This window comes from Ciconia boyciana, chromosome 7, assembly GCF_034638445.1.
Source record: "Ciconia boyciana chromosome 7, ASM3463844v1, whole genome shotgun sequence".
NCBI lineage: Eukaryota > Metazoa > Chordata > Aves > Ciconiiformes > Ciconiidae > Ciconia > Ciconia boyciana.
In genome coordinates this window covers 55348936-55409899 of record NC_132940.1, presented here as the reverse complement: position 1 = coordinate 55409899, position 60964 = coordinate 55348936, and the positions used below count along the sequence as shown (strand labels likewise).

General features: G+C 53.8%; 2 protein-coding genes across 2 annotated transcripts; one reads left to right on the top strand and one right to left on the bottom strand.

Annotated features, from left to right (window-relative positions):
* The first annotated feature begins 4272 nt into the window (after positions 1–4272).
* Positions 4273–6071, top strand: LOC140654786 (receptor-transporting protein 3-like). Its single transcript, XM_072868496.1, has 2 exons — positions 4273–4418; positions 5513–6071. Exons 1-2 carry the CDS (start codon positions 4273–4275, stop codon positions 6069–6071), a joined length of 705 nt encoding a protein of 234 aa, XP_072724597.1.
* A 7756-nt stretch (positions 6072–13827) lies between these two features.
* On the bottom strand, positions 13828–39719 carry MASP1 (MBL associated serine protease 1). The gene is made up of 11 exons (XM_072867420.1): positions 39623–39719; positions 36872–37097; positions 28327–28504; positions 27954–28085; positions 27254–27450; positions 26784–26931; positions 26159–26277; positions 25221–25299; positions 20563–20700; positions 19458–19532; positions 13828–14840 (listed from the first exon to the last, which is right to left on the bottom strand). The coding sequence occupies exons 1-11, from the start codon at positions 39625–39627 to the stop codon at positions 13945–13947; spliced, it is 2193 nt and encodes a 730-aa protein (XP_072723521.1). The 5' UTR covers positions 39628–39719; the 3' UTR covers positions 13828–13944.
* Between the last annotated feature and the right edge of the window lie 21245 nt (positions 39720–60964).

The window sequence follows — 60964 nt, the reverse complement described above, 5'->3', positions numbered from 1 at the left end:
CTTGACTATGAAGACAGTCCAGCCTGAAAGGGATCTTACAGCCATTGCTTGTCCCTAGAGATGGTGGGTTTCACCGTGATGGGGTGACAAACGTTCACCATCAACAGCGGCAAGGTCGGAGGGGGACGGGGCGCAGAGAGCTGGCGTGGAGCAGTGTCCCAGGAGGATACGGATGCCCAATTCACCATCTGCTTTGAGGAAGGGGAAAAAAGAGGATCCAGGAAACTCTAGATGAGTCAGCCTGCCTTCATACCCAGAAAACCGCTGGAACAAATTAGTAAGGCCACCAAGCGGTAAACACCAAGAGGGCAGCGCTGGGGCTGAGAACACAGATTTAGCAGGAACACGTTGTATCAAACCAACCTCATTTTCTCTTCATTAGGGTGATGGGCTGGGTACCGCAGGGAAAGCGGGAGCAATGCTGTCTTCATGCTGCCTTATGTGACATTCTTATAAGCAAATTAGGGAAATGGGAAATTCTGCCACTGTGGGTGGATGGCTTCCCAAGAAGCTATATCCCATCTGCAGTTATCGATAGCTTGTGGTGGCAGACACATTAAGCAGGGGTTTTCTGGGGAAGCATGGCTCAAATTAAGGCAATATGCTATTGAGGGAGGCTGTAGGGGCTGTCTGGGAGGAGGGTTAGAAATCAAATTCACCCTGATGACCTGGAGAAAAGAGCAAAAATGTCCTGAAGGAATGACTGATGGAAAAGAATTGGGCGTGTTTAGTGCAGGAAAAGATGAGGGAGGTCTTCAGAGTGGGAGAAAAGCCCTGGTATGAAGCAAGCAGGGAAAGACAGAGAAGTGTTTAGGGTTGCTCAGATGGCAGTCCATCTGTCTTGCAAGCCTTACTGTGCCCACAGACACAGCATCCCCGCTGCTGAGGGGATGTCCTGCTCTGCGGTCCTGCCTGGGGTCCAGGGTTGAATGTCCCTTTCTGCCCCTCCCGGGAGCTGCTGGCAGGATGAAGCCACCTGCGTATGGGGTGACCCCAAAGGGAAGGGATGGATGTCCCAGGAGGGATGGGACGCGCGTGGGCCAAGCAGGATAGTGTGGGCACTTTGTCTCTGGGCTGGAGGGGTAGGGGACGGGGAGGCTGACACACAGCGAGAGACAGAGAGGAGGATAAGGAACCTCAGGAAACCTTCCTCCCATCGCCTGGGTGGCTCACCCGGGGGTGGGAGCTGAAGTCAAAAATAATTTCAGGCTGTGTGAAAGCGGCAGGGAAATTACCGCCCAGGCTGTGCCTTGTGTTTGCCTCCTTCACGCATCCCGTTGAGGAGCCACGACCAGCACACCGGGATGGAGAGGATTGGCAGGGTCTGTCCGCAGCAGGGACTCTCCAGCCCAACGGGGTCGTGCCGGGGCTGGGACAGCGCTCGTCCCCAGTCCTTGCCGAGGCTGGGCTGTGGGGGGACCTGCAGGAGCAGCTTTTGCTTCCAGGCGGGTACCGGTAAGCAGCAAGGTGCTCAGGCAGCACTGGGAGGAGTGCGTGAAGTGGAACAGGACGTCAAAGCAGTTTCGTCTCCGTGGGTGGTTCTGGGAAAGTCCCTTTAGTAAAAGCAAGTCAAAGGCTTTAATAGAGGGACCAGTGCCGGGCTCCTTCTCAGACATGACTCCGAGGGCTCGGCACATCGTGAGTTGTGATTTGAGTTGTGTTGCCATGACGTAACAGGGGGCTGGTTTCCATCACAGCCGGGTTTTGGAGGCAGGGGCCCGTCCCCTTGCCAGGGGTGCCACCAGACCCCCACTGAGCTGCGTCCATGAGCGGCAGAGTTTTGCCCCCTGGGGTGGGCAGCATGGGGAGCAGCGTCTGCCCTGGTGGGGAGCATCCTTCCGCCCCACGGCAGCAGCCTGGGGGAGGAAGGGCTGGATTGAAACCACAGATCCCCCAGATGAAGTGATTGGTTTGTTTGGGTGAATATGAGAGTGCCAGGAGAGAGGGCTGCCTCCCCGGGGGGCTCCTCCTTCTCAGAATAGCTCAAGGTGTTTAACACAGGCATGGCTACCCTTGAAGTAAAGGAGAGATGTCAAAACCTTTAGGTTTTTCCTGCATTCAACCACCCCCAGGTAAATCTCAGCCCCTAACACAGAGGGGTCCGAGGGGACGGGCAGATGCCACAGGGCAGGTGGTCCCATCCCGGTCACCCTGCTGCTGATGGCTCCCCACACCATGCTGTGGCACGGCGATGTCAGGCACTGCATGGTTCCAGCTTTCTGCACTAGGACATTTGGAGACCCCTCTGTGGTGGGGTGCATGAAGGGGTCTTCTAGAGTGAACCTATAGAAATGGGGGCTCCGTGCTGTGGGAAAGGAGTAGGAGGGGGACCAGGGAGATCTGCTGCTCCCTCTCTTCCTCCCCATGCACCAGACCTGAGCCAGAGATGTCCCTCGGTCCCCACTTGCGAGCATCAGAAGCGCTGGTGGGACAACCCTTCACCATCCTGCTTGTAGGGCGCTGCCCCAGCGCAAGCAGGACCCCATGTCCCCATGGCAGGGCTCTTGGGAAGGTGGTGACAAGGGAGTGACTCAGGTCCTATCCACAGGTTAGAGCTTTGCTAGCTCTCCATAAGGATCCTAAAGACCTTGGCTTGGCTCCTCTGCTTCCAGGAAACCTCCTTTCCTTCCTTCTAGTCCTGCTCGAGATCGTAGCATCAAGGTGTAATTAAGGGTGGAAGGACCTCAAAGCAGGGAAGAACCTCGAAGCTGAAGATGGGCTCTGCCCTGGGACCTTGTCACCTCCCTCGACTCTCGCAGGAGGGGCAGCGCATGTTGTGAAGGTGCTGGAGGGCTCTTGGTACAAATGACTCGTCGGCTTTTCCCTTCCAGCAGCAAAGATCAGAGGCTCCCTGCCAGCCTGTGCTCACTGGGACTTATCTACCTGGCCTGACTCCCTTTTGGGATCTGGAGGATGAGCCTGGTGTGCCGGCGCCTCTTAAGACCTCACAGCCACTGTCACCTACTGCCGGCAGCCACCGTGCCCCTCTTGCGAGGCCACAGGTGCCGTCACCTACATCCTCAGCAATCCCGCTGCCCCAGCCAGCTCTGGGGCAGGGCCAGCCGCTGGCACTGCTGCCTGGGGCACCCGGGCTTTTGGGCTGTCAAGCCAGAAGAGCTGCCACAGGGACATACTTCATTTGAAACCAATGTGAAGTATTTTAAGCCTGATTCCTAGATCCTTCTGCCCTTTTCTTAAACAGAGGTCTGTCCTACTGCAGGCTTTAATATCCTTCAGCCTTTGTATTAAACCCTCCCTGCTTCTGGGAGCCCGAGTGCTGCTCTGGGCACTCAGCACGAGGAGCTGCCATAACTTTCCATGGTGGCTTCATCCTCAGCAGCCACCCAGCACATTTCCCCCAAGGCCGGGCACTTTGGGGTGTTTTGTGCCCTCTCTGTGTGCAGGATGGTCTCCTCTGAAAGCTTCAGGCTAAACAAGATGGTTTTATTTCCATGGCAAGCTGAGCTTGCTTTATCAAGCTGCATTTGGCATCTTATCTAACCTGCTCCCTGTCCTACATTGCTCTCCATGGGACATCCTGGGGGACCTGCACACCCAGAGAGGGGTGAGCTGGGGGGCAGAGGGCTGCAGGCAGCCTCGGACCCGCTGTTTATACCTTCCCTGGGTACTCTCAGCTCAGAGCACACCTCACCTCTTTCGGTTTTACGTGCGGTACCATCCTCCCCGACTTTCCACCCTGCGGTTTCATGTCAGGCCTTTTTCTGCTCGAGTTGGCTGAAAGTTGTTAAAAACAGCCCGTGCTTGGTGGCAGCTATTGAGAGAGATAAGGGTATCTGGGGCTTTATCAGCTGCTGAGTCTTGCATTTTTGGTGGGTTTCACTTCCATTGTTCCTACACTGGGCATAATCTCTGCCGGTTCGCCCCTGCTGCCATGACAGTGATGGGCACCGGCAGCCTGGCAGGGGGTTGCTTTTCCAACCTCTCTGCCTATGGACAGGGCAGCATCACAAGAGCATGGCTTCAGCAGGGTCAAGGGTTCATGTGTGGGGCTTGGGGAAACCCACCTTGTCCTTGCTTTGGGGAACATTTCACCCGGCCAGGACCTGGAGCAGCGTCAGCAGAGCCTGTTGACACAGGGATCAGGATGGGGCGGTGCTGCTCATGTGGGAGCAAAGGTTCCCCTCTCCAAGCACAAAGACGTTGTGCAAAGAGGAAAGGTTTGGGGAAAAGAAAGTTGCATACATGTATCAGCACCTAGAAGACACAAACTCGACTCTGGTCACTGCCTCTTCCCCAGATCCAGGTGGGACCATGAGGACCTGGCAGGACATTTTTGCAGCGAAGATTGCAGATATGCACTTAACAGAGCCATGGATGCTTCAGGAGGACAACAGCCTGCAGGTGCACATCCTCAAGCCTGGCTGGAAGGAATTTGTGCAGCGCCGTGCACTTGGGAGGTAGGGGGCTGCTGGCTTGGTCCCTGTTGGGATGGGACAAGGGACGATGGGCTGCCATGCGGACCTTTCCCTTTCTCAAAGTTTGCTTGTAGGAAACAGCTTTTGACAAAAAAGGGGCAGTTTGGAGGTCGGTGAGGCTGGGAGGGGTTTCCCATTTTGTTCCAAGCTTGGTGGGTTATTGCCAAACTGGAAAAAAATTATGATAACTGGAGGGAAGGAGAGTGCGGCAGCTCCACAGGGACAAAGGGCAGGTGGTATTTGGCCAGAGTTTCTCCATGTTGGTGTCAAGATACAAAGAGCTCCTCCAGCGAGCAGGGGTAGTTATACCACACTGGAGCCAAATCTTCTGGGTTTGCACCCAGAGGATGAGGAGAGGGAGAGCCGCTGTCTGCTGGGACGTGGGGCAATGCCTCAGCAGTCCCTGCATCTGCGCCAGGCTGCAGGGTCCCGGAGCAGAGAGAGGCTGTGGCTCTGCATTGCTGGTGAGAAGCCCTACCATCCCACCCATTTCCACCTTGGGCAGGACCCTGGGCATCGACCAGACACCCTGCCCGGGTGGCAGCAAATGGAGACCTTGGCTGCCAGCCCCCACGCAGATTGTGCAAGACAAAGATCTACAGGTTAGACACCTTTCAACTCCTCAAGACATCTCACCTGCCCTGCAGCCTCCACCCACACCTTCCTTCTATTTTTCTTCTTTTTTTTGACTTCCCCAGCCTTGGCCTTTCCGCTGAGCTGTGATGAGCCGGCATAGGTGAGGGGCTGGAGCCCCAAATAGACCTGGGGCCTGATGCTTCCCGCCCGAAGGATCCCTCCTCCTGGAAGTGGGGCCGGGATGGGCTAGGAAAGGGGACCAGGGTGGTCCCAGCAGGCAGCCTGACTCCTAAAATCTCTAATGCTGGGGCCAGTCCTGAGCTGACATCTGTGTTGAACTCCCCAGACTGGCATCATGCTGTTAGGGGGAGGATAGCTCGGTATAAAGCTTGCATGAGTGAAATTAATCCATCAGCCCTGGCTGCCCTGGTCCCTACTGACTGCATGGGAAGCCAGCACGGGGAGCTGGGAATGAGCTGATCTCCTCTGTGCCCTGGCAGGTTTCGGTGCTCCCAGTGCTTTCGTGAGTGGTCCTCAGCCAAAGTGCACATCCTGTTCCACATGTGCCGACATCGGGGCTGGGGCATGGTGTGGATGCGAGTCTTTCGCCAGGCATGCAGGCGGTGCCCCGACCCCCAGCTGGAGGAGCCCGAATTCAGCCAGGAGACCATGGAGAGGCTTCTGCACAACCTGGTGCTAAAAATCCTCAAGTACTTCTACCATCTGCCCATCCAGCCCTCTGACCTCCTGGAAGTCGTGGTGGACGCGCAGGTGGTGGGGCCACACGACAGTGCCCGCTGTGAGGGCTGCCGGCTCGGCGTTTGCAGCGAGTCGAGGCCAGCCCCAGCACTGGATGCCCGGGCGCCCTTGATGGATGCAGACAAGGCCAGGACCCATCGCAGCCTGAAACACCAGGGCATGAGGCCCCGTGCAACCCCAACCCACCGCCCCTCGCCCTTCAATAGCAACTTCCCCTGGAAATGGTGCTGCTGCATTGGCACCTCTTTGCTCTGTGTTTTGGCAGTGGTCCTCTTTGTCCTGCTTTATTTCACCAAGTAGTGGGAGCTGGGGCTCGCAAAGAGGAACAGGGGTGATGGCTGGGAGGGCTGATGGAGCGCCTGGAAAATTGGGTGCCCAAGGTCAGCCCTTGCTCGTGGCATGGCGAGGCTTCCCTGGCTCGTGGAGGGTTGGGGACACAGCCTGCCTCAGCCAGGTACCTTGTCCCACAGCCTTGGCGAGCCTGGTGGGTCTGGTGGTTTCTTATGGGACATATTCTGCATGAGGACAGCCCTCAGCTGCCCCATGCAAAGGATGAGCGTACTTGCAAGAATAAAACAAGCCCTTTCTCCTCAGCCCAAGGATGTATTTGCGCTTTTTAATTTCTCTGAAGCCTTTTCTAGGTATGTGTGAGCAGCTCGGCAGGAAGCTGGGTGCTCCCTTTATCCACCAGCTGGGCTCAGCTTCCAGGGAGACACATCCCGATGCTCTCCTGCCTTTGGCCTTGGTGGAACTGGGCACCCAAAGCAGCTGAGGGGCACCTAGAGCTGGAGGTTTGCAGGAAAGTCACAGGGAACCGGTGCCCGTGGAGGCTGGCACTGCCTCCTATGAGCTGTGTACAGCAGCGTCTGCCCTGGCCCCGTGCGCCGGTGGATGTCCCTTGTGTCACCTGGAGATTGCTTCATCCTCCAGAAACATCTGTGTGCTGAGCTTTCGCATCCCACTGTGCATTCCAAATCACCTGTGCCAGGGACCCCCGAGGGTAACCTTGTTGCTGAAATGCTTCTTTTTGTTTCTTCCTCTTTGTGTCTTGCGGTTGCCTGATTTTTTGTGTTAGGCAAGACTGTGTCACCCTCCCGCCCCCCATCCCTGGTGGGTGATGCCCTGTGAGCAGCACATGGGCACTTTGGCTCCCTGCCTGCTGCTGACCCAGCCAGCCCAGGCCAGGGCTCCTGCCCGGGGCAGGCAGCAGGGGCAGCTGGGCACCCCTGGGCACTCGCTGCCCTGTGCCTGGACAGCAAGCCCAGACCCTAGGAGAGATGGACCCGCTGCGGATGGACACCTGGAGGGAGATATTTTATGGCCTGATAGATGAGGTGAAGCCAGAGGATGAGTGGGACCTGAAGATGGTCCAGAGTCTCACTCCCGAAGCCCTGCCCTGGGGCTGGATGCAGGTGGTGGAGGAGCATGGCTTGGCCAGGCGAGAGCAGCGGGGACGGGGGCAGCCAGCCCCAGCCTCCTGCAAAGGACAGGCTCAGAGGGCAGGGTGGAACGCTGCCTGCACAGGCAGAGCCCCGGGAATTACCTCTTTTATCTATGAACTGCACAGAACCCCTGTTTTGAAGGCACACCCCTGCTGCCCCCAGGGAAGCAGTCTGCCTCTGCTCATCTCTCTCTGCCCGCTTGCCTGGGGTTTAAAGGACAAAACTTTGGGTCTGGCAGGGTCTCATGCTCTCTCATGAGCTGTAAAACTGGTGTGGTAATGGGAGCCTTCCCCCATCTCCCATGCCTGGCCCAGCCTCAGAGACAGTCACATCTTAGGCGGTGCTAGGCAAGTTTGTGCAGCCGTGCTGTGCCTCAGTTTCCCCATCTGTAAAATGGCTCACAACCCTACATGAGCCTTGGGGCACTTGGCTCCTGCAGTGCTGTCAGCCAGGGGAAGAGCAGCGGGGCTGGGATTTGGCTCACACTGGGACAACCAAGGCTACTGCTTCAGCCTCTCTAGGGTAATCCTGCGGGGACTGTTTTGGGAGCGGGGTGGAAGCAGGTCAGCCCCTCCATCTGCAGCCAGCCAGGGTTTCTGTGCTGGGTGAGGAACAGCGCAGGGCTGAGCAGTGGCATCCTGAGTCCCTCCCTGGTACCCAGAGGGCAAGGTAGATTTTAGGAGCCTCTGGCTTCATCTTGCAGGAGGTGGGGGACTTGGCCTGATTCCCCACTGGAGGGTCACCAGAAAGGGAGGGGGATGCAGCATGGTGGGAGTTGCACCCAAATTCAGATGTGTGGTTGTAAGAAGTAAGCTTGGGGGGAAGCCGGAGAGTGCCCAAATGGCCTGTGCCACGGGCACCCACTCACTTCCCATCCCCTCCAGCATCCCACCACCCTGGACACACGTGCCCATGGGGCAGGCAAGGGGCATTGGGTGCCTCTGTCTCGCTGCAGCAGCGAGATGTGGGGTGATGGTGTGGTCAGCCCCATAGCTCTGTGCTCCACTCCCCGTGGCAGCCTCCGTCCCACCACTCAGGCTCTCCTCTCTTTCAGCTTCTGGTGCTCCTGCTGTGAGTATTTGTGGAGCTCAGCCCAGGCTGTCATCCTCTTCCACATCCACCTGGACCAGGCTGGGGCAGGGGGCCGGGCAAGGATGAGAGGCTTCAGGCAGCAGTGCCACCAGTGCCGGGTATGGGCAGAGCCAGTTTTCAGCCAGGAGACTGCCGGGCAGATCCTGTTGGATTTGTTCACCTGTCAGCATCTGGCAGAAGTGCTATGGTGAGGATGTCATTTGTCCCCTCTTGCAGGAGGCTGCAGGGGCCCCACAAGATCGAGCGCTGCGAGGTCTGTCACCGGGGGGTGCATCGGGGGACCGATGCACAGGGGACACCAGGGATGCCATGGGAAATCCAGCTCCACGGGGCTGCAGGAGGAGCCCAGAGATGTGGCCATCCCCAGGGGAAGCGGGGTGCCAGCGGTGAGTGTGCAGTCACCAGCCCACCACCAAGCCCCAGATGGGTTCAGGAGCAACTCAGGAGACATCACGCCCTGTTGTGCCTGTGGCATCCTCATCGTACTTTTCATTTTTATTACATACCTCTCACAGAGAGGCTGGCCGGGACACCTGGCTGGTGAATGACTTTTAACTCCATCAACTTCTGAACTTGCTCTGCTTTTGTGGCACCAGGCACCCGACGGTGCTGGGATGCCGGCTGCTGGGGTGGGGTGGGGTTTCTAACACCCTCCTGAACTGAGCTCTATCACTCACTCTTTGCTGTGTTCTCTGGGGTTCATGCACTGCCGGGGTGGTCGAGGGGCAGAAACACAGACACTGGGGGATCTGCTGCTCACCATGAGTAGTAAGAGCTGAAGTGAACAACCCCCAAACTACTCTGGGTACTGAAATTGTTTTCTGGGCTGTCTGGCAAACGAGTCCAGCAAGGGCTAGACCTGCAGAGCTGCTGAGGCAGATGCATCCATCCCCTCCTGACTTTGCAAATGATTTGATGCTGAAGATGGACATGGTAGAAAAGATTTCATGACTGAATTAATGGAAGAAAGGTGGACTGAAGGAAAGGCATTAACCAAACCCAGTGTCACTGGTGCAGCTTGCATAGCATCAAGCCCTGGCTACGCAGCTTCCAGGTGCTCTCCTCCCTGCTGTGTCCTGCAGGGCCTTTTACGCTGCTCACTGTGGGTTTGCTTTTTTTGCTGGTGTAAGATTCTCTCATATTTTCATACATGCAACCTGCAGGCTACTTGTTAAAAAATCAAAATAACAAGAAAAACGTGTGTGATCCAGAGGCCATGTGGATTTTGTTTCTTAAGCGCTCTGTCCTGCTCATCCCACCAACTGTCCCCCTTCCCCAGCACCTTCCCTGCTCTGCAGCCCTGGCCGTGGAGCCAGCAGATGGAGCTGTGAGATCTCTGGCACTGCACTGGGAAGCACTGGGACCAGTAACCCGCCAGTACTGGCACGGGCCAGCCCTCCTCAGATGGGGGAAGCCCTCCCCCCTTCCCTATGCCCAGCCGTTTCCCTGTAGCGTGGTCCCCCCCAAACCATATCCTACGTGGATATGGTCCTGGTCTGTGGATGAGCTGGTTCCTCGCTGTGCTTTTCCAGTCTCGGAGCACTGGAAATGCCCATGCCATGCAAGGCGCAGGGTCTCAAACCCCTCCTGGCCCCCACCTCTGCCTGGGGGCCAGCGGTGCCACAGCAGCAGGGCTGGGGACCAGCCTAGTGCCACCAGCAGGGACTTCCCCAGGGAGGAGAGCCAGCATGACCTGTCCCCCATGGGAGTGAATATCAGTGATGTCCCGAGCGCTTTTGGGAGGGGAACAGTGGATGACGGAGTGCTTGGGATGCAAAGGGTCTCGTATCTGAATGGACCTATCTTTCTGGAGGAGGTCTCTCCTTGCTTGGGGTGGCCGGGGCTGAGTGGCTTTGCTGGGGAGGAGGAGGCTGATCCTGCAGCCTGGACCAACTCCCTTCCCTCCTGCGTGGCTCTCTCCACGCCGGGAGCAGCCTGCCCTCTCCCCGCCGGCGTTATGTCATGAAGCAGAGACATGGCCAAGTTTCTTGCTGCCATTGCCTGTAGCCCTCTTTCCATGCTGAGGTTTTCCCAGCCCCAGTCATCCTGTCTGGCTGTCTGCAGCCTCCCTAACCACTCAGCTGCTGAGGGGGAACTCCCTCGCCTCCGCCTGGGAAGCCAGCTCTGGTGGAGACCACATCCCTGCAGGGGTCCTTATTTTCTTGCTTGGGCCTCTCTGCTCTTTTACAAGGACAGAGCCATCCCTCACCCCCCTGCAATGCCCTCTGCACACACGCTGCGCTCCCCCACCCACAGCCTTGCATGCATATGCTGCTTTTTCCCTGGTCCCCTCCCCACTGCTGCCTGCTTGCCTGCCTGTCTCCTCATGCTGTGTGTGCATGTCCCCTCCATCATGCAGCCCCTTCATCCCCTCCCCATTACTCAGAGAACCCGTGCATACACGGGCTTCTCAGCCACGGTCTCATGTTTGGGCTCCTTCCAGGATACTCCTCTCTGACGTGCAGTTGTGCCCATCTCCCACTTGTTTCTTAGCAATCTGCCCTCAAAGTGCTGCTTTTCATGGCTCTTGGCACTTTTGGAGCCCAGAGCAAGCCCCCACGGCTCAGCTCAGCCCCTAGGGATGGTGAGCAGTGGCCAGTCCCCCAGCTGGCATGGGGACAGCAAGCCCATCCCGGGGAAGGCAGCTGAGGGATGAAGGATGCTCTCTCTCCCTGTGAGTCCCAGGCAGGTCCTGGCTGTCCCCCCTGGTCCATCTGAGGTTGGGCTGTGCTGAGCCAACTCTCAGCTCATGCCTGGCACTCACACGCAGCCAGAGATGGGCAAACCTCACCCAGGGAAGTTTAGCTGGCCTTTCACCGCAGCCAGACTGATAAATTGCTGTCTCTGTGCCTGTCTCCCTGGAGAGAAGCTCTCACCGCTCCGGCAGGTCGCAAGGTGCCAGCAAATGCAAAGCCCATTGTTGTTGCTCTCGCTTTTCTCCTCCGCTGCTGGTTCCCAGCCCTCCTTGCAGCCAGCGACAGTGGCTGCGGGGCATGAGGGATTGGCACTCAGCAGCACGGTGGCTTGGTGAGCAGGGGGCGAGGGCTGGGTTGCATCAGGGATTTCCCGGCAGAGCTATCGCCGGGAGGTGGAGAAGAGTCTGTGTTTATGATTGATCTATTATAGGGCAGCAATATTTTCCAACTTGCCCTGGAGCTGTCTAGGCTCAGATTCTACCACTGATGGTTTAATGCTCAGGGGACCATGCCTTGATTTTGCTTTTTGTCTCTCCTCCCCTTCATCCCTCTGATGTCTCTGGACATGTTAGCAGACCCATGAGCGAGCGAGCCAGACCAGCCGCCCTCCTCCCTGCTGCCAACCCAGAGCAGCCTGGCGCTGTTATTTCAGTTCTGTGCCATAGGAAAATAGGGATCAATAACCTAGCTCTCAGCCCTGGATCCAGGCACATGGTCGGGACCAGTGCCTGTGATTTTAAGCTCTCTCCAAAGGCTGGATTTTCACAGCCTGTGATGCGGAGAAGAGATGCCCGGCAGAGCTGTGTCCCTGCCTCAGCTCCCATCTGTGCTTGCTGCAGAGCCTCTGCTGTGAAGACGCGTCCAACAGTTAGCGGGGACGGGCTGATTTTTCACCCCTTTTAAAGCAAAAGTCACATACCTGTTATGTTTTCCGCATGTCAGTTGAACCCAGATTTAATTGCTATTAGCATACAGTTTGCTGCACTCTTCTCCTGCCACCGCCCCCGTCTTCAGTGATGTGCTAAGGCTATAAATAATTGAAGGGCAGGATCTCATCTGTTGCTGTTTTTTGCAGTTTGTATTCACGGCTGGTCGGGGTCTGTCTCAGCCCATGAAGCTGCGCGGGCCACGGCTGAGCAGCCACGGGGGTGAGGGACGGTGTGAGGACCCCCCTGGGAGTGCAGGTGTGCGTGGCAGAGACTAGCAACCAGCCTTGACCATGTCCCTCTTGGAATAAAAGCCTCAGGGCACAAACTCAGTACATATCAAAGTTTTATTTTGTTCTCAGGAGGAAGATTACACAGAACCATCCTTACATGACGTCGGATATTTTACAGAATGTAGTATCAAAAAAGAAATAGATATATTTATATAAAAATACCTTACAGTTACATGACATAGCCAAGAGTGCAGTTCTTAGCAAGTCTGCAAGTTTGACCTTCCTTAGGCCTCCTGCTCCTCTACATGCTCTACAAATGGCTTTTTGGATGGTAGCAAAATGGCAGAGTGGCTCATTCACTGTTGACTCCTTCCTTGCATGGCAAAACCAAAGGAGGAGGAGGAGGACAGGCCCAAAGGAGGCTACAGGCATGCAGAGAGGACAGCAGGCAATTTTTGCATGTTGCTTACAGCTATAGGAGGGCTTTGCTGGCAAGTGAAGGAGATGATGTCCCCACTGAAGGAAGGTAAGCTCAACTGATCTTGTTCCTTGGTGGGGGCTTACTTGTCTGCATGGGCCATGGAGGGAGGCTGGGGAGATATGAATACTTCTGGTGTGTTAGGTGAGTTGAGGTCAGTCTAGAATGACTTGGACACCTGCAATAGGCCAGAAGAGCCATGAACAAACACTGAACACCATCAGTAACCTGTAAATCAGCCAAATCAATGGCCTTAAAAGCAGTTTAAAAGTGACTAGGTTCTTGCAAGAATGAATGCACTGCCATGCAGGACTACCCAGACCCCTAAAGAAGAGGTGAAACCCCAAGGAAGGGCATTTTATCTGAAATGATTCTGCTGAAAATAAGTATTGCTTAGGTACAGTAGATGTGATGCTGTCTCATGTGTTGGAAAACTTGCCTTGGGAGCTCTGCTGTGGCTGGAAACCATTCCAAGAGCTAGTCTCGGGGGAGTACTGGAGAGGGCTTGAGGTGATGGAGGGTCGGAGAAGTTTTGGTGGCTGGAGGTGAGGGTGACACTGAGTCCAAACCCTACTCCCTGTCCTTGTGTCCTCTGTGGGGCACCCATCCCACATGGTGGGGTAAGGGTAGCCCATTTGGGTTGGTGCTGTCTTGCCAGCCATTAGCTTTCCAGCCATGGCTGAAGTTTAGGGCTAATGTGGATGCATCCTCACATCCCTGGGGCCAGGTGGACATCACCTGAGATGCCATCAGGCAGGGACATTTGTTTACAAATAAAAATACTAGCAAACCCCTAGGGCTCTCTCTCTACTCCTTGCACAGAAAAGGTGGGGGACCTGTGAGGTCCAGCTGGGTTTCCCGTGCTGTCCGTAGCCTCTGTAGCTCCTGCAGTTGCATCGTCTGAAGGGAAGATCTAGCTGGAGAGCTTCGGGGATTGAGGCAATTCTCTGTGCATGGCCCAAAGCTTTGGTGGCAGGGAAATGCTGCCTCCATTGCTGTGCCTTTGTCCTGGCTTGGAGGGGGGCTCCCTGGGAGCGTGGGTGAGGTTTGGAGATGGGCAGCACAAGCTGAGGATGCCGGCTGAGATCTCACCCTTCGCTTCCTTCCCCCAGCTCCCTAGCTAGAATTTCCTAAGAGCACAAGCGAAGGGATGTGGGACCAAGCGAAACAAATGACGTGGAGGGCTGGCAAAGGCCTGGCGTGCACTGAGCATCGTGGCTACTGCTTGCGAAAGACCAGAGTCTGGAGCATATTAAAAACCAACAACAACAAGAAAGGGAGCTGCGGCAGCAGGCTGCTTAGTCACTCATCTCTCCAGCTCTGGGTCCAGAAATGTCCATCTCTCTGAGAAGCCTGTTTTCTTCTCCACCCAGTTCACATAGTTGGAGACTTTGGTGTACACACCGTACACCTGCTTGCTGCCGCACTCCTCGGGGCCACCCCATGAGACCAGCCCTTGGGCTACCCATCTCCGGGTTCCTGGGTCCTGGATGACGAAGGCTCCTCCACTGTCTCCCAAGCAAGTGTCCTTCCCACCTTCGTAGTAGCCGGCACAGAACATGTTCTCGGTCACGCTGTAGTTCCCTGACCGTGACTCGTAGCTGGTCTTGCATTCTGCGTGCAGCACCACCGGCAGTTTGACATACTGCAGGATGTCGGACAGCGTCCTCATGCCTGAGCTGATGATCTCGTCCACCGTGATGTTGGGGTTGGAGATACCCCAGCCAGCCACCAGCCCCAGCGTGTTAGGGTGAGGCCCCTCCAGCTCATGCTCAAACTGGGGCAGGCAGACAGGCATGACGTAGTTCCCCATGGTCACCTTCTCCTTCAGCTTGACCAGAGCGATATCATGGTTATAGTTCTGGATGTCAAACTCCTCGTGGAGGATGATCTTCTCCACTGTCCGATTGACAGCCTCCATCTTATTCCTCACGTCATGAAGGGCCAGGTAGACGGTGACATGCTCCTTGGAGACAGGGATGACAGTCTTGTCTCGCCTCTGGGAGCGGAGCACGTGGGCGGCTGTCAGCACCCAGGAGTCTGAGAGCAGGGCCCCGCTGCCAAACCATTTGTCGTTGGGCACCCGGGACATGTCCTCCACCACAATCAGGGCCTGCCAGGGGAAGAAGCCAGGCTCTGCGTTTCGCCCTCCAATGATGCGCTTGATGATCCCAGGCAGAGGACGAGCCGGCCGCCCGCACACTGGGGACAAAAAGGACAGGACAATTATTCCCAGCACTTACCTAGGGAACAAATGAAAAGGGACATCCCTGTAGATTATGCCACATGGCTGGTTATCCTCAAACCAAATGCTCACTTGTGTCTTTTTTTTCCATAGATGGCAACTCTTCTCCTTTTCTCGGTGAACAAAGCCCATCCTCCCTGCCATCTTCACCTTCTCCTGGCAGAGCGTGTGTCAGAGCTTGGAGCAGGCTGGGCATTACACCTCATCCCCTATGCTAACAGGTCTTTGGAGGTATATCTGGGAAAGGAACACATCTGTCCTTCTGAAGGATTTTGCTTCCTAAAGGCAGCCCCAGCTCCTTTCGTCTCTTCGTTGCCTGGTGGAACCATTTCTGGTGGCAGCGGTTTGGGAAAGGGGCAGTCTATTGCTCTTCCATGAGGATGGTGGAGTGATCTTGTTCAGCCCTTGTGAAGCTAGTCACAGACAAAGAGGCCAGTCTGAAGCCTGCGTGAGTTGTCCACTTTCTTCTGTGAAGTAGGAGCCACCCTATGTTTCTCTAAGCCTGATGGCTCAGACATGAGACCAGGAGACCTCAGTGCTCGTGCTGCCTCTGTCACCAACCTGCTAGGTGACTTTGGGCTCTTCCCGTCTCTCTGCTATCTGAGCTATTCCGGCAATACTTTTGGAGTACAGAGCATCTTTCTTTGCTCACAGCCCCAGGACAATTGGGTCCAGCTCTTCAAGAGTTAAAAATAGCCATACCAAGCCCTCTGGATGTCCTATGCTTTCTGTGGCTGTGGACAATGAGGCATAGATTAGAGAAGTGTCTTGTCTATGGGTCAGTAGAGCCTGTTGGTTTCCAGGATTTGGGCCACCTTTCCCCAGGTGCCCATGGAAACCCCAGTCCTGGCATCTGCTCCCACATGGCACCCTGGGAGACCCAAGGGAGGATCTCAGGCAGCTGTCCCAGGAGGTACCGCTAGGCCTTTGGCATAATCTACCTGCAACGATGAAAGCATATTGCTCAGCACCATCCGTCGCTGGACCTTTGGGGCCTGCAATACCTTCATGGTGGGGCAGAGGGTCCAAAGTCCCCCTGAATCTCCCCAGTGCGCATGCACCCTGGAGTGCAGCTGTGTGGCTCCCATGGTTATGGCAGCTTGCCCGGAACAGGCCATTCTTCTGCTGGCAATGAGACAGGACTGAAACCAAGTTGAGCCACTAGACCCCATGCTGGACCAGGGAAGGAGACATCTTCAGAGCTGGGAGCTCCCTGCTCCTGCTGTCCTGGCTCTGTGGGAGTCCATCCTGGGTTTGGTCATGGGCAGTCAAGGCTCAGTTAGTCCCAGAAGTTTGCTTCAAAAAAGTAGCCTCCCAGCCACCCTCTCCTTCCCCACCCTTGCTGGAGGCTGTGAAAGGATGATGTGAATGCTCTTGGCCATGAGACCATGGACTTTCTAGGCACACTTTTGGCTACTAGCCCAGGTGAGTGTCAGGCCCAGACAGTCTCCACTGAGCTTGGGAAGGGTCAAGCTCTTGGCACCTGCCAGGGCAGGGCTGCAGCACATGTGGCCCTGTCACAAAGGGAGGTGGAAAGCCCTTGATGAAAAAGGTGGGCTTTTGCCAAGGTCCCGTGTGCTGGGCCTCTACTCCAGAGAGGCTGGAGGATTTACCCTGCAACTAACAGGCTCATCTGATGTAAAGAGTGAGCTGTTGCCCACTGGGAATGAACATGGACAGTCAGAATTGTGTATAACACACTGTAGGGCCGTGGAGGCTTTCATCCAGGGTTAGCTACTCCAAAGCTGTACCAGATCTCCTGACACTGAAGTCAGGCATGGGTTCAGCAAAACATGTGAGCCAGGGTGGGACTTCAAGCACCCTAAGTATTATCAGACCTTAGTCTTGGTTTACACCTGTGTGATCTGTGCTCCAGATGGGGACCATGGTGCTACCAGATTCCTTAGGGAAGGCCAAGTGGAGGGATCCTTCTGTTATCTCAAAGACCTGGCAGATGTTATGATTTCTGCCAAGCCTGGACTGCAGTAAAACAGGGCTGTGACTTAAATGGTTGTTGTACAGTTGAGCTGGTAGGTGGAACAAGGAGATAGCTTGAGGGCCAGCCTGCACTTTGCAATTCCTCACTTTGTAGCTCGGCTTCTAGAGCAATTTGGCTGGATCTACACCACTTCAGAAGCAGAAAGGCCAAATGAGTAATCCTGCAGCCTCACCATGCCCTGTGAGTTTGCTCAGCTCTTCCCAGAGCATCCAGCTGCTTGTCCAGCTCCTGCTCAGTGTGCCAAGAAACCCAGGGGAACGCCGGTGGGAGGACTGGAGCCTGACATCAGCCCAGCCTCACCCCTCGCTCCGAGACCCATCACGAGATCTGTGGTCTCATGGCCATGGCATTTGCCCTCCCGGAGGAGCTGTGGCTGGAGAAGGCTCGGCCGTGGGATGTTGCCTAGCACCATGGGCTTTACTCCTGCATCTCAAGTCCTCACCACAATTCTGGCAGCCAAACCAGCATCCCTCTGCTCAGCTCCTCAACAGACCCAGAATTAATGTCTGAATAGCCCTGATGTGCCGCCTGGTTTGCTTGCAGGAGCTTTATCCAGGCGCTGTGACACGGCGTGAGGAAGACAAGGGACTCAGCATGCTGAAGGTGGCTATGAGAGGGTTGGACAGGGTGGGCAGGGACAATCCTGCCTCTGGGGAACTTAAGCCCTGGGACATGGTTGGTGGTGGTGGGGTTGGTTCATGCCTGTGGCAGCACTGTGGAGGGGGACTGCCAGGTTGCTTGGGGGTGCTGATGTTGCTGGGAGGTTGTGAGAGCCAATTTGGACTTGCCCTTCTACAGCTGGAAGAGTCCCGAATTGCAGCAGCTCAGGTGCTGGTCTCATCCCTCCGAGTCTGCACGGGGAACTCACACCCTCCGTTGAAAGTACCAGGACTCTGCCCTGATGACCCCTGTGCTGGGAGGGGAGGATGCAAAGCCTCGCAGAAAGAGGGTCTGGCCCCCCAGGGCGATGGGATTGGGGCTGAGAGTCAGCCTTGCAACCAGGGCAGGAGCACCAGGAGCTGCTAACGTGGATTTGTTGCAGCTGGGGTCTGCTGCTAGGAGAACTGCAACTCCGTCAGGGAGGGAGCATGGTGAGTGTCTCTGCATGTGCTCCACTCCCCTGCCTTTCCCAGTGCTGCAAGGAATAGAAAATGTGCTCAGGCAAATAATTCCTGCGTCCCAGCCCAGCCCAGCTGGTCTGCTGCACCAAAGCTGACGGCCGTCCCAGGGAGATGGTTTTAGAGGAAGCGCATCCAGCCAAATATTTATTCTATTAAATTACATATCAAAAACGCTGACCAGGCTGCAAATGCTCCCACTAATGGCAGAGGCAGGCGTGGAGTGGCCTGGAAGAGGCGTTTCTATTGATGGGGAGGTGGCGTGAGACATGGGGGAAGATCTGAAGAGCAGCTGGACAGCTGCTGCCTGCAGATCCCGATCTCAGGAGAGCATCACCCTCTCTCTGGGATTTTCCATTTTCCTGAAGTCTCTCTGACTTCTGTCACTAATCAGGAGGCCTGGAAATGGCCCATGAAAACAGCTATGGCCCCACAAGATGTCCCCGTATGCTCCCAGCTCAAATTAGTTCAGGCTGAAACATCAAGGAGAGATGCAGGGAGCAGTCGCCGCAACAAGAGCAGCCACAGCCCTGGTCTCAGAGCTCCGTGGGCTGCAGGGAATCTCAGGAGGCCCCTCCTCTGGCCTTGCAGTCGCTCAGCGTGGCTGGAGAGCAGATACCTGCCATGGGGCTGAGCCAGCTCCTGAACCCTGGGGTGGTTGCAGTTGCAGCTGCAGCTGCATGGCAGCTGGATCCCTGCACCTCTCCAGAGAGCTGTCAGTGCACGTCCAACCACAACCCGCACCCGAGGCTGCCTCCAGCCCCTGCCTGGCAGCCAGACATGGCCCCATGCTTGGCTATGGCCAGCCAATGTCCCAGGGACTTTTGCTTAATCCTGAGTGGGCGCCTGGCCTGGAAACTTGCTGGCTGCAAACGTTTCTGCCACTGCTCAAAGGCTTGGGACTTTTCCTTCCCTGCGAAGTGGCTGGGTTTTTCTGCAAGGCTTGGAGAGGTGCTAATTGCTCCTGCATGTGGACACACTGCTAATGGGAGCTGACAGCCAGCGGCGCTGGGCAGGTAATGCTCTGCCCTTGGCTGGAGCCATCTCCGGTGATGCTGGAGGCTGAACATGGCCAGTGAGCTCTGCCCTGAGGCTGCTGGTTTCCTCATCTGCTGGAGCAGGGAGCTCGGGGAGCCCTGACAGCCAGGATGGCTGTGACCCCACTGCTGCCCTATACTGCCAGGGACACATGCCTGCATGACTGCTGCCCAGTGCCACCACTGCATCCTGACTGTCTGGGCCAGCTGGGATAGCAGGAGGCCTCTGTCCCCGTCACCCTCCCGGCCATACATTGCAGCAGTTGGATATGTATAGCCAAGGCATATGGCATTGTCACCAGGGAGCAGGGTCCCTGCCTAGGGAAGCAGCAGGTCATGTCAGGCTTGGAGGCATCCCACCTGCCCACGTCCCTGCTCTGCGCCCCTGGCTGTGGGAACCGGCCGCCCCAGCACTAGTACCTGGTCGGCAGGACGGCAGCTTGGTCCCCAGCTCCTCGCTCCTCCATACCCCTGATGCGTCGCATGTGTAGGTGGCTGGAAGAAAGCAAAGCATTAGCTGGGATGTGGTCCTGGCATGAGGGGGTGTCTTTTGCAGTGAGATGTTGCCCAGCTGTCAGGACCCTTTGAACCCTTTTCCAGAGCAGGAGGTGACCTCCCTTTTACGCTCTCTGTACTCCATTCCCCGGTGGGCCCTGGCAGCCCTGCCCCATGCAGGGGACATGCCACCATCCTTGGTTTCATTGCCTTTAGCTGTCTGGAGGGCTGTGCTGCGCCCTCAGCCTCGGCTGGCAGCTGCTGCCCCATTAATGCTGCCAGTGCCCATTCTGCTAATGCATGTGGGATGCTGGGACCAGATGAGTGGGGCCAGAGGGCGTGCAGGGGGGGATATGAGCAGGGAGACAGGAATGTGAGGAAATCCTTTGGCTTTGCTTGCTGAGGGACGAGGAGGAAGAAGGGCTGGGGTGTATGCATACCCCTTCTGCTGTCCAGACCTGGGTCCCAAGGGTGCAGAGACCTGTGGTGCTTGGCAAAGCACCTTGTGGTGTCTCAGTGGTTGTAGACCAGGGGGATAAGGGCGAAACTCAGTCTGCCATGATCCCAGTGCTATCTGTTCAGCTTTGGCTATGCTGGACATTTGGGTGCTGGGATGGGGAGCCTTGTGGAGCCCTTTCTGAGGCTGCTGGACCTGGTGTTCTCTCCAGCAGCAGCTCCTTTTACAGAGACACAGAAAATTTCATACGCTGCAGGGAGCAGATGGCAGGGTGAGAAGGCAGAGCACAGAAGAACAACCACACTGCTCTGCTGAGGCTGTGAAACACTCAGGCAAAGCACCAGGCAGTGCTAACTCCATCCTACCTCGTTGCGGAGCAGAGTGCGGCCAGTCTAACAATCCAGGCAGTGCAGATGCAGGGTACAACGTGTGTAGGCTACATCGACAGCCTGCTGCTTGCAGAGCATCCCGGAGTGACCATCCCAAGCTCCCCCCGCTTGCAAACACACGCACACATGAACATGTGCCCACCCATGCTGTGCCGTGGGGATGCGGCCCGGCCCCACTGCTCACCGGTGCTGTTGGGGGCCATGTGGTAGTAGGGGTGCTGGCAGTGGTACTGGATGGCTGCTCGGTAGGTGGTCAGGTTGTTCCTGGAGGAGAAGGTGACAAAGCCATGCTCCAGCTCCAGCGGCGCTTTGCAGTCAGCAACTGAAAGCCAACACAGAAGGGGGGTTGAGCCCTGTGCTGTTTCTTGGGGTGTCCGTCCAGCCAGCAGGCAGGTAATGCTGGGCTTTGGCACATGATGGTGGTCCTATGGGGCAGAGTGAGGGCCCGGATAGTCCTGTATCCCCTTTCTCTAGGGCACTGCAGGGGTCACAGCATGACATGGCCTCAGATGGCAGCAGGAGGCTGTCCCCAGGCCAGGCAGCCTGGTCCAGTGAAACCCCACCACAGCCATCCTGCAAAGACAGGGCACGCGGGCGGCACTGCTGAACACCAGCAGCACAGCTCACCCACAGGCTGTACGGCCAACACCACTCATGCTGCTGGAGACCCCAGTCCTGGGAGCCCCTCCTTTAGTGTGAGATCTCTCTGCTATACCTTTGAGAGGGGAAGAAACCTGCTCTGGCAGGTGAGATCCGTTGAGAGATGGCCGCAGAGTATGTCTTTGCATCCCTTAGGAGTGGGCAGGGAAAAGCAGGCAGTGATTCACTAACCTATGCCATGCATCGGGGGTGCTCCTCTATGCACAATGCTTTGCTGAGAGCATGGCCTCATCCCTCCTGCTCTCAGTCTTGCTCACCAAACGGTGCTGATAAGCATTTACAGATCGGGCTGAGCAACCCTAGGTCCTGGCTGTCCTGAGATAGCAGGAGATGAAGGACATCGAGAGTGTGGCTTGGCTGGTCTGCAGGCAGGGGGAAGGCCAGCAGATGTGGGTGAGACCCCACCTGCTCCATCCCCCAGGACATGGGCAGGTTTGGCTCTGCTTCACCCATCCCTGTCATGGGCTCAGGGTCTGATGGAGGGACAAGGATTTCCAGGGTGCTGTTGCCCTTCCCCATGGCCTGTCCACGGTCCCCTTTCTTCCCCAGATCCCTCACAGCATCCTGCCCAGCCTCTCCTCCCAGCTTCTCCCCTGGATTGGGCTTGTCCCACCCATCCCAGGAAGGACCCCAGGTGGTTCATCCGCCAAAGCCCGGAGTCACCCCGTGGAGGCTGCAGCTCCTCGCCACATGGGCAGTTCACAGCACACTCAGGTGATGCTGTGCAGCCTCCCCTTGCCGTGTCCTGGGGGACCTGCCCCAGGGGAGGGCAGGAACCGGGGTCTGATCCTGCTGGGAAATGCAGTGCTGTGGAGCTGGGTTCTGCCTCATTTAAGATGAGGGGTTGAGTAGGGGACTTTGCAGAAAGCAGGTCTTGTGCATCAGGGATGACATGAGCTCTGTGGGTCTCCAGGATGGGAAGGGGGCAAGGACAGGAGCCCTAACTCCTTATGCAGTGATCCAGGCTAATGAAGAGAGAATTCACTAGAAGCAGTAGCTGTCACCAGGGGCATGTACTTATGCTCAGGGTTAACCCACCTGCTTGGGTGAAAAAAGCCTGGTTTATGGCAAAATGCTGCAGCTCACTGTTCACCAGGGTCCCCTCCACCCCCTCTGTAGGGACAGCAGGTGATGGGATGGGTGTGTGGGTGCAGCCAGGTTGGGTAGCGGCTCTGGGTACCTGTGCCTTGCAGAGGGGCAGAGGAAGGGACACAGACCCCTCTCACCAGCCCCAGGGGTCCCCGGCTGGCCTGAGCTTTCCTGCTCTCTCTCCACGGTGCCTGGGTGCGCAGCATTCCTGTGCCACGGCGCCAGCAACCGTGGGACCTTTATAAGGGGCTGGGGGATGCTGGGGCTTGCAGGAAGGAGGGAATGGATGTTGGGGGAGCAGCCTGGCTCGCACATCTGCTCTGGGGTTGTTTATGGCTGCAGGGCAGCATGCACTGGCCTGCACAGCCCGTCCCCTCCCTGTGTGTCCCCCAGGCCTGATGCCTGGAGAATGGGCTTGTGCACAGAGGTGTTGCCCCACCAGTGTCCTGGGTCCTGCTGAAAGGGTGAGGGGACGGAGTTTGTGCCGTGAGCCTTTCCAGACTTTTGCCTTGGGAAAGGGGCCATTTAGCATCTCCGTCTTTGTAGGACCAGAGGTGGACCGAGCTCCCCAACACGCACGTCCTCCTCCTCTCCCAGCCTCTGGTCCACATCCCAGCATCCTCCCAGTGAAGCCTCCGATGCCTCGGGGAGTCCAGGGTGCATGCCCTGGGCTCTTGGGGACATGAATGGGGCCAGACACTGGGCTCTGACCTCCTTCAGCTGCAATTAGCCTGAGGCCAGCCGTCCTCACCTCCGCCGGGCCAGCAGTGGGGAGCAAAGGGGAGGCGGAGGAGCATCCATCCCCCTGTACAGGTGCCAGGGCTCGGTGCCTGCAGGAAAGGGCTGGTGATGCCAACCCATCCTCCAGGCCTCCTTGCTTGGGGGGTGTGAAAGGCACCAGGACTCTCGGAGAGAGGAGAGGAAGGAGTGTTTCTTATTTGCAACGCTAGGCCAGGGAGGAAGGGCAGCGGGAGGCTGAATCCAAACAAACAAACAAACAACCAGGCAGCCATGCTGCACTCCTTGCGCAACCGTCGCCTTGGAGGGGAGCTGAGCCGGGCCGAGGCATTTGAGCGGAGAGGGAGGGATGCGGAGGATGTGCCGGGAGCTGGCGGCAGCGCGCAGTCCCTGGGTAGCGGTGCCGGGGCTGGGCAGGCACCCTTCCCCTGGGGCGGCGTGGCAGCGGGAAAGGGGGGCTCGACTCCAAATTTCCTTTCCCCTTCTCAAGACGGAGTTAAGAAAGCACCAGGCGCAGGGGGGTTAGGAGTGCCATGCTGGTTAGACAAGCCACGGAGACGGATTTGGCAGCTGGGCCAGGGGCAAAGGGGACCTGCCCTGGGTACTGGACAGATCAGAGAGGGGCATCAAGACAGGCTGCCCGTCGGGGCGGCGTGGCCGGCGCCAGCCTCATGCGGCCACTTGCTCCGAGCCGGCTCTTCCCTCTGTCTGGTTGTCGGCTCTATCTGCAGCTGCACCGAAAGCAGAGGGGAAGGAGGAGAGCAGAGAGAGAAAGCCCAATTAGTAGACGAGCAGAGAGAGGCATGCAGGAAACCCAGCCCCCAAAACACCAGAAATCGTTAATGAGCGCCCGGCGAGCTGTGCCAGGGTGCTGCAGATGCCGGCTGAGCCACGGCTGTGCCGGGGACCCGCTCGCTCTGCTCGGCCGGGGTGACCTGGGGGAAGCCGTCACGGGGTTGTGCTTAGCTTCGCCAGGCCACGGAGCTGGATTTTATCCACCCTTGGCTGAGCAGTTTTCTATTTTCTGCGTTGCTTTTTAAAACTGTTTTTGCTTATGCCCTGCCTCTCCCAGACGTCCTGGGGAGGTGGGAGGCATTGCAGTTTGGAGGCCTGAACTGCCCATTTAGGGGCTTCTTGGCTTTCCAAAACAAGTCTTAGAAATTTAGTGTAGTGAGTCATATCACACAAGAAGGGACCAGTTCCAGCCTGGCTGGAATAATGCAGGTAATAATTTCAATTTTCTCAAAAAAATAATACTTATTGGGGTTAAAAATATTTACCTAGATGTTTGTTCTTTTTTTATTAGGCAACACCAATTTTTATCTGATCTCTGCTCAAGCTGGATAAAATTAATGGGAGACTGTGGTAGTGAGAGCGGTAGGAATGGGGAGTTCCTCGGTAGGGCAGAGGCATCACTAAACCCACACTTTTTAAGGAGCCCTTTCAGATATGGATCTATTCAGCAGGTCTGAGAGCCTCCTGTTTTCCATTTTGAGTGAGAAAACATGAATTACAACTCCAGGAAACTAAGGTAAGATCCACAGTGTCATTAAAAGAAAAAGGATCTGCCCAGATGGGGAGAGCTTGGATCCCAACATCCCCTGAGATCATCTCGTTCTGCCTCTCCTGGAAGGTCTTGGGACCTTCTCTGAGCACGTTTGCTGCTTTTCTTCTCTCTGGGCCAGCCTTACAGCAGACTGAGAAGCAGTGAGGGCCTCCCTTAGGGCTGAGGGTGTTTGGGGATAGGGAAAAAGTGTTATCAGGTACATCTTCCAAGCCTGAGCTGAGAGAGACGCTGGGTTAGATGAAAGAAGAGATGATGCAAATCGTCACCCATCCTTTCAAATGACATCTCCTTTCTTCTCCCTTTTTCTCCCATTTTAAAGTTTGTAAATATTTGGGTAACTTTTCTCTCCCTTTCACTTAGCTGAGCAGTTCCCAGATTAGGCTAGCACCTGGGACCTCTCTAATGCCCTGGGTCTTCGTAAGCCTCCATTGGGAAGGAAATTTGGACCAGGAACTAGATTATCCCAGTTGTCCCAGATTTATCCAACAAAGCCAGCTCTCAAGAGCCAGGCTTGCTCTTTCTTTGACAGGGAGGCAGCAAAGCGGCTTGCAACTCAAGTTATATGAGTAATCTAAATAAAAGCACCAACCTCCTGCTTGTGGCATTTGGAGCGAGCCCCGTTATGTTATCCAAGAACGAGCCAAAAGAGCTTTGCAGAGTTACGTAGACTCTCTGGCTGGGTTTGTGTCTCTGAATAAGGAACTCTGCTCTGGCAGGGCAGCTCCCTTCAGCATGAAATTATTTCAGCAAGAAAAGGACATTGGCGGGGTGGGGAAACGTGTCCTTACTTTTACAGATAGGGATCTTGTTACTCCAGGTCCCGTCCTTTAGACACTCGATCTGGAAGGAGTCGCTTTCCAGGTTATCCTGTGCAGAAGATGCCAGCAAAAAACACCATCAATGTACAAGACAAGGAAACTCCTCTCTCCATAAAAAGTCAATTTCTTGGTGGTTTAGTCAAGATATATCTAGACCCCCTGGAACAGGACTTTTCTAGCTAAAAATTGCAATAAAATCATAATGAAAAACTTGAGTTTTCTTGTTGCCAGCAGCTCAGTGGCATGCTGAATACAGAAGAACTGGAGGCATTTATTCCTGTTTTAGGTGCTGGGTTAGGTAAGGAGGCAGCTCTGCGTGACGGATGAGTCTGGGAGGATATCAGAGAAATACCCAGCTCCATGTCGGAAGTCAAAGCGGGCTACTGGTTTGGAGGGAAGACAGCCATGACATGAGTCACCCATGCTCCCCATGGTTCTCAGCTGTTTCCTGGAGAGGGCCTGCCAAAATCCCAGCCCTCTTGACTTGCTGAAACTGTCCCAAAGTCCCGGGGGACCGCCTGGTCTGTGGAGGCTGGCCTCTGCGGGCTGCCCGGGAAGCTGCGCCAGCGCCCGCCGAGGTGGGGAGCAGGCAGAGCCCTGGCAGCTCCCCCGGGGCTTTTGCTGACTTTTTCTCTGGCAGAGGTGCCAAGTCTGGCATCCTGTGAGCTGGCCGACTCCGGAGGGATGATGAGAGTGTGGCTCAGGAAAGTGCCATCTCCTCTCTTCCTCTGCGTCTTTGGGAAGGAAAGTTGGTGGCTCTCAGAGGAGGCTTTGTCCTTGCCCCTGGGAAGGGGGTAAGGATGGTGTGTGGGTTGCGTTCACTCTCTCAAACAGAGATGCAATGGCTTTGGGAGGAAGGATCCCCCCTTTCCTACCCAGGTGCCCAGCTCCACACTGTCACCCCATACCTTCAGTACTTTGTATCCGGTGTTGCAGCTGATGACAACCTGGTCTTTGAAGGTGTACTTGGCTTGGGAAGGCTCGATTTTCCCATTGATTGGTGGTTGCACCAGTGGGCATGGGTTTCCTTTGAATAAAGAGCAAAAGAAGAAAAACAAAACTCAGCTGAATAAGTGGAGGAAATGGAGAGTCCCAGCTCTGTCACCCAGTCCCTCTAGCAGGGTCTGAACATCCCTGCCTTGCTCTTGCTATTAACCTACACCAACATGGCTGAGCCAGGCTCTTCTCCTGGAAGGAGTGGAGGATCCAGGTCTTTCCCCCAGTCCTGGGCTGGTCCTGGCTTTGGGCATTACAAGGCTGGGAGCTAATAACAGTACCTTTTGCAATTATCCTGCCCCAAACTGCACTGCTTTGCAATGTGGTCTTGTTTCAGGGCCCATCTGGCATAGGAAAAAACCCCAACCTTTGATGGAAAGAATCCATGTTATTTTATTCCTCTCTGGTGATTTCTGGCACAGACACTTTCTGGAGACAGGATCATGGACCACCAAACTCATGGTCTCCACCTGCAGGGTTTATAAAGCTCTTCCCATTGCCCAAGCCCAGGAAATGGAGGAAGGCAGCAGGAGTTACCAATTGCTGTGTACGACAGCTTCCAGCCCCTGTTCTCTCCCGAGTTGTCACTGTGGAAGAGGATCTGCACGCTGTTGGTTTGGGTTTCAATGCGTCCCGGGGACTTCTCTCCACAGAAAGGGCCAAACTCCCTATGGCCAGCTTTGATCTGCCAAGGGAAAGAAGAGTGGGTGGCTTGAGGGGGATCTTTGATCCCTGAGGATTGCTTCACCCTGAGGCTGATGGATGGGGCTGCAGTGGGGTCAGTAGGGCTTAAGCACCATGCGTTGGGGGGATGTGAACAGAAAGAGGGTCACCGTTGGCTGAGAGGTCAAAATCAGACGTGCTAAGAGACATGGGTTCAACTGAGCACAGGGCTCCTGCTGGCTTCATCACCCCCGTTTAGACTGGGGCAATTCTGGTCCCATCACCAGGGCACTGGGGAAACAACAGGAGAGTGGGACAGGATGAGTGTGCAGAGCTCAGCTCACCTTGATGTAGTCATAAGGACAGGTCACCTCTGGGTGGTCTTCCACGTCAAAGCTGTCCTCGAAGCTCAGGGTGATGAAGAAACCCTCCTCCAGCTCGATGCGGTACAGGCAGTCCGAGCTCTTGGGGTAGGGGCTGGGGAAGTCGGCGCTGGTGACCACCCCACTCCTCTGGGTGTAGAGGTTGTCGCTGCACTCCACTGAAACACAGCCGTGGCTCGCTCGGGGCCCTGCCAGCCACATCCCAGCCCTGACCACCCTCAGGAGTCCTTCCAGTGGAGTGGGGTCTGCTGGGTGGTCCATGGACCCTGAATATGGGTCCATGCAAGGAGAACCTCACACAGCCAACCTCCAAATATGCCTGTGGCATAGAGGGTCCTGGACTGAGAGCTAATCCCAGCTAATCTACGTGATGCAGATTCAGAGCAGAGACTAAACCTTTTCATTTCTCTGACTTGAGGAGGTCTATAGGGCTTAGCTGAGGAGCATAGCCCATGGGAGAAACCACATCTCCTTCCCACACAAGAGGACTGCGGGCCTTGGGTGCTCTCCAGTCCCAGGCTATTTGTTTGTAGGGGAAGAGGCACCTCGTCCCTCCTGGCAGCAAGAGAGGGCAGTTTTGCCTGTGTTTGGTAGGTCTGTTGCCTGCTCAGGGACCCCTCTGTGTGACCGTCCCCACGTCCGAGCTGTGCCTGGGTGGTACCTTTGCAGGTCCTGTTGTCGGAGTGGAGGATGTAGCCAAACCTGCAGGAGCAGTAGTACCCGCCAATGTAGTTGTGGCAATAGTGGTCACACGCCAGCTCCTCGTCGCTTTTCTCCAGGCACTCGTCCACATCTAGGATGGAGATAACAAGGAAGGGAGGTCACCCCACGCATCAATCCATTTGCCACAGCACTGAGAAATTAGTTGTCCCACATGGTGGGTCGCACGAGCACCCAGCGAGTCCCATATGGCCCAAGGGCTGCACACACGGACTTCTCTTGCTAGGGTCCCCAAGGCTGGCCTGGGATGTGATCCTAGCAAATTTGTTATGCTACCCTAGCAATCTGGTCCTGCAGGCTTAACTGCTGCTTACCCACGGCGGTGTAATGGGCGTCGAAGCCAGTGAAGCGTTCCTCATTGGAGAAGTCGGACCTGAACGTAAGCCCCATATAGGGCCCTGGGGACAAGATCACTTGCTGGCCGGGAGCCTGCTCGGTGTCTGTCGTCTCCCTCCCACAGAAGGTTGCCAGCTCCTGGTCCTCAGCTTCAATCTGTTAGCAGAAAGAATGGGTGAGCGCTTGGCAGGGCTTCGGACTTGCCCCTTGGGCTCTGCTGAGCACTTGGATAGTGCAGGAGTTTGATATATCCCTGGGCTGCTCCCCAGTGCTGGCCACCTCTGAATTTTCTCTGCATGGTGCTGTGGGTGTCTGTGAGCCCGGAGAGCCTGTGGTGCTTTCCTGGGGGAGGTCAGGCTTGCAGTCACGCTCTGCACCTGAGAGCTCAGGTATCTGCCTGCGCTTGTCCAGCCTGTCCCCTGCCAGGGCTCAGCAGTGTCTCCATGGGGCAGGCTGCCCGTCTGGCAGCCTTTGATGGCCACAGCCTAAGGATGCAGCTCTGCACCCCTGGGTGCCACGTCCTGCTCAGCCCTGAGCTGCCTTGGCCCTAAAAATCAATTTCCAGCCATTCCCGCTGCATTCACCTCACCTTCTGGTGACCTGGGGATGCTCAGAGCATGGCAGGTCTGACTCCCACTGCTCCGGCTCTCTGAGATGCCGTTACTGCAGTAAAGCAATGAAATGATTTCTGCAAAATGAACGCAGGAACTCAGGTCTGCCTGCTCCTGCCTGTGGTCACCCTCTGAAGCAGATGCTGAGAGAGCAGGTAGCATCCGGGATGTAGGGAGGAGCTGGGGGGTGTAGGGAGGATGCAGGGAAGGAGCCTGTTTGGGAGGTGGGGTGAGGATGTGGGCAGGCGGCACGGAAGAAGGGTGTGAAAATCAGCCCCGGGCCGTGTCATTCCCACTCAGAGCTGTTGGTACCTGAGATGCTCCCCCTTGCCTCCTCCCTCAGCCCAAATGCTGATCTGGGCAGCAGCATCTGTGCGAGGGCTGTGCTGCTGGGAGGGTGTGGGACCCCAAAGGAGCCCCTGCCCATCGGTTTTGCATCAGCTCAAAGCAGCAGCCATAATTTGGATGGTGTTTCTGTCCCCTGGGCTGGCTTGGACAAGCTTGGTCCTATCCCTGCCACCCAGGGTCCCTGCCTGGTTCCAGACCTGCAGTACCAGGCACTGTTTGGACTCGGAGCCACATGCCCAGAGGGCTACAGGAAGGGACCAACGGGCCAACGTGCCCTGTTGTCATGTCAGCATGCTCACTAGCTTCTACGTGCATCCCTTTAAAGCACAGCCATGCCCGTGCCTTCAAGCACTGTAATACCTGAGGAAACCCCTCCGGTTTTCCCTGGAAACCCCCTCCCTTCCTTTGTCCTTGCCGTTTTCCCCATTTTAGCATTGACCCCATCTCCTTCTCCTGCAAATCCCACCCCCAGCCCCTGTCTCCACCACAATATCTCTCAGCTCGCTCCCAGCACCCTGCCTGCTTTCCCCCAGGAGATTTGAATATGAATAACCCCTCGGCTGAGGAATGCGATGGACGCCACCACACCAGCTCCCGCCGCTTATGCCAAGCCAACGCTGTTGAGGCCGTGACGAAGCGTGCAGCCCCCCAGCCCAGGCCCACGGAAAACAGCCGCCTGCTCGGGGACCCACAGGTTCCCGGAGGTGTTGCAATGCTGTCCCCGACTTGCGTGGCCTCTGCGAGGCGAGACCCTCCTCTGGCTGCATCCCCATCTCCTGGAGACCCTCGGGATGCGCTGGCCAGGGAGGGTCTGGGGCTGAATGGGAAATTTCCCAGGGCTGAACAAGCAGGCGGAAACTCGCTCACACCAGGGAAAGCCAATGTGGAAATGGCGACTCAGCATGCCTTGACATTGCCTCCAGATATTTTCCATCCTCTCATACAAGCTGGAGCTGGCCAGAAAAGAGAGAGACTTTCCGATGATAAATTTTGAGAATTTGGAGAAAAAACACGCGTCCCGCATTGGGACAAAAACCCAATTGAATTCTAATTTTTTTTGTGAAACAGCGTTTTGAAAAAAAAAAGGAAAAAAAAAAGGAAAACAAGTAATTTGGGATCCATCTGTTTTCAATCTCTTTGAAATATACTGTGATGCATTAGAATCTTTTTAAATCTGAAAGAAAGATTGTTTTGAAATGAAATAGTGTTTCAGACTGAAAAATGGGAGCGCCATCACCAAAAGCGAACGAAAATGGCATTTCGGCCCCGATACTCAGTCTTGGCCGTGCAAATGCGCGGCACGCAGCCTTTTCTGCAAAACCTGCTTTTTCTTAAGGAAAGCTGTGGGAAGTAGCAATTTCCAGCCAGCTCCTCCGCGCGGGGCTGGTGGCTGTCACCTCTGCAGGGACACACGAGCTACCGTGTGAGCTCCCAGCCCTCTCCTCCAGCCCCGGCTGATGCAGGACCCGCAGCACAGCATCACCAAAGCACGGGAAAACCTCCCCCATGCCCCGCGTCTTGGCCCGAGGATGCTCCCGCCATGGGGCCAGCCCTGATACTGCCCCCAGCATCCCTGGATACAGCCCCGGAGCGGCAGGATGAGGCCCGGGAGAGCCATGCTCTCCTCGCCGAAGGTATCCACGGCCCCTTATCTGTGACGGGTCCCATGCCCCGAGCCACAGGGAACAGAGACAGCCCTCCAGCAGTAAACTAAACAGAGAGGTCATCATCCCTGGTTAATATTTGCTGCTTCTGCTGAGGACTGTATACTTTTTCATAGATCATTTACATCCAGCGAGCAGGCTGGTAATTAAATCCTGGTTGTTTGTTTGGAGTTTCTCCCTCTCGGGTCATGATGTCGACGTTTTCACTAGAGAAGATGTGTCCCCGAGGGAAATATCAATTGCCGCAGAGAAATTCCCTATAAAAATACGCTGAAAGAATCCTCCTTTGAAAAATAAAATATAGCGACACTCTCGTGCCTTAAATTTACCCTTGCCACTGCCTCCTGCCGTCTTCCCTGTCTCTGCTTGCCTCCTCATTCCCTTGTTAAGATTTCTGCCTCTCTGGATGGAGGCAGATGGGGGTCCCTGCCCGGCTGTGGCTCTGTCCCCCTGCATTTTGGCTTGGGCTGTGGCCAAGAGAAGTGGTGACCCAAGCCGTGTGGCCCCCTTTGCCCCATATCGATTTCCTCCTTCGGGGCAGGAGGCAGGAGCTGGGGTGCCCTGGCTCGGCAGCAAAGAAACGCTGCCCCAGGGCATGGGCTGCTGGGGATGCCGGAGCAGCGATGCTCTGGAGATGCCTCCTGCAGCGGGTGGGTTAACGGAACGCCATGAACACCAAGGGGAATTTGGCCCGGTGGTTCAGTGTCTGCTGCTGGAGAGGAGCAGGCAGCCGGCAATACGGAAACGCAGGCGCCACCCCCCCCCTCCAGCCCTCCAGGAATGCACTAATTGGACTGATGAAGGCCAAACATACCACTTGTAATATATATAAATGGCTCATTAGTCAGAGAAATCGCAGCGCTGGGCTGAAGACACTGGGAACATGACATGGGGAGGAGACGCTCAGAGACAGGGAAGGGAATGAAACAGCCCCTGCCGAGCCGCCTTGCAGTTAGAGTGCACGCAAGAAGGCAACACCCAGATGAACGGAGCTTTTTTGCAAAATGACTGCTGCTGCTGCTGCTGACTGTTGGAAATGAGGCAGGGATGGGACAGCCCCAGCAGGAGCCTCCATCTAGGTCTCCTGGAGATCCTCTCCCCAGCATGCACCCCGCCTTTCCTCAATATACATTAAGGGTCCTTTCATGTGCAAATGTGCACCTGAATTTCCATGGGAACATACATGGCAGCCGTGCCATGGGGGAAAGGGGAGGATGGCTGCTTTCCCCTGCTGTGGACTTGGCTCGACCTCTGGAGACCGTCCCCTCCCACAGGTTGCTGTGCCCACATACCCTATTTCTGGGCCAGGCCTGTTCCCTGGGGGGCCTGGGTGTGCAAGGAGAGCCCAGGCAGGATGCTGGGGTGCTGATGGACCTGCTGGCTCACTCCCATGCTTGATCCTCCTGCTTCCCCTGCATGGGGTGTGACTGTGGTCCCCAGTGGTGCAGGGGGTGGCCGGTCCCAGCGGACTCCTCTGTGCAGAGCCAACGGGAAGGGAGAGGAGATCAGCAAAGCCCTGGGCCCTCCCCTGCTCCCAGCTACCTCCTGGGATTTGAAGTGCTCCTCTTGGGACCCCACACCTCCGGGGCATGGATTACCCCCTGGCTGAGGCCGGCTGACAGCACCAAAAGAGGATGCTCTTCTCCTGAACCCCCAGTTCATGCCAAGCCCTGATTTGTGCTTTTTTCCCTCTCCTTTGAGCAGAGGAAGGTGTAAATGGGTCCCGTGCATCCTTCTCGCAGCCGCAGGCTGGGCATGCACTGCCCTGAACGCAGCATCGAGCTCCTTCCCTGGCCCTGCATGGCCCCTGCCAGTGCCACGTCGAGCACCGAGGGTGTCCCCAGGGACAGTGCTGCCGAGCACTCGGCACGGCGCAGCCCACAGCCCTGCCCTATGTGAATCGCCCGTGGCAGGAGATGGCACACTGTGAGCCCGGGATGCTGCGTGCAAAGCCAATCTGCTATGCACCCTAAACACCGTGCCAAACCTCAGGGGGACGTGGCTCTGTCACATCACAGATCTTTCAGAATCCCCCTCTCCGAGCACCGCTTCCCAGGGCGGTGGCACTAGCTGATGCTCTGCCTGCAGCCCTGCCGCCCCAGCTTGGCCCATACCCCTGTTTTCCCCTCACCAGCCCCTCATCGGGGCTCACAAAAACTGCCTCCTGTGCTCAGCTGGGCCACCCCTGGCCACCCTCGAGCAAATTTATTTGCAGCCACTGGTTTTGCCTGAGATGTCTGGCCAGCTCCTGGGCACCCACACATGGGGTTAGTAGGTGTCTTGCCTGGGTGAGCACCCAATGGCACAGATCCTCCCTGGGGACACGGGTGTGAATAGCAGCTGCAAAAAATTTCCAAAGTGCTACACATGGGCTGAAGTCTGAACACAACATGAAGAGGTGCATCCAAGGGAGACTTGGGTTGTGTCAGGGGAGATGGGACCCACCGGACCCACAAAGTGTCACGGACCCCTCTGCCCTCCTGCGCCCATGCACAGTTGGAGACACCCATCACAGATGACCCTTGGGCTTGAAGGAGTGAAGGGAAAGCCCTGTGGCATGTGCTGAAACCTGCCAGGTCTCAAACACGTGCCATCCTGAATCAGGACTCAGTGGTAGGGATTGGGGTGAAGAGGTGTAACCGCACGAGGACCGTGTGCCAGCAAGGACTTGCCATGGGCTGACTGGGGGGAAATCCTCTCACCACAGGCCCCATCTTCACTTCAGTCAAGGAGCTGGTCCCAAGCTGGCTGCCAAGCCCTCAGGGGCTGATTTCATTCCAGGGCTTGATCAAGTGATGTGCAAAACCTCATGGGCAGAACCCCAGGCTCACATTTCCCTGGTAAGCCCAGGGATTTACTCATGAAGGTCCCTCAGAAGTCAGGATTTCATCTCCCATCTCTGGCCCTCCACTGGGATTTCATCTCCGAGCTCCCTGCCTCTGCCACAGCGCTCCTCAGTGACACTAGTCAAGTCACTTAACCTGATTTCCCGGTTATGGCCGTGGCTTTCGGGGTGCGCCGGGCCAGTGCTGGAGACTTGTGTGCAAAAGAGCTCAGTGCTGGGTGACCCCAGAAAGGAGCTGGGTGAACCATGGTGAGACCCTCCGCAAATAAGGAACCCCCAAATCAGCTCCCTGGGGACAGTGATGAGCTGGGCAGAGCCTGCCGAGGAGCATGGCGGAGGGCAGGAGCCAAAAGCCCAATGCGGATGGCTGCTCCTTCCGCATCCCCCTGGACCTGGCAGGCGGCTGAGGGCAGCCATCCAAAACCTGGGGAGAGGTTGTCTCCAATGTGCCGGGGCCCGGAGCTCGGCTTCCTGAGGCAGCGTGCGGCTGGTGTTTCCTACCCGCATGGGGCTTCTTTGGGTGGGTATTTTGGGGGGTGGCTGTTCCTCCCGTTCCTCCTGGCTCACTTCCTTACTGAAGTACCACTCCCCCTCTCTGCCAGCCCTGTTTGCACAAACAAGCTTCCTGGTCTGTGAGTATTTCTTTAGGAGCCATGTTCTTTTTATATATACGCACACACACACGCATATGTCTGTATATATATAAATAAACAGCTATTGTTTTAATTAACCATTGTTTCAGAGCTCTGGAAACTGTTCCCTTCTGAAGACCACCCCGAAGGCAGAGATCTGCACGGGTTTACAGCTCGGCTCGCCCTCAGCTTGCCGCTCAGGATGACTTTCTACGCTGCTCGAGAGCTTGGGCGTGTGGGCAGCCAAGAAGGTAAGGAAAGCAAAGGCCTGGGCACAGCGGCTTTCTGCCTGTCCTGAGCTGGGTCCCCACCTTGCATCGGGGCTGTTCAGTCCTCATTTTGACCTCCTTCTTATGATAGCAGTCAAGATGATGAAGACCCTGATGGAGACCCCAGTCACACCCATGGTGAGAACAAACAAGGAGGTGTTTCTTCACACACACACACAGGAGTACAATCATATATTTAACCTGTGCAACTCTCTGCCACAGGATGCTGCAGAAATTAAAGTCACCCATGAGTTCAGAAAGCAATGGTACAAGTTCATGGAGGGGAAATCCATTGAGCGCCATTGAACGCAGAGATACCACCTGTGGCTTTCTGAGCATCTTCACTGGGACTGGCAGAATATTATAGAGAAGCACCTATATGTGTTGGGTCTATAATTATATTCTATAGCCATGCACTGTTGGCCTCTGTCAAAGAGCGGGCTGATGCTGTTTTTACACCTTGCGCTGATGCAAACAGAGGCTGGACACGCAGACTCACGGAGGAAAATAGCCATGGAGTCATTTTCTGCTCTCCTTAACGTTTTCTAAGCTGGTGGTTTGGCAGCATCAAGATTGCACCCCTACCCAGCAGAGTAGCCTACGGATCGCCCATAATCCATTCATTTTCAGCACTTCTCAAATGTAATTCTGTGGTAGAGGCTCTGCAAGCTGAGTTACAGCCCCGAGCAAATTTATACAGCTGAGATCTAAATCCCTGTGAAAAATACCGCCTTCTTATGGAAATCCAGCGGCAGAGAGAGCTATGGTGCCAAGTTGGCACCATGGCCAAATAACAGGGAGCCTTATGAAAAAGGAAAAATGAGCAGGGGATGAAGGGCGGGAGGACGGGTAAAGCTTGGAATGGGAAAAGTTTCCAAGAAATCCGCTCCTTGAGCTTATTGGGTTTTTAAAGCAATATATCTCTATATATGTCCCTGGCCCTTGTGCTTGGAGAAGATCCAGGAGAAGCAGAAAGAACTAATCAAACCTCAATGAGAGCTGTTAGTAGCAGAATGAGTGCCAGCACAAAGGGGAAATTAAAGCAGCAAACAACAGATCCTAGAGGAAAAAAAACACAAATGTTTGCCTTGTTTTCTTAGTGCAAAAATAAAATAGTAATTTCAATTAGCTGGCAACTAGCACCAGGGCTGAGTTCTGCAGTTCCAGACCTGGGTGCAACCTCCATCTGCCTCTGTGCAGAGGGGCAGGGCGAGGCTTGTGCCAGGCAATGGAGCCAGGCAAACCTAGAAAGCACCTGCTTGCTACTGCTGGTCTGCTAGAAAGCACCAAACATGACCAAGTTCAAAGATACGGAGAACCCAGCTTGTCCTGGATGCGAAGGAGAGCCCTGCTTGGAGAGACCTGTGGTGCAAGAGGCAATGATGCTCTGTGGCACTGCAGTGTGTGGCCCACTGCAGTTTCTGATGGATTACTGTCCAGCAATGAAGCAGACTGAAATCTTTTGTGTTTTTGGCCATGACAGCTCCCTGGGAACCTCCATAGCTTGTTCGTGCTGCAGGTATTTGCCAGCAGCAGCCCTGAAATTTGTATCTCAGCTGTGAAATGGGTTTGCATTGAGCCCAAGGGAGCCTTTGGGTCTGTGCACTGCGGCTTGTGCAAGGCTCTGCCTGCAGACCCCAACTTGCAGCCTCAAGCTCAGGTCCAACCTTTCCCTTTTGCTTCCCTGGGGGCTGGACAGGGTGTCCCAAGAGCCTGCAAGCCGCAGCCAGGGATCCAGGCTGGCTGCAAGGTGCACCCATGGCCATGGCCTGGCAAAGGGTGCCCAGCTCAGGGATTCTCCTTGCACGTGGCTGGCATCGGAGTGGCACAGGCTGGGTGTTTAGCCACAGGGGTTTCACCAGCCCGTAGGTGTGTAAATCCCATTGGGTCCAATGAGAATTAGGTGCCCAAATACTTTCAGAAATCTGGTCCTCTGTGGGTAAGCTCTGAATCTCGTGTCCCACTCACTTGCTAGTCCAATGGATGTTGTCAGCTTACCTGTGCTCTCCTCGTTGTCCACTGGACTGACAACTCCTGTGCCCAATAAATGGGGAAAACCAGCTTGTTCCCAGCTTTTCCAGCACTACCCTCTCTCAGCTGGCCAAACAGGTCTGCTGTCTACCTCACCATCTGCCCCGTAATATCACAGCTCACCTTCACATAGTCGTATTCACAGAGGTAGGATGACTCCAGGTCAAAATGCATGAAGTACAGCTTGATTTTAAATCCATCAGGCACAGAGATGTTCCACGTCACTTCTGAGTCGCTGGGATAGGAATCGGGGAAGTTGGGAGACTGGATCTCCCCAAACATGTCCGTCAGCTCGATGGCATCTGCCGCGCAGAGCAGCAAGGCACAAAAGGACCAGGTCAGGGGGTACCTGGAAAACACAGGAGAGGAGATGAAATGAAACTCTGGCAATGCCAAAACCTGTTGAGGGCTCAGTCTCTTTTCCCAAGTGGGTCATGTAAGGTCACACACTTGAAATGGCTGGGAGAGGAGGTGCAGCACGGTGTCACCATGAGCAAAGCCCCTGCCAAGCCGCAGAGGGGTGGAGGTGAGGGTGGGAGCTGCACGTGGCTCCCAGGAGGGGAAAGCCCCTTTGAAAGGTGGGTGACGGTGACACAGGTGCCACGTGCGATGCAAAGGCACCGGGCGCCGTCAGGAGCTCGGTGTTTCTCACGCTTCTGGGAGCAGCAGCTGCTGGCAACACGTCCTTTAACTAATGGGGCTCTGATGGGCAAATCTTCATTTAATGGAAGAATAAACATAAGGATGCTTAATAAAATAATGATGCTTTCTAAATTGGTTTAATGAAAGCATCATGGCAATAACTGCTAAGTATCATTATTATTATTACTGCTTAGCCTCATCCTGCCAAATTGGGATCGTTGACTCTCAATAAACAGCACACGTCTTTGCAGCTGGGCAAGGATGGACCGGGGTCCCAGCAGTGTAACCCAGCATGTTACTCTCCACTGTTTTATGTTTTTCTCTCTTCTCTTCTCTTCTCTTCTCTTCTCTTCTCTTCTCTTCTCTTCTCTTCTCTTCTCTTCTCTTCTCTTCTCTTCTCTTCTCTTCTCCTTTCCTTTCCTTTCCTTTCCTTTCCTTTCCTTTCCTTTCCTTTCCTTTCCTTTCCTTTCCTTTCCTTTCCTTTCCTTTCCTTTCCTTTCCTTTCCTTTCCTTTCCTTTCCTTTCCTTTCCTTTCCTTTCCTTTCCTTTCCTTTCCTTTCCTTTCCTTTCCTTTCCTTTCCTTTCCTTTCCTCTCCTTTCCTTTCCTCTCCTCTCCTTTCCTCTCCTTTCCTTTCATCTCCTTTCCTTTCATCTCCTTTCATCTCTTTTTCTTTTCTTTTCTTCTTTTCTTTTCTTTTTTTCTTTTCTTCTTTTCTTCTTTTCTTTTTTCTTTTCTTTTCTTTTCTTTCCTTTCTTTTCTTTTCTTTTCTTTTCTCTTTTCTTTTCTTTTCTTTTCTTTTCTTTTCTTTTCTTTTCTTTTCTTTTCTTTTCTTTTCTTTTCTTTTCTTTTCTTTTCTTTTCCTTTCTTTTCTTTTCCTTTCCTTTCTTTTCTTTTCCTTTCTTTTCTTTTCTTTTCCTTTCTTCTTTTTCTCTTCAATTCTTGGAGTACCACTCACCTCAGATGGAGAAGCACACAGATGTTGAGATCCTTAGAGATCTTTTGTCATCAGACTCAGCTTTTAAAAAATCTCAGCCTAAAGAGTTTGTCCCAACTTGTTACCAACTTGTTTGTCCCAGAGGAGGGCAGAGAGGACAGGTAAATCAGTGGCAGTCCAGATGACCTCGCACCAGCCTCGAGCTCCATTTGAGCATGAAAGTGAGCATAAACCAAGTATTTCTCCATGCAAAGGGAGAACACTGCCTGTGCTGGAGGCGCAAACAGAAAATCCCTGTGCCATTGCATGGGACCCCGAAAGAGGAGCGGACCTCAGGCTCTTTACACCCAGTGGAGTGCACAAGGAAAAGGAACATGCAGGAAATTAGAGCCATTAGAGACAAAAATTTCCGCTTTCTGAAACAGGTACTAAGGCCTGGCAAAGGCTTGTAGGTGTGTATTACAGGCGCTGGAACTACTCACACGTACTCGTACACCCGGTTTCAAAATCAGGGCTTGATTTAGGTATGCTGGTGAGGAAATTGAAGCTATATAAGTGAATTATTTTTAACCTGCCTGTGTTCTTTCAAAGCCAGGGCAGTAGATTTCTGGGGCTCATTTGTGTAGTGCCATCACTTTTCCCAGCTCTTCATTACAAAGCAAAGTTAATGGGAGCTGAGAAATTTGGATCGATTTTTCTTTCAAGCAGAGTGAGGTTGAACATGCCTTTTTTTGACAGCTTGTCTGAAACCACAAAAATGTGTGAAGGGAAAATCTGTTTCTCCTCTGGTCAGAGTACATGCACGGGGCTGGATGCTCAGCTGGTGTAAACGGGCATCACCTCCTCCACTCGAACGGGCCGTTTGCCGGTGCAGCTCTCTGCTTTCCCTTTAAACAGGGGAGGCAAAACAACATCAAACTTCTTTCCCATGCCAGGAAAGTCTTGACCTCACGTAAAAGTGATAAACGACCGCGGCGTGCACAGAAACCGTGCAGCACGTCCAGCCTCCCTCGCACCTTTGGCCCACGGACCGCGGCAGAGCGCTACGCCCGGGCTGCGTGCCCGTCCCCCGAGGTGCCCACGCCGGTGCCCACGGGCTCCGCCGGGATGCCGGCACGCAAGCCGGGCTGCAGCGCGAAGCCGAGGCGTGAGCAACGCCTCGCTCGCTGCCGGGTGGGGAAACCGAAGCCACGGTCACCAGAGGGAACCCTTCCCCAGCGGGATGGCCCCCCGCCCGGCCGCGCCCCCGGGCCAAGCGTGCCGGACCCCGGGGTCAGCCCGTCGCGGAGGTACTCACCTCATTTTGCTGCCGGCAGGGTTTGCGGGTGGGTTTGGCGCGGAGGATTGCTGGTTGGTTTGCGAGGGACGGCTTTGCCTCCCTCCAAACGCTCCGCCGTCCGCCTTATCTCTGTCCGGAGATTTGTGAGCGTGTGTGCGCCTATGTGTGTGTGCGTCTGGAGTGGTCTGGCATTTTCCATGCAGGTCACGCCTTCCCCTGCCTGCAGCCGTTCCCCACATCCCCACAGGCACGCAGGCAGACCTGCCTGCATTGGAACCGTCCTCCCCGCCGCCCGCCCGCCCGCCCGCCGCTCCCTCCTCTCCCGCCGCGGGGCTGCCCCTGCGCTCCAGCAAAAGCCGCGGCATTCAGCGAAGTTTTTGTCTTCCCTAATCTCCAGAGTTTTGTGTGTGTGTGTGTGCCCATGCACATTGTGTTTTCTCCCCCGTTTTTTTTTTCCCCTACAGCCTGCTTTGCCAGATGGCTAAAATTTGCCTCTCAATAGGGTCGGAGGCTCCAGCAAAAACAGAAGGCAAGAACGTGTGAAAAAAAACCTGTGCGGGGATAAATAGCTGTAGTGGTGGTGCTGCAGCTGGGATCGCTGCTCGGGACTTGCTTTCGGCTTCTCTGCTCAGTGCCGCGCAGCCTTTGGGACGGGAATCTGGTTTCCAAGAAATTGTCGAATTGTGACAGTCCGAATAAAATCAAGACCTAGTTTGCAGCCTCCTGCAAAGCTGAGGAATTGCTGGATTCAGCATTTTGTCCCAGGGCAAAAGAGCAGCTTTAGATGCGGACTCTGCTCTGGAGCGAGAACTTTAAACACTAAAGTTACAGGTTTTGAGCCTGACTCCCTCCTGTCGAGGAAACAGGTAAAAACATGAATGCTCCCCCCTCAGCCACCGGCGATTCATTTCTCCTCCCTGTGCCAGGCACAAACCAACCCAAACCCCTCTTGTCTGCATAGCTAAGCGGGAAGAAGATCTATCCGGGCTGCAAACAAGGGAATAGCCCGTAGGAAGTCAAAGGATGCAAGTGACTCCCTCGTCCAGAAATGACACCCTTGGAGACACGAAGAGCAAAACTTTCATAGCTGTTTACCGACTTCAGCTTGAGCTGGTTAATGTAAACCCCGCAGACATCCACTGGCAGGCACGGATACATATGCGGCGTGTTAAAAGGCACACACAAACAAGAGCGGGGAAGAGGCAGGGAAGCAGGGATGTGTTGGCACCACTCCTGGAGCAGCGGCTCCCAGCCCTCCCCGGGCTCCCCAGCTCGCTGATGTCAGGCTGCGGCGATGCCGTTAAAGGGGCGATGTTACCCCCAGCCTCTGCGGCGGCTGCTGCCCTTCCAGCCATCCCGGGGAGGCTGGGAGCGGAGGGGATGGAGTGAAGAAAAAAGGGTTTTCCTCTTTCTGCGTTTCTTGCCTTTGTGCTCTGGGAGGGTGACAGTTCCTTGGCTTCCCGTGCAGACAGAAGCTGCTTCTCGTGCTCCTGTGGGTCTCTGGTTCTGTGCTGGGGAAGAAATGGTACCTAGGAGACTCAGTCAAGTAAAATAGAAAAATATGAGTGGAAAAGCACTAGAAGAATAGCAGAAAGGCTCTGGGCAAAGGGAAGATCTCAGTCTGCCTTTATTTGTAGCTCTATTTGGGAAGTTTTAACAGCTCATCACTGTACAGACACGAGCTCTCACTCACGTTAAGACACCCAGGCAAGCTGATCAAACTAATTAATATGTAAGCAATGTGTCAAATGCAAGGCTTTATTTTTGCAGGCAAGTGTGGTCTTGTCTGAGCCCTGAATACATTGTGATCTATTTTTTCCCTGCCTGTTCTGCAGGGTGGGTCCTTCGTACACTCATTTTTCCATCACGACAGCCTTCTATAGCTTTTTGGAACAGCTCCTCTAATTCGGGGGCAACTTGAATTCTGAAGTGACATTTTCTTTGCCTGCTGATGCTTCTTTCAAGCCCGATCACCGAGGGTCAAAGTCTGTGTTTACACTGTGAGGCTGGACTGGGACACATGAAGCAACAACAGAAGCGCCGCATGTTTTCGGCCCATGTTGTTGGGTGTAGCAGGGACTTAAAACATCCATGCTGACCCTGTAGGCTCTGAAGGGCAGGAGAGGATGCCCAAGAGACATGTTACTGTAGATCCCATCAGCAGCCCTCTGAGCTGATTTCCCTGCCAGACTGCCATATCCTGAGGGGTTTCCTTGCCCCAGTGCTTGTCCCCATCCACCACCCTCCCAAACCCCTTGGTGTGCAGAACCATAGCTCCCTGCAGGCTCACGCTGACCAGCTCAGAGATCAGGGCTTTTCTGGCCAAATCTGACCTGAGACAGTATGGGCTCCTAAAGAAAGTTGAGATGCAGTGGCTGAATGGCCACAACCTCATTTCTGCTGTCCGCAAGTGTCTAAAGCTATCTGCAGCCTCATGCATCCCAGTTCCCTCCTGCTCCAAACCCCAGCCCCAACACCTGCAGTGTCCCAGTCCTCTGCTAAGTGGCTCAGGTCTCCAAACCACTCCTATTGGAGCCCTAATCAGCTGGCCTGGGTAATTGCATTGCCTCCCTTGGTTACAGGAGATCAGCCCCAGTGGACTCTGCACTCCACTGCAGCTGTGGATCTAGGGCTGCCGTGCAGGGCTCTTCCCACTGAGCCATGGTGCTACCCGGCAGCCATGCAGGCTTGGCACTCCAGGTTGTCCCCAGCCTCTGTAGCAATATAAACCCTGTGCTGCAGAGTCTGCCGGTGGGGAGAGGGACAGGTGCCTGCAAAGGGAAGGTTGTGGAGAATCTGCTCTGGCTGCAATGCCTTCTCCAGCATTATTCCCACCTGTCCGAGAGGAGGGTCCATCGTGGCCAGGCCTAGTCACTCACACAGCTGTGTGAAGTGTTCACCAAGAGTAAAGGCAAAAAGAGGTCACTGAGAGGAGGATCTGGTGCTGGCCAGGCAGGGTGCCGGGCAATGGTCACCTTGTCTCATGTATGCTGTTACCTGCTCTTTACCTAAAACAGCCAGCTAACACATCGTGATGCCAGGGGTGTTGAGTCTTGTCCCCACCTTACTGGGAGACTTCCAAAAATGTTATCTGAGGCCTCACCATGCGGTAACAGGAGAGGGCATGCTGAGTCTTTAACAAGGAGTGTTTACTTCCCCAAGTGCTGATGGGACAGTGGAGTTAGACTGTGACAAACCAGAAGACAGACTTGGACCTGCTTTCTCACCAATGTCTCCCATACTTGAAGAGGTCATCCCTGGAGTTACTTCTGTGCGTCCATGATGCTCACCAAGGAGCGAGCTCAGCAGTGTTATCCAAAGCATTTCTTTAATGCTGGGGTCAAATTCACCTCCTGGAAATAATACCCCTACACTCAGTGGAGTTGGGCAGAGATAAAACAGCTGTGAGGGATAAATGTGGACCTGCAAGAATAAGACTGTGGGACAAATCCACAGCTGGTGTAAATGATCATACACTGAACATCAGTGTCCTGCGAGAGCTTGTGGTCCTGCTGCCCTGTGGGTCAGGCCAGCACAGCCCATGCCGCAGCTTCTCTCAGGCCCTGTATTGGGCACATCGCAACATGTGCACTGCTCCTTGGCATGATCTATGTGACAGGGACAAAATTTATGGCAGATCCTGCTCCTCAACAGAGCTGTGACATCTCTCCAGTTCCATCTCTCCTCCCTCCACCCTGGAAGCTGGAGGAGACCCCATCCTCCCAGGAGAAGTGAGCCCTGCTCCTGGCATCTCTCCTCCATCCTCCAGGAGATGCAAGCTCTGCCCCTGGCATCTCTCCTCCATCCTCCAGGAGATGCAAGCTCTGCTCCTGGCATCTCTCCTCCGGCTCAGATGGGTTCCTGGAGCCCCCTCGTGGCTCTTACCACTGACGAGGTCCCACCAAAGCCATATAAGCCACCAAAGCCGATAGTCCCATTGCAAATCCATCTCCCTGCTTTGTGAGCTTGGGATCAGACAAGTCCTTCGGAGGCTTTGCTCTCCCCTGCCCTTGGAGTCTGCTGCACCGTGCGCTGTGACGGTCCCAGGCAGAGGTGGCCCAGACCTGGAGGGATGGAGAGGGCATGGGAAAAGGGGGATATACGGCAACGGGAAAAAGAAGGCACATGGAGGTGGGGAAAGGAGGCTACAGAGAGGTGGGAAAAGGAGGCTGTAGGGTGATGGGGAAGGGAGGCTCCGCGGAGAAGAGGGCAGAGCAGCTTGGAGGCAGCATGCCCAGCGGCAGTGAGCAGGGGAAGGCTTGCTGCCCGGGAGGTGGGGACGTCCGTGTGTCCCACGGGGCCCCGCATGCCACTAGATGGCACTTGAATCTCTGCTTGGGGAGGGTGGCGGGGACAGCGGCCTGAGCGCGGCGCGACGCGGGGGTCCCCGGGACGCCGGGGCAGCTCGGGGAGCGCTGGGCTCCGGGGGGCTTTCAAAACTGCTCCTTGCAGGCAGTTCCCACGGGTAATTCTGCCCGATGTGCTGGATAAGGAGACGTTTTAGAGGTGGGATGGCTTTTTGGGACAGATGAGTTGCACCCAGCTTTCCCCCTGCCCCTGGCCCATGCTAGCCCTCCTCTGGCATTTGCCCTGCGGTAAGGCTCATGCCACAGCCCTTTGCAGAGGTAACTTGCTGAGGTAGCACGAAGCATCGACTAGAAGGTACCTAAAAAAAAAAAAAATCTAGTGCACTATCAGCACAGCCCAGTGGCTATTTGCGATAAATCAATTCTTTGTTTGGCTGCAAGTGAAAATCAGATCCATAACGCTGTGGATGGAAATATTGAGCCCTCTTTTCCCCTCTTTCAGCCCCATCCTCTGCCCCTACATGCACAGGTCATGGGATGCACCCTGACTATCAGAGCACGTTCACGACTGATACGAGATGATTGGGATTGTTTCAGCAACCTGGCATTCTCTCCTCTGCTGAGACTGGGGGATACTTGGGGGAGCCCAAAAGGGTGCACAGAGGAAAAAATGCCTATAACACTGAAACAAAACCAGAGAAATCGGGATGTTGTGTCATACATTGACCCAATCAAATATATCTTCTCCTACTGCTGGGTCCCAGACACTGCATCACTGGTTCCTGACAGCTCCCAGAGCTGTGACTTTATGCTGGTATTTAACCATGTGTGCTGGCCCTGACTTTGATGGGTATTTTGGCTTTGCTCCCCTTTATATTTCACTGGAAGGGAAGCCCCTAAATGCTTTTGAGAGTGTGAGATTTGAGGTGCCGAAGCATCATCCACCATGATGAGATACAGACTTGCTGTGCGTACACCACTGTTGAAGGTCAGGCACGAGATTTGTGAAGCGCTTAAGCACTTAGTACCCACAGAAGCAGGCAGCAGAGCATCCCTTGCACACCTTCGGGAGAAAAAGACCTCTGAAACTTTTTTGGAGCAGTCCAGAGGAAAGCTGGGGCAGGGACAGGCTTTGAAGCCTATGGTCCTGCCTCACAGCCTGATGCTCCACACCCTCCCCAGTCCAGGGGAGCTCTTGGCATGGCAAGGGGTCTGTTTTCCATACCCAAGTGCCCAGACCTTTGCACCAAATCAAAGCACCCTTTGATTGTCCGAGCCCTTTTCTTGGTGGCAAGCGGGTCACTGGGGAGCTCTGGGCCCTATAAAGGTCCCACTGGGCAATCCCTCTCTGTGCAAACCAGTGTCCTTTTAAAAGGCAGTGAGCAGTTGTAATGCTTTCAGACAAGCCCAAATTGCTGTGATTTCCCCCTGACCGAGCGGCCGTGAAATTGCAGAGGGGGCAGAGCGTGGCGTGACTGAAGTGATTACGCGGGTGGCAGGGGATGATAGCAAATCCCCGGCGTTGGAGGGGACTGCACGCTGTGCCGTGCTCTTGAGCACAGATAACGTGAGCCGGCTGAGCTCAATCAACAGTTTGTTTGCAGGGTCTTGCTTCCCTGGGCAAAAAAAAGAAAGACCCAGAAAAATCTCAGAGTACTCTTTCCTTCTCTTTTCTAATTTCCAAAAGTTTGGCCTGGCTCAAGCTGGTGGGTGTTGAACCATGATGTGAGTCATTGCTGGCCTTGATAGCACCAGCCCCTGCTCACACACCTAGGGTTCACTGTGATTCCTGTAGCTTGTAGCTCCCAGCACTTGGGTCTGCAGCCCCTGTTTTGGCTGCTTAACTCTCTGCCCTAAATACAGCCTCTTTCTCCTCTTGGGAAGCCTGAAAAGCAATGGCCTGGGGAACCCAAAGCTTCCTGCCACCAGACGAGATGGATGTCTATTTTCCCTTGGGGCCAGTAGACCCTTCAAAGCTCCCCCAAGGGGAAGACCTCTCTAGTGGGTTGCAGCAATCATTTCTAGACACGGTGGTGGTGAGGCTGTGATGGACAGGGAAGCCTGCAGATCTTTTCTAGCTGCAGTGGTGAATGATCCTGTCCCTGCAGGTAATGTGTTGGGTCAGCCTGCTTGCTGGGATCTGGGGTACGGTGAGGTAGGATGGTGACCACCAGGTAGGATGGTGACCAGGGAGCAATTTACCATGAGTGGTGGCTCCTGGTGGTGCCATTTGGTCCTCGGTAGAGCTGGCATGGGCAGGCAATTTGGTGTGTGTCACTGGGGCTGGGGACACTGCCCACGTGTGCTGTGACCAATGCATATTTATGCTTCAGGCCCCTATCTGTGTCCTTGGTAGGAAATATTTTCAAGACTGATGGTGTTGTCCTCACGATGTTGGCTACCTCAAGCAACACGGCCTGAAAAGAAAAGGACCCAAGGAAGGGCTGGTGTATGGAGAAATGCCACTGTGACATCCAGCGCTTCTGGACTTGGTGAGGCCAAAACTGATGGCAAACCCCCGGCACTGGACTGGTTCAGTGATGAGGCAGCTCTTCCTATACAGGCGCCAGTGCCAAGTGACTCATTTGCACTCAGAAGGAGCGGAAACATTCCCTGCTGCTGCCAGCATGGAAACCCACATATTTGCAGGGCCTTTCAGTTGGTCCAGGAATCGTCCCTCTTGCTTCTGACATGTGGCCACCTCTGGGGTGGGACATGGCGGCTGAGCTGCTAAGGTTGGAAGGTAATCCAGATGTACGGGGCGAGGTGGCAAGAAGAAGGTGTCTCAGACAAGTCTTTCGACTGTTGATGCTAGTGCACACCCTGTTACTGCTGAAGAGACGCCCAGGTCCCCACAGCCACAGATGGATATGTGCCTCGCCTAAGAAGCCACACCTCACACACAGTGTGGCATCCATGGCCCAATGTCCCCTACCTCAGTTTCCCTCAGCATCACTTTCTTATGGTGAGGATGACTATCAAGGCAGATGAGATGCTCTGGCATTGGAAGGGCCGAGCCATTAGTGATAATGGCAATACAAACGTTGAAGTCATTGCTCCACTAACTGATAAATATGCTTCCCAGAGCTGCTGCCTTTAATGTGGCCAGCTGAAGGGCCAGCTGTCCCAGCCCTCAGAGCACCCCTATCCTGGGAAGGTCTGGACATTTAACCCTTCCACTGACCATCCCTTGCAGCAGCAATATGAAGACTAGAAACTCATGGCAGTGCACAGACATGGGGGTAGGAGAGGACTCGGCGAAGGAGTGATGTGGGGAGAGGACTGCAAGCTGTTTGCCTGCCTCTGTGCATTACTCTAAGCCAGCCTGGGAGCAGTCATTCTTCATGTGGGCTGCATGGGTCTCACTGTGGAGTATTATCGACAAACACCAGCTCTGCTGTCATTAACAACCTGTTAATCATCCACCGCCTGTCGTTAGGAGGTGTGCAGAGACCCTGCGAATGGCAGGCAATGCACAACATGTTCTGTAGGCTGGAGGGGGAATATAGCTTATAGATCACATAGCTGGAGACAGGAGTGCTGGGTGGATTTTAACAACCCACCTGCATTTATGAGACCCAGCAATGGGCCATTAGTTATCTTCAAAATCTGCTGTGGCTTGTGTTTTTACGCACAACCACATTTACAATGTCATTCAAGTCACGTTTCGGTTCTTACTCATTCCCCAACCAACCCCTCCAAGACACAAAAACTCAGCTGACAATGAGCCGTAGGTTTGGGAGAAGCAGAAGATTGTTAGTCCTGAGGGCAGCAGTGGGCAGAGAGGGATGGTGCCCTGGGCTGTATTTGTAGAGAGAAATTTCTGGATTATTAATTCACGAGTGAGCTCTTTGGGGGTGTATTTAAACACAAAAGTTGATACCGAATATTTCTAGCATCACAAAACGATTTCTACACAGGTGATTTCACCCACTTTTGTGGCAAAGTACAGGTACCAAGAGCACATCACAAGTGCAGAAATGAAAGGGAGGCAGGCTGGTGAAGGGAGAAGCCTGAAGCCAGCGCCTGTCTGCGACACCATCAGGCAGTGACCCAGACAACATTTGCCCTTGCTTACAGACAGAAGAAATTTAAACATCAGCTTTACACCTCAGACGAAGCTCTGCAGCCTTGAGCATGGCTCAGGACCGCACTCCCATCGCAGAGTGGGGGTGCTGAGGGTGGCTGGAAACCCAGGGTTAACACTGCTCGCTGGTCTGACTCAGGTGCAGTGGATTTGCCTGGAGACCAGTTAGAGGAAGCCTGGAAATTGTATAAATAGCTACAGCAGCTGGGGGTTGTGTTGTTATACTGAGCCTTGGGAGGACTTTCTTCCTCCATGATCCTGCTGCTCTTTCTCCCTTCTCTGCTGTTTCCATTGGCATCAGGCTCAGGGCATGCAGGAGTGTGAGTAGCTGCTCAGAAAGCAGAGGGGTGCAGTCTGGGTGAGGTGTGGTGTGCCTGGTCCTTAGGAAAGCCTGGTGGTGTGGGTGGGAACACCTGTGACCTCCTGCAGGAGAAGCATGTAGGCTTGTCTTGACTTGGAGGATTTTCTTTGCAAGCCAGCTATGTCCATTTTCTCCTTAATGGTATCTTTATAATGTTTGTGGGGGCTGAGCTGGGATACACAAACCTTTGCTCACTTCCCAGTCTGGGCTCCCTGGGGAAAGCTGGTCTGTGATGACTGGAGGGTGCAATGTGCAGGGGATGAGCTGTATCTATAGCTGGTGTAGGTGGGTGAAGATGCTGTGTGCTACCATGCTACAAACAGTGATAAAGATACCAAACCCACACAAATAGGTCACTGATGAGACTCCAGCAGCATTAACAAGAGACTGAAGGACCGTCCAGCTCCATTGCTTGCAGCAGCTGCTAGTGGTGAGCTATGCTTCATGTCTCATCAGTGCTGGGGGAGCACTGGAAAAGAGAAGCAAAAGGTGAAACCAGGGATGGAGAAGAAGGTGGACAGAAAATATGATCTATTTCCAAGTGAGAAAATCTTGAACATATTACAGGACTGTGAGGGGATGTGTTGGGTCACTCAGCAGGTTTTGGGTCACCCCACAGCAGCACCAGAGCATGATGGACTATTGGTGTAGTCAATAAGAGCATCCAGTTTGAACTGTACATCTATGGAGTGACTCCGTCAAACACTTGTGCATCAGTGCTGTGAGCAAAGGTGAGATGAATCCCAGCTCCTGGGCTGCTTAGTGCTGGAACTGTCAACCAGGGAATGTCCTGTACCTTCCTCTGAAGCAACTAACTTCGGGGACAGGGTGATGAGGAAGGACATGGCATGGGGTGGCTGCTGATTCCAGCCTGTCCCAGCTGCTTTGTGCCAAGGTCATTATTGTTTTGTGAGTTGTTTGTTTTTTTCCCCCCTAGCTGTGTAATTTCATTTATAAAATGCTGAAGTGCCAGCCAGGATCAAGTCCTGCCTTTCATTTTCTGTTTCTGCTTAAATGAATATTGATGTGGTGTTTATCTTTCTTTAATATTCATGATGATAAAGGACTTGGAGCCATTCACTTTTAATTACACCCTTCTACAGGAAACAGTCTAGTGTAATTAGAGAGCTTCCAGTGCATGGAAGAAAACAAACAAACTTTTTGCCTCCCCTTCCAGAAGTGCCAAATGAGGTTCCCAGGGGCATTCCCTTTACCTCTGCTGTGGTAGCCTGGAAGCAGAGACTTCTGTGCAGGACTACTCTGGGCTGTGCCACCTCTTTGCTGTGCTGTTAGGGAACTTGAGTCCACAAAACTTGATGACCATTTGCAGCTCTCCTAAGTGGGGCAGTGGCCTGGAGGGATGGGAAGGAGGCAAATGCACAGCTCCAGTGGACGGGGGTAGGTGGCTTGGAAAGGAAGGCAAAGCAGTTATGTTTCCCAGGTTGGGGGTTGCAAGATGGGATTTCTATTTCTACCCTTGCAGCAGCCTCCCTGTGTGACCATAAACAAGTCACTGTCTCTCCATGCCTCAGTTTCCCCAACAATGAAGAGGGATGGGACCACTTGCGCTGCCTGCCCTCCCTTTTGACTGGACATGATCTTCCTGCCCTTGTACAGCTCAGACAGCCTCTCTGTTCTCCTGCAGCAGTAATTAGCCATTTAAATCAAATCTGGCAAAATGATCACGGAGTGATGCCTTGATGGCAAGGCAATGACCAGCTCTCCCTTTTAGCCCTCTAACAGCATTGCTTCTCCCTCCCCTAATGTTATCCATGAGTGAATTGTTATATTGAGCTGTGAAAATTGCCCAGGAACTTCTGCTGGGAGCCTGAAGTTTCTCTGACACGTAAAACCAATCTCTCTGAGCGTGGCTGATGGTCAAACCCTGTTCGGTGAGGAGATGAGCTCTCTCCTATCAGCATCTCTTTCAGCAGCTGGGGCAGTGGTGGCTTCTGCTCTTGGTGTGGTTAGTGACAAGAGGCAGCAAGGCTGGGGACTTCCCGTGGACCATAACCACTCTCTTGCGGTCTGAGCTGGGTTTTCACAAGCCTTTGAAAATCAGAGCCCTTAAGACTTAGATGTCAGCACCCTACATGGAAACATCCCATATTACAACTTTTAGGAGACTCCTATGCCAAACAACTTTCTGTTCTTGAGCTGTCTTTTGATGAGCAATGAGATGTTATTGGTCACATTGTGCTCAAAAACAGCCGAGTGCTATGTGGGGCTTTCTCACATTTAGTGGTTGTTTTCAGCAGCAATGTTCTTCGGCTGAGACAACACCTTAATGACACTCTTTTAATGTCTCTTCTGTCACGTGTGGGTAGGGCTGAGTGGTGCAACAGGCTGATCATTTTCATCTTGTAAAATATACATCATTCTATTTTACATAGGGGATAATCATTGCAGAACTGGCTCTTTTTTTTCATCCTTTTTCTGCTGTAATTACCATCTTCCTGCTGATGCCTGCGCCGATGTCTGTGCATGATGAAATGAGTGAAAATTTTAACTGCCCTGGGTGATGGGACATAGACCTTGCTGAAAAATTTAAATGTCTTCTATCCAGAGGAGGCTGGCCCATAAATAAAGGATGAAGTCCCCACTGCAGGAAGGGGAGAGCTAGTGCAGCTCCAGACTTAACGCCTTCCTGCCCACCTCCAGCCGTGCCTAGAGCTGTGGTTCTTCTCCTTGCTGGAGTCTGGGAGCATGTGGGAGCCCCAGGGCTAGGAGACTTGTCTGGGTCACTGTCTCAGAAGAAGGAAGCCTTGAAGTTAGGAATAAATTGAAAGCAACTGCCCTAAGTTTCAGTAAGCATGTTGATCCATTTAGCCTAAGAGCTAAAGTCACTGGTACCTGTGGATCAGCTAGAGCAGAAGTGATAGGCCTGTTGTCTCCATTGGAAAATGAGGGATACAAGTAATTAATGTCCTTGCAACATGGAGGGCATGCTGGGGGGAAAGAGATTATAACATGCTCTGACCACTAATATGAATAAACCACTATCCCTAAAAAATCAGTGATTTTTTAGTTTTCCTGTGGAGGACTGTGTTTCTATTCCCATATCTCTTTGGAGGTATTTTACAGTCTTCTCTTGCAGATCAGCCCAGACAGTCACAGATGAAATGAGTTTGAAAAATCTCTCCCAGTAGTAAGTTGCTATTTCTGTCTGTTACTGACTGTGCAACTGAGTTCACCGTGGAGCACAGGGGTTAGAGACCTACGGCATCATCAGCTCTGACTCCCTTCTGTCACATGCACAACATCATATAAGCTTCAGGGATCCCTCTGCCATCTTCTGCTGCTGGCAAGGGCTCATCTAGCATGCAAACATGAGGCTCATGACATGAAGTTCTCCTCCTGGACCCCTGCACTCAGTCCACACTGATTTAAGCAGTTGCATGGAGGAGGAAATTGTGTGGGATGGGCCAGTGTTTTGGGAGGAGGCAGTGCCATGTCTTGTTTCCCAGGTGGTAATTTGCCCTGGATGTGAAATCTCTCATTTTCCAGCTTCATGTTCCAGGAATGAGATGAGGTGCTTGGCTCCCCATCTCTCGCCCTAGGCACCTTGAGCCAATTGCCCCATTTCAGCCAAAGCTGTCATGGGGCAGAGTCTCAAAGATATTAAGTTCCTCTTCAGTTCAATGGAAGGGGGAGGAGAAAGACCCACATTGATTTCTCCAAGGGGAGAACTTGCCAGCATCAGACACATGAGAATCCACTTGGGGAAGTCCCTGAAAGGCTGCCTTGGTGGACTCTGCCCAGGGAAGAATAAGCGTGAACAAGTGGGATGCAGATGCAGGCAGGTCATGAGCTGTGCTTAGATGGCTCTGTGGCACCTTCCTGCCATCGGCCCTTGGGGGTGGAGAAACAGCAGCAAGGCAGGCAAGACAGTATTTGCTTCCATTAACGTGGGTAATTGCTTTGTAATTCCCTTTTCAGAGCTGGGTGCGGTGAGCTGTGCAGAGTGGATGGAAATTACATTGGCACAATTTGGGGTTGATGTAGAAATTAGCTAAGCTGCCAGGGCATCCTTTGCTGGGGTCCCACGGAGGCGGGTGCCCTCCACTGTAGTGGGTGTACAGCAAGAGCTAATGAACCTTTTGGGGGATGCAGAGCACAGGGTGGGATGGGGCAGCAGGGATGAGGGGGTGCGCATTCCTGGGGCTTGCTCCTTAGCGAGGTCTGTGTGGGTTCTTCCAGTTAACCCACTCTGCTTAATTAGCAGGAGCTCCCTGTGGAGGCGGATAACTGGGTAACAGACTCAAGGGTTGGTCCTTATTAGCTCGGGGTTAGGATATTGGATGTGCAGGGTGCTCTGGGATCTGCTGCCTGAGCCCTGGAGAAAGTCAGCTCTCATCTCCTGTGTGTCCCTGTCTCCAAGGCAAACAGTGTCATGCCGTCCCTGTGAGCACTGTGTTCTCTGCAAGGTGTTTCCGTGAGGTGGCCCATCCACTTCCCAGGACCCATGGGGCTGTAGGTTTTGCAAGATCACCTCATGGGCCGCAGACACCTGTTTGCAGGGCTTCTTTAGACGGAAGCTTCCAGAGATGGAGCATTGCCCTCAGGGTGCAACCAGCAAAGCTCATATTGGTGTCCTGGGGCCTCTGATGAGGAGACCTGCAGTAACAGCCTGGTGCAGATGACAAGAGACCCCTGCCTGTCCCGTCTTCCCACTTTCCAGCTATTGCCTGTGCTGGAGACTTTGGAGGAGGTTTGCAAAAGGCCAGAGCAGTCTATCCAGCTCTATTCTGACCGGTTTCTGCCTGTAGCAAGTAGTTTGTGAAAGCTGTTGCCTCTAACAGCATCTAGCATCTTAATGTCTGTTCCCACCTCCCTCAGGGCAGCCCGTCCTCCCCCATGCACAGTGAGACAGCCCTTTCATCTTGCAGCTGTGCTGCGGAGAAACAAGGAGCGCTGGATTTTTATTAATTTTAAAGAAACAGATATTTTGATTGTCAAGTCAATCCCTGATTATTTTGGGCGAATGCAGTTTGACAGACCATTATTTTGAAGGGACATGGATCATTTAACCAAGCCTAATTGCCTCTGTGTCACAATTAGTCACTCGGGCTGAGAAGGAATTGGTGTCACCATCATTTTGTATTGGAAGCAAGTGACTAAATCTAATGAAAGTGTTTGAATCAGAACTTTTATGTACGTACATTCATTATACTGCTAAATTGGCCATATCTCCTCGCGAGACTGGAGAAGACTGTATGTGAGTGTGGTAGCTGCTGCATGGGCGAGATGAAGTGCTGAGGGTTTGGGAGAGGCTGAAGGGGAGACTGAGACTTTCAAGTGCCTCCTTGGCTGGAGTGATGCAGGACTGCTCCCACAGGCATGGAGAGTGGTGCTGAGTACAAGTTTTGGGGATGTCCTCTGAGATACGATTAACCTCCTGGCAAGGGTGATGAGCTCCTGTCTGCAGGATAGACCTAGGGGATGGAGGAAAATACCCAAAGGTCTGGGGAAGGGAAAGGTTCAACAATCCCTGGATTGCTCTATCACCTGGAGGAGTCACCTTGAAAAGCAAGTCAAGGGGCTTGACTTCAAGGATGCAAGGTTATTCCTCAGGATGGGTTGAAAGGGTCTGTCCTCCTCTGTTTCCAGGGGGTAAACCTCTGTGGTTGTGTCCTGGCTGTGCCTGCTCCCTGGCGTCGGTCAGGGTTACATGGCAGGAGGAAGGGCTTGCAAACCTCCACTCCCACCACCATAGCACAGGTTCATGTGATGCTGAGACTTATTTATTTGCTATTGGCATTTTAAAGTAATGCTATCAGGTCAAATCTTGCCAAACTTTAAGGCTGTCAGTCATCTGCTGTGTTGAGTTCAGTGATGGGAAGGTTGTGAGAAGGAAAGCTGGGAGCATGGTCCAAGACTGTGAAACTGGAGGGCGGCAGGAGCGTGCTGGGAACTCGCCCTCCTGGCTCACAAAGCCCAAAGTTTCAGAGGTCTTTCCCTTTTTCAGAAAACACACAGACCATCAGCCGAACGTCGCAAGCAAGCAAAGGAGCCAGGAAATGAACTTCTCCATGAAACAAAAATCAAACTGACTCATTTGTTTTCAAGGTTCTCTACCCCAGCAAAATGAAAGACATAATCACACAAGGGAAATAGGAAGATAAATTGGGTGTTATTTCAAGTATCGCTGGCTCACATAATTTTATTGTGATGTTTGCAAGAATGGGAGTTTGTTCTAAAGATTTGGATTCTGGATTCAGATGGATTCTTGCGACTCTAAGCTTTTAGTAAAGAAAAGGATGTTTTATGCTTTATAATCATGGAAAAGAGCTTGAAAACCATGGCCTGAGATTGACTCCAGAAGTTCAGCAACCAGAAAGTGAGTAAGGAGAACTCAGAGGGCACACTTCATCTGATTCAGGCCAGGAGGTCTTGTCTTTGAATGCCTCTGCCCACAGTGCAGTACAGATAATGAACAAGGAGCCAAATATGCTGTGTCTCAATGTCTGGAGACATCTCAGTGTTGGATACACGAGCTGATCATAACAGAATCAGCCTCCTAGGAAGCTCGTTTGTCTGCAGCATCTCTGCAGGTTGAGCTTACCAGAAAGTGAGGAACGGGATGCACGGGTGATTTGTCTCACTGAGTGGGGGAAGGAGTTGGCACGGATGGGAGGGGAAGATGATGTGGGAGCTGACAGACCCTATGACCACCAGCTTTCTGATTTTATTCTGCCCAAGTGCCCTTGGCAGATGAACAGGGTGAGTTGGATGCAGCTCCTGCTCTTCCTCTGAACAGCTTTGATAGTCTCTCTGATGGAAACAAAACTGTGTTGGCCCCTTTCCTGTTTTGATCAAGAGAAATTCTTCTGTACTTTCAAACAGCTGAACACACAGCCTCGGCAGGAGATTGAATTCTGGGGACAGATCAGGTAATCTGTGTGACTTGGAAAGCTGTGCAACATCAGGGGAGATGTGGGTCCAACACAAAATCTTTCCATGCTCTGGAGAAACCAAATACCTGGACCCCCTATGGCTTAGGGGAAAGTAAGCACAGGGGCAGTTAAGGTTAGATTGGCCCAGGCTCTCTCACATCTCCATCCCTCTCCCAGTAGATGGGTCCCCATCACAAGAGGACCCTTGCGTTACACACGTTACACATGCTGTTTTCTAATAATCTGAGGTGAATGAAACCCTGAATGACTGCTAATGTGCCTTGCAGAGCTGTGTCCCCTCTTCATTAACGTTTAAGTCCTTTTCAGACGCACAGCCATTAATTTTGCTGTTGCCTCGGTGTTGAAGAGCCAGCACAGACAATGTTGAGCATTCCTGGGGGCAGAATGCAGATGTCTGGCAGAAAACAGCTTCCGCCTCTGCTTAGTTGCTGTTCTCATCAACACCATCCAGGCGGAGGTGGGTTCAGGTTGTTTGGTGCAGATGCTGCTCGTTGGAGAAGGTCTGCTTCAATGAAGAAGGGACAAATGTCTCTGTGAATGCAGACAATAAAAGGTTGTATCTTGTCCCTGTCCTCCTCTTATCTCCTCCCCTATAACCCTGTAAGCTTGTTCAGCGGCTTGTTTGGCCATTGTCCTGCTTTATCTTGCCTATGATACATTTTCTGAGGAGGGTGGCTGTAATCTGTCACTCTGAAGCCTCATACCTTTGTAACCATGAATGATTTCAGCGAAGAATAGTTATAGAGTAGCAAAGAGCAGGATCTGGGATTTTAAGAAATAATCCTATAAGGCTTTTGGGACACTTCCAGCTTCTATTTTGTCTAGACAAAAGGGAGAAACAGTCAAAAGGAACAAGGTGATATTCAGCAGGGAGAAGTAAAAATTTCTCTGTTATGTGAATGCTCCCTGGCTGGTTTTGGCCAAGTGATTCATGGACAGATGCAGCCCTGTCTGTCTGGACTCTAAGCCTCTAACAGAGAATCTTCCCAGCCCTGTAAAAATCCAGTCCCAACTGATAATAACCTTCACTCTCTTCTCAGTATATCAAAACTGAACTTGACAGACTTCTGTTCCTAACTACAAGACACTGTTTTCTCCCCCTGAGAGACTAGGGTCTCCTCTGTAGTTAGGGAATATATGTATGACACATTCATAAAAATGTGTAGACTGGGAACTGTTCATCCCATAACCTAATATTGAGTGTCTGGGAGCTACACAGCCTGGCTCTGCTGTAGCTAAGGTCTTTCCATGTGATGTCCAGAGCAGCAGAAAAGTGTCTGATGCTCTGCATGGCTGCATGTGGGCCAGTGCTTCTTAGCTAGGGGCCTGCATCTCCTAGTGAAAAGGTCAAAGCCAAAGGTGGGGAGGAAAACCTTGCATTCACGAACAGGATTTATCTGCCATATTCCCAGTCTTAGAGGCATTTCCTTGATTCTACTTTTGGACGTACTCTTGTCCTGTCCCTGAATCTTACACCGCAGCCTGAGGTCTCCAACAAAAATGTAGTGGGGCAGGTTGATGGCAGATGTGGGTTCCCCAGCAGCTTCAGTGGGAGCACGGCAGGAGGATGGATCCATGGGTCCATGGGTGCATGCAACTTAGGATGAAGTATGCGGCTCCTTGCTGCAGAGAGACCTCTTTGCTTGATTTCTCTGCCCAGCCATTTTTCATTTTAGGGTGTTCTAAAAGTAAAGCTGCTGCCTGAATTATTGACCTAAACTGTGTTTAAATTCCTTGCATAATTGATGAATCAGCAGCCAGCCGTTAGCCAGTCTGTTGTGCTGATGCTGTGCTGTGTTACCGGTCATCATCCTGAAACACGGGGCAGGAAAACATTCCGTCCAACTCGTGGCAAGTGACTATCCCAAGTGTTGTGTAAAGAGCTCCTCTTCTGCTTTATCTGCTGCCCAATTGATTTACATGTCTGTCTGTCTAGGTGTCTGTCCTCTGATATGTCCCACAAACAGCCTGGTCCTGGTGCAGCTGTAGCTTATTACATCTTGCCTTTCTTATCTCAACCCTGATGCACAACCATTAGCTGGAGAGCTCTGACTCACACCAGTAAAACTGGGACAAGGCAGGGAGCAGGATGTGCTGAGGTGAAGCCAAATGGCTCTTGGTGGCAACCAGGAGGATTTTTGTCTCGCTTGGCTTATTCTACACATGTCCTGTGGGAGGGGAAGCTGAAGGCGTGCAATGGAACTGTGGGATGGCTGCAGAGTGTGAGCCTTTGACCTGGAAGATGAAGTTTTGTTGGCAGAGGCAGGTCAAGACAGCAAAGGAGGCATTGGTGGTTCTGGCCATAGATGCAATGATGGGAGTAGGGCTGGTCATTCAGGTCCTGACCATTCCTTCCCAGGGCAGGCCTGGGGAGCCTTCCTCCCCATGCAATGGAGGCCACTGTACATCCCCTAGGGCCAGAGCACCCTGCAACAGAAAGGGCCTTGCTTTTCCAGATGGGGCATTAATGAATTTGGATGGACCAACTGTCAACAGTCAGCTCCTGCAATTAGAGACAGTACTGTAGATCTGATGGCTAACTGCAATCAGCCTCATGCCTGAACCTGTGCTGGGACTGGAGCTGTTTCCAGTGATGCTAATGAGCCCTGTGGACATGTTGTGTGGCACATTCATGAGGTCTGGGACATGTGTCTCTTGGTACCTGTGGCTGCATGGGGAGGGCAGAAGCCCATGGGGTCAGAGGCGCGAATAGAAGCAGTGTGCGAGATGGCTGTGGCAGCAGGGAGACAAAGATGTAAACCAGGGAGGGGGAGTCCAAGGACTAATATTTATGGGCTACGGGGCAATGCAGCAGCAGAGGCCATGGCTGGGTCAGACTGGCTGCTCCGGAGAGCGAACATCCCCTAAACGCGGGTTTGGGGACCGGTATTTCCTGGCTTGCAGCCACTAGAGGCTGCCCTGCTCCAGCTCCTGAGCCTTCGCTCGTTAGGGCTAACATCAGCTTTGCTGCCTGTGTTTTAGGCACTAAGAGAAGGTGGTAGGAGAAGCCCTGAAGTATTTTTTTATTTTCTCCTGTGAGTGGATTGAGCAGGTGTCGCAGCAAACCTGGGCCCTCAGGGGTGTAGCTTATGTCCCTGCTCATAGACAGAGAAACTGAGGCACAAGGAGCTGCATGGAAACGGCTGGCCTGGCTGATGGCAAGCCAGCTCTGCAGCTCAGGGCGAGGGGGACGTTAACACAGGCAGAGCCCAGCACCTGGCTCTGGCTGCTGCCACACAAAGGGACAGGAGGAAACCCTGTGTGTGTGAGGTATAGCTGCAAAATCCACACACCTGCTGAGAGAGCCTGGAGGGACCTGATTCTGGGTACAACTGGGTAGACCTGATGGCTGGCAACTGGCCTGAAGCAGCAGAGCTTCTCTGGGGGAACTGTAGCGTCTGCTGGTGCACATGCACCCTCGATCCTGCACTTGCACGCCCCTACAAGCCCAACACCCATGCTGGTGTTTGCCAAGCTCGCCCCATGCTGGGGTAGCTTGGCCTCTTCTTAACCCCTTGCTGGGCACCCACTGTCAGCATCTGTCCACACACCAGGTGCCATGTCCCGTTCAGTGGAAATCCTGCCTGTATGGTGCCCAGCATTTGTTCCCCACATGGTGGCAGATGTAGAGATGTAGAAAGGTTAAGACCTGAGCTGTGCTGAGCAGGTTGAATATGTCTCTGAGACAGTCCTGCTGCCCTGAGAGAAAGTCATGGTGATGGAGCCATGAATTACGGACAGAATGCACAAGCTGATCCCATGGGGATTCTGGATGCCAGAACAGATTATCCTGATGGTCCGTCACAGCCTTCAGATGGCTCAAGTGCTGCTGGGCTGCTATCACCAAATGCTCAGCACCAAACCTTCCTGTCTGCTCCTGTCTTTTCAGGCTGTGGGGGGTCCCAGCTCTGCTTGCCAAACCTGGTTTTCGTGGTGCTACATGAGACTGTGGGTTTGGCTCACAGGCCAGATTGAGCCTCATCAGATTTGGCACCTTTCTTCAGTGTCCTAGCCAGCCCCAGCAGGAGCTGTTTGTGGGCAAGGACCCATGTGCCTCCCCACTTCTTGAGCAGAGGCAGCAGGCAAGGCAGCGCTGGGGATGGTGTAGTACCCAGGGGCTTGGGCAGGTTTGGTGGTGCGCATGGGTCAGAGCCCCCATTTCTCCTGTTTCTCCTTTTGATCCCACCTATTGCTGCTCTTCCCTTTTTTCCCTGCCCTGCAGAATTTGTCACAAAACTCCGCTTCTGCCCTTCTGCTAATTGCCTGCTTTGTCCAGAGTATCCTCGGGTGATGTAAATTGGTGTAGCTGTCCTGTGATCGAGGTCCTGACATTGAATTAGCCCAGGTGAGGTTCTGCTCCATAATCTCTATTTCATTTTTATCAAAGCCCATGCATTGCTTCCAGTGCCCAAAAATCGCTGTCTTCTATCATACTTGGTCTTTGGCAGACCGATGTGTTGACAAAGACATCTTCGTTTATCTTCTCAATGCATCCGTTGCAGCCGGATGCTTCTCTGACCCTCACGTTTTCAATAATCTTTTCCCTTCTTCCCTCTGGCATTACAGAGCCTCTTATTCATTTGAGAGATAAGTATTTACGTATGTGTTGGTGAGGAAAACTTAATCAATAATGCCCATGAATAACATTTCTTTGTGTTTTAGATCCACCAAATCTCCCCCCTCCCTTTGTTTTGTTGGTTTTTTGTTGGGGTTGGCTTTTTTTTTTCCTTTCCAGGCAGGATTCACATTCTGCTCTGGCTTTTTTTTCAAAGTTCAATTGTCAGGGAGAGAAAGCGAACTCCAAGCAAAAGCTGTCATTTTGGAGAGACATCAGTCTTATCAGTCCCCTCCACCCACACTGAGCCTTCTGGTGAGGCCACAGAAGAGGGACTGCCTGTCCTGTTGCCCCCAGCTTCTCTCTGAGGGATGGGACAGTCTCTCCCTGCAAACTCAGGGTAGCAGCTTCTGAGCATTGACTGCACTGTTGGGAAGCAGTTCCCCAATTCTGCAAGTATCAGAACTGACCAGTGCAATGCAGGTGCAAAATCCTCTTGCACAGATTTTTTTTTTTTTACCCTAGATGGTTTAAAAATGAGGGTTAGATTGCGTCTTCCGTTCCAGTGCAGGGGTCTCATAGGAAGCTTCATCTGCTCTCTTTGCAAGGGCAGGATGCTGCAGGCACTGGGACCTGTTGGCTGCTTGGGGTGAGCTGCTGTGAGCTGGGGCAGCCCAGAGGCTGTGATGGGGTGCTCCAGCTCCTGCAGTAACCCTGGGGCTGACTGGTGGAGAAACCCCCTCTGCTCCCTCTGCCACACTCTCCCCGCTGTATTTTCTATGCAGTGCCGCTGCCATATGGGTGTCATGCAAACCGCACTGTGCTGGGGCATTGGCAATCTGGGCCAGTCCTCATCCACTGGCTCAGGTAAGCACTTGCATGCCCGCATTTAGCATGTACCAAGTGAGGGGGACCAGCATCCCCGGGGTTCCTGCTCTGCACTGCCCTGGACACAGGTGAGCCGCTTTTCCCCAGCCCCCAGAGCAAGCGTGACTGATACATGTGTAGTCTGCCCTGTGCTAGCGAGAGGGAAGCTCATACACCATGGCGATGTGTGTGTGTTTGTGGGGAGCAGCTACAGGAAACTAATGGACTGTGAAATTATCCAAGAAAGGAAAAAAAAAAGACTGTTA

Excerpts from the sequence above, each read along its gene's own strand:
- LOC140654786 (XM_072868496.1), top strand. The coding sequence starts at position 4,273 with ATGAGGACCTGGCAGGACATTTTTGCAGCGAAGATTGCAGATATGCAC. Across the intron at positions 4,419-5,512 it reads CAGCGCCGTGCACTTGGGAG|GTTTCGGTGCTCCCAGTGCT; the intron begins GTAGGGGGCTGC and ends GTGCCCTGGCAG.
- MASP1 (XM_072867420.1), bottom strand. Across the intron at positions 28,086-28,326 it reads CGCCCATTACACCGCCGTGG|ATGTGGACGAGTGCCTGGAG; the intron begins GTAAGCAGCAGT and ends TCTCCATCCTAG. Across the intron at positions 27,451-27,953 it reads CGACAACAGGACCTGCAAAG|TGGAGTGCAGCGACAACCTC; the intron begins GTACCACCCAGG and ends GCTGTGTTTCAG.